Genomic DNA, 64,449 nt, shown 5'->3' on the forward strand with positions numbered 1-64,449 from the left:
GTATTTTTTTGAATCTAGAATTGTTCACGCTGTTCATAATTTGTAGTTTTTGCGTGTGAAATGGTCCGCAGTGTTCAGCAATAAATTATGTGCTGGCTTTTGTTTTTACCGTCGGTATTAAAATAGTGGTGACTCGAATAGGGATTCGATTGGCAGTCAGCCTCCCACTGTTTCAGGCGACGGATGGGCTTGAAAAAGACAAGAACGAACGGGGTCGTAGGAGGATTATTTTATGTTTAAGGAAGGTGGCACGATGACGGAAGGGTGCCCAGGTCATGGAGGGAGGACGCAGCGGCAACATAGGGTAAAATGCCCATCTTTGCTAACATCGCTGTGCAGCATTTCAGGGAGATGCTAATTTTAGCCTCGGGTGTTGGAGTCCTCGCCTCATGTACAGGTGAGTTTGAATGATGTCTTTGGAAATCATACTTTGAGGTACATTCGTGGTTTAAACGATTAATATTACAATAAAACTACCATATCCACTCAATTTCAAAATGAGTACTGTACTTGCAGTGTAAATTCAGCCTTCCACACATCACCACTTGGAGAGCTCTCGATGGAAACAAACCAGATCATGTATTACTGTACTAAATTGTATTTGGCGAAGTGAACTGAACAACACCGCTAGTTGGAAACACGGCTACGCTCTCTTATAACAACCTTTTTTCTCCCCAAAGTATATTTCAGATTACTAAATGGGCAATGAAGGTTTTATTGTGCGCAATAGGCCGCGCTGTTGCTGAGCCAACTAGCGCAGTAATCTCTTAAAAGTGTCTCGTCCATCATCAGACACGAACGACATCCAAAAAGCTTTGAAAAAAAAACACACGAGCGACAGCAGAGACAGACGCGTTTCAGTGCCTCGGACTGACAAGTTGTGGTCTTATCTGAGCTGAAATGAAACACATGTACATTCTTTCATCGCCGCCAGTGCAAACAGATTTAAAGCCTCTCACTCTTGGCAAGCCATAAAGAAATTGCAGAAATGGCAAAGGAGTTTGAAGGGCGAGCCAAAACACTCACAGAGCGTTCTGCCTTGTGTCGAGGTGGAGGAATTTGAACCTAGTAGGTATGCCTGATGGTGGCCTGAGAGCGGTTTCGCTCGGCGAGGGATTAAGGGATTCATATGGATCTTATCGTGTTTTAGTGGGTCCTTTATGCCGTTCACGCAACTCGCGCGGATGACCACTTCCTCTAAAAGTGCCTTGACACTCCCACTGCCAAACTGAGTGTGAGGTGGGCTTACATTTCACTTACAAGCACACAGAACAGACCTGCTTTTCTATACCTGTAAAGTTCTTTTCCCAATCTTTACTGAGCCAAGGTATACATTATATGCTAGACAAAAAAACCCCTCATGCTCCACCAGCTCACAAAAATGTCACAAAAAGTACTGGTGTTTATCAATAACTCAACTTCATCTCTCTACTCACCAGGTACAGGTGGAGTGTGGATCCCAAAAATGCAGACTAAGATAAACTGTTACAAAAAAAATTTGATTGAAAAACCAAGTACCGACAAAGTATGAACAGAAATCGCTGGCAACAACAAGCCAGGAAAACCAGATATGAAAAGAAAGCGGGTACGTTTGGAACCCGAAAGTACTCAAAACAAAATGGCAAAAAATCCAAACACATGAAACTTAAAGTAATCCAAAATCACTTGAAAACCAAAATACTAGACAATCTAGCGAAACAAGAGGGACTATGAATGTGGGCAAGAGAGAGGTCTAGAAAATCTCACTTGAGCATAGACAGCGAGAAAGGTCAATAATTCGACAAGAAAGTAGCCATCTTGGCAGTCCTTAAATACATGGTAGGCTTGATTGGTAAAAAGGCACAGGTGCACCTGCTGAAGCGGCACACTCTCACTGGTGCTGAAAACAAAAAAAAAGAGATAAACAAAACAGAAAACACTGGCCTTAAAGCCCTGTGAATAGAGAGGTTTGCTGTATTTCTAAAATGAGGTCGCTCGTATCTCATTCTGAAGTGGAAATGCTCATTCATGCTTTTGTCTCGTCACACATTTTGATCATTGCAATTCTCTTTTCCTAAGTGTCAAGAAAACTTCCTTTGACCATCTGTAATTAGGTCACTAGACCGCGGCAAGATTTTTGTCCAGATTCCAAAGGTTTGGCCACATCATTTCCATTCTGTCATCTCTACACTAGCTACGTGTGAATTTCAGGGTCCGGTGCAAAATGTGAACTTGCAGAGCCCTCAGTGGTCAGGCTTCTTCATACTTGCTGGATCTGATGTCATTCATTGTCCAGTTTGGTCACTGAGGTCTGCTGACCTTTTACTTACCTTCCCGAAAGCAAGATTTAAAAAACGAGATGAAACTTTTTTGGTTTTCTGAGAAATAAAATTATATCATAGGCCTTGCAGTTCACAGCTGCCTAATCGTGGAATGCATTTTTGTTGAGCTTAACAGCTGCCTTTTCTGCAGACATTTTTAAAAAGCAGGCATTCTGTCACGATATAAGTATTTGATTCACCATTTGATTTCGTCTGTCTTTTAAATGCAATGATGAGACAGATTTGAAGGGTGTGAGTGGTGGGGTACGCTGCTTATTACCGATTTGTCTTACTGTTTATTGTGCATGTTAAATTGCTCCATGTACAGCACTTTGTATGCAGCGATGGCTGTTTGAAAGTGCTCTATAAATACTGTTGACTTGACTTGACTTGACGATCTGACTGTTTTTTCCTGTCTTACAAAATCACAAACATGATTCAGTATTTCAACCGTGTGAAGCACCATATGAGTCCTCTCTGTCAGAAAGTCAGAATAAAACTGAATCCTACCAAATCCAAAGCAGTATTTAGTACAGAGATCAACTTAAATCCAACGAATGACTTCCAGACACCATATATTAAGATATTAATATTTTTTTAAAGAGAATAGCTTTATATTAGGGTTGTGCAATTATGGCCAAATCACAATTATTTTGAGCAGTATTGAAATCACTGTTAAGCAGTTGTCAGTCCAAAATTAATAATACATTGCAAAATCAAAACTAACTAAGGATTTACAATTTAAAAGCGACTGACTAAAAGAATAAATATGCAATAAGAGAATGCAAAGACAAAGTCTAGGCAACAGATTTTGATTCCTTTCTACGGCACAGGCGACTCACCATGATGTTCCTCATCTGCTTCAAACAACAAAGCGTGTGATGGAAAAGTGGTTAGAACTGCATGACTGTCCGTGTTTTATGTTATTTTACTTTATGTTAACTGTTTTGTAAAGCGCTTTGTTACAGCTGCCGCTGTTGTGAAAGCGCTATATAAATCAGCATGTATTGTATTGTATTGTATCTCTAATTTTCGCTGTACTTTCTTCTCTCGACAGGACTCACCCACATCAGTCCAGCTCGTCCGTTTATTTAGGCAGCTTCATGAACCCTTAACTGTGCATTCGCCCCCTGTGGTTGCAATCAATATGCAGCAGAGCTGATTTTAAATGTAAATCTCGCCGACAATTACTTTCATTTAACTGTAGCAACCAAAAGTGGTATCACGATTAAAATTTGATAAATTATTATGATGTCTGCTTTTATTTTGAAGGGCTGACCTTTGATAGGATATGTCACACAGAACTTGCATTGTGCAATACACTTTTATATACCGGACTGGCTTCACTCTTTTGGACACATGAGAGTGGTCACTTCACCCAACATGCATGTTTTTGGAATGTTCATCCTGAAATTTCACCTGAAAGCTGACTAGGCCAAACTTTGGTGCAGTTCCACGTTGACATCTGACCCTACGATTGACTGGCAAACAGTCCAGTGTGTGGACCACCTGCCTTGACCATGAACACGATTAAGTCCAAATGCAGCCGTTTGAAAGTTTGGCCAATTTTGCAGCGCACATTCTTGGGCTTGGAACGAGAGCCGTGCAATAAATTGACACTTTTGGCTCTGGTGTCAGCTCGTTCTTCAACATGTCAACCTTGCCTCAAAGTGTTAAGTCGGGTTCTTCTGATGGAAGTTGACAGCGTAACAGGAACCATTTTATCATTTTCCACCTACAAGCCCGAGACCAATTTAAAAACAATTTCACGACATGAAATCCAGTAGGGCTTTGCGATGCTGACATGTGATTATGAAATCTGGACGGGAGAGCGGCAGGTGTTTCTTCGGCAGTACATGCAAAAAAAACCCCAAAAAACTTGCTGTTTTCAGAAGGTTCATATGATCATTGTGGTTCTCTTTTGAGGCTGCTTACGGGCATAAAAGCAACATGTTTTCACTTTGAAATTACTATTTGTCTTCTATTATTACAACTTCAATTTCCAGTTTTTTTCCCCCCTCATGTTATGATCTACAGTAATTCTCTTTTTCCATGTAAAACTTCAAGAAGAAAATTGCAAGGATAGTTCTCCCCAGTTGAAGCTGAATATTTTTATTCTATTTTCATAAAATTCTAACTCGCCCAAGTCTCGTAATATTTTAAATATTGTCATAAAATCATGATTGTACTTGTAAATGTATTCATATTTTCTTATAACGTTCTGACTTTTTTTTTAATTACTCTATTTTGCAATTATTTCGTAAATGTCTTCTTTCACTGCAAACGATGACTTTATTCACCAATAATAATTACCCTATATCAGTGGTCCTCAAATAGAAATGCTGTCGGTCCACTTATTATTATTTTTTTTTTAATAAGAGCAAGGTCCGGTCCCATGCACGGCGGTCATGGGGAGCAGGGCTATATGTCCATTTAGTATGGTCAAGCCAAGCTTATACAAATCAACACTCCTCACAACCAACCAACAATGGGGTGCATGAAAATAACAATTATTCACTTTGCCAGTACACAGCAAATAATGAGAGGTATTGTGTTGAGGCACAGGAACTTTTTTATTTTGTTAAGTTGTGCCTGCATAATAATAAGAAATAGCCCTTTTAGGGAAAGAAGACATTCATTCATTCATTCATCTTCCGAACCGCTTGATCCTCACTAGGGTCGCGGGGGGTGGGGAAGGGGGGGGGGGGGGGGTGCTGGAGCCTATCCCAGCTGACTTCAGGCAGTAGGCGGGGGACACCCTGAACAGTACGCCAGCCAATCGCAGGGCACACAGAGACGAACAACCACGCACGCCCATACTCACACCTAGGGAATATTTAGAGTGTTCAATCAGCCTGCCATGCATGTTTTTGCTGACATCGGCTCACAAACTTCCCCTGTAGCTTGAGATTTAGCTCATTGAGATGAGTTGTTATATCTGCCAAAAATGCCACAACTTCCATTTTCTCGACATTTCTGAGAAGTTCCAGGAATTGTGTTGCTTTTGTGCTCGTGCTTTGACAGAAACATTTCCAGCTCTTTTCTTACGGCCCAAAAACGCTCTAGGACCTTGCCTTTGCTCACCCACCTGACGTTGTGAAGGAGCAAATCGTCATGAGCTGCATCTACCTTTGTCAGGAATGTGCGAAGCAAGCGGTGCTGTAGTGCAGATGTTGCTCTCAAGAAGTTTATGAGTTTCCTCATTGCTGTCATAGTTTCAGAGTACACTTCTCCCAGACGTGCACAAAGGACACACTGGTGGATTATGCAGTGGTAGCCTATCAAGCCAGGGTGATGCTCGGTCAGACGCTGAACCAGTCCTTTCTCTCCCCGCAACATGGCTGGAGCTGCATCAGTAGCAAATGATACAACTTTCTTTACATCTATCCGTTTTTCATTCATCATTTCTGACATTGTTGCCTAGATGTCTTCCCCACCTTGTTTGTCCACTGAGGTTTAACAATCCCAAAACATCTTCAATGAACTCCCTCTTTGCCTCATCATAATACCTCACAAACACCACCAACTGTGCATAATCAGTAGTGTCAGTGGACTCATCTACTGCTCGGGAAATACAATTTGCATTTTGTATTGCATCGCAAAGCTGGCGAGACAAATCGGCACCTAGGACTTCAGTTCGTCTGGTCGATGTGGAATCTGACAGTGGAATTTGCTTTATTTTGCTCCTTTTCTTTGCCTTCAAACATTGTGTCCATAACTTCAGTCATGCATTCTTTTATAATTTCTGCATCAGAGAAGGTTTCTTGTGCTTACCCAAAACCCAGGCCACTTTCAGTGAGCACTCAGCTTTTTGTTGTTGTGTCATACATGTCTTGGGGTATAGGGGGCTCTGGGTAGAGGTAGTACCTTTGATGTCTGGCTGTTGCACCCGGAAAGGTGGACAGGCATCACTGGGCCTCACCTATCTCCTAAATCTCTCACATGTGGCTCCCAGCGCCATACCCCGGGCAACGGCTGCAACAGGCCGGCTGAACCATGTGAGGGGAGTGATGTTGACACTGCATCACTGGGCGGAGGAACTTTTTTGGAAGTCAACGGCCAGAGCGGAAGGGCTCAATGTAGAACCCAACGGTCATGTGTCCTGGGTCAAGGCGAGCCACCAAGTACCGGGGGATATCGGCTGTGGCCAACGGCTTGGAGAGGAGATGGGCACCGCCAGGTCTAACTGCCCAAGAATCGCCATGATGAAGACTACAACAACCAAAGATTCCATACCGGCTCGGTCGACGCCCGGGTTAACAAGGACCGTCTACCGTTACATATCAGGGCGGAGACGATAAGTATGCGACTGGTATTGACAACAACAGAAGCAAGCTACGATCCAGAGAAAACATAACAATTGGCACATGGAATGTAAGAACATTACACCAAGATGGGAAACTGGAAGAACTAGTCCATGAGATGGACAGGTATCACTGGAACCTTCTAGGCCTGTGCGAAGTGAGATGGAAAAACATCGGGGAAATGTCAACGCAGGAAGGACACAAGCTGTATTATATCGGAAGACAAGACACTCATGAAGAAGGAGTCGGCTTCTTGGTACACAAAAACATTGTGGGCACAGTCTTAGGCTGTCGCCCAATCTCCAGCAGGCTAATTACAATCCGCCTAAAGGCAGCACCCTTCAACATCACTGTGGTACAAGCCTACGCTCCAACATCAACATATAGTGAGGAGGACGTAGAAGAATTCTACATCCAACTCCAGGGAATTATAGACGAAGTGCACAAGAAAGACATAATAATAATACAGGGCGATTGGAATGCCAAAGTTGGTAGAGATGCTTATAAAAATTGGAGGGGAACATATGGACCATCTTGCAACCTTGTAACAAATGAGAGAGGACTGCGGCTTCTGGAATTTGCTGCTACCAACAGTTTAGCACTGGCCAACACCTTCGGTGCTCATAAAGCCTCTAGGAGAGAAACCTGGCACAGCCCTGATGGTCACACTCATAACCAGATTGATTACATCATGGTTCCTAAGCGCTTCCGCTCAGGAATAAACATCGCCCGCACCCGCAGTTTCCCCGGGGCAGACATAGGAAGTGACCACGATCTAGTAATGATGACATTCAAAACAAGACTGAAAAGAATCAACAAGCCCAGATTCAAGAGACTGAGATTCAACCTCGACAAACTAAAAGACCCCAAAGTCAGGGAAGAGTTCCAAGCAATGATTGGAGGGAGTTTTGCAGCCCTGACAGTCCTGGATGAGAACACGGACATTGAAGAAGCCATCAACACCTTTAACTCTGCAATTGCAGGGACGGCTGACAAGATATTGGGCAAACACCAACATCCTAAAAAACCCTGGGTCACCAACGAAATTTTACAGTTGTGTGATAAAAGACGCGACCTAAAGAAAGAAAAAAAGGGATTTAGAGAGAGCAAAGAAGTATCAGGAGGCCAACAACAGAGTCCGGAAGGAAATGAAGAAAGCAAAAGAAGCCTGGATAGAACAACAGTGCAGCGAGATACAGGAAAGCCTAGATAAGAACAACACAAGGAAAGCATTCCAAGTGTTGAAAGACTTGACCACCGAGAAAAAAGGAAGACCTAGCAGCATACAAAGCAAGACCGGAATATGCCTCACAGAAGAAAAGGATGTCCTGGACAGATGGACAGAATACTGCAAAGACCTGTACAATTACAAACTAAATGGGAACCCATCAGTACTCAAATGTCCACTAACACCACCAGAAGAAGACTCAAGCCCCATACTGCGCGAAGAAGTGGAACTAGCCGTCAAGGAACTTAAAAAAGGAAAGTCTGCCGGAGCAGACAATATCCCACTAGTCCAAGCAGGAGGAGAGGCAATGATAACAGCCCTCACAAAAATTTGCAACCATATATGGAGTACCGGAGTCTGGCCAACACCCTGGACTCAATCATTAATAATCACCTTGCCGAAAAAAGGAAATCTACAGCAGTGTGAAAATTATCGCACGATCAGCTTGATCAGTCACCCAAGCAAAGTCCTGCTGAAGATCATTCTGCACAGACTGAAGCCCATAGCTGAGAACATCATAGCTGAGGAACAGGCTGGATTCAGAGCAGGATGCAGCACCACAGAACAGATTTTTAACTTAAGAATAATCTGCGAAAAACACCTACAGCACCAAAAAGACCTATACCACGTATATATAGATTTCAAGAAGGCCTTTGACAGGGTATGGCACGCAGCCCTATGGACCACCATGCGCAAGTATAACATCGATGCCAACCTCGTCCGAATCATCGAAAACCTGTATGGAAAGGCCTCAAGTGTTGTCCTCCTGAATGGAAGTATCGGCAATTGGTTTAAAACTACAGTCGGTGTGCGTCAGGGTTGCCTACTCTCACCCACCCTCTTCAATTTGTATCTAGAGAGGATCATGGAAGATGCCCTTGAACATCATGAAGGCACAATCTCCATCGGAGGGAGAAACATCACCAACCTCAGATTTGCTGATGACATAGATGGACTGGCAGGAACAGAAGATGAGTTACAGCGACTAGTAGAACACCTGGACGAAGCAGCTGCCTCATATGGCATGGAAATTCATTCATTCATTCATCTTCCGTACCGCTTGATCCTCACTAGGGTCGCGGGGGGTGCTGGAGCCCATCCCAGCCGTCTCCGGGCAGTAGGCGGGGGACACCCTGAATCGGTCGCCAGCCAATCGCAGGGCACACATAGACTAACAACCATCCACGCTCACACTCACACCTAAGGACAATTTAGAGTGTTCAATCAGCCTGCCACGCATGTTTTTGGAATGTGGGAGGAAACCGGAGCACCCGGAGAAAACCCACGCAGGCCCGGGGAGAACATGCAAACTCCACACAGGGAGGCCGCAGCTGGAATCGAACCCGGTACCTCTGCACTGTGAAGCCGACGTGCTAACCACTGGACTACCGGGCCGCCCTGGCATGGAAATATCTGCCGAAAAAACAAAGCTGATGACCAACAACAATCAAGGCATCAATCTTGATATCCAAGTCAGTGGGAAAAAACTAGAAACTGTGCAGTCATTCAAATACTTAGGCTCTATTATCTCAGACGAGGGCTCGAGGCCAGAGATGTTGGCAAGAATTGCTCAAACATCAACAGCAATAGCAAAACTCCAAACCATCTGGAAAGATAAGAACATAGCTCTGCGCTCAAAGATCCACCTTCTACGCTCCCTTGTCATGTCAATCTTCCTATATGCATGTGAAACCTGGACACTAACAAAAGATCTCCAAACAAAGATCCTTGCAATGGAGATGAGATGCTACAGGAAGATATTAAACATCCCTTACACCGATCATGTAACAAACGAGGAAGTTCAAAATAGGACACAACAAGCTATCGGGCACCACGACAACCTACTCACCATCGTAAAAAGACGGAAGTTACGGTGGTACTGCCATGTTACGAGATCATCAGGCCTTGCAAAGACGGTGCTGCAAGGAACTGTACAAGGATCTCGCAAACGAGGAAGGCAGAAAAAGAGGTGGGAGGACAACATCAGAGAGTGGACCAACCTGGATTTCGCAAAGTCCCAGAGAGAGGCAGAAAACAGAGACGGTTGGAAAGAAACGGTTAAAGGGTTTTCACGGGCGCCCCAACGACCACAACCGAGGTCAAGGGATAGGTGACAGGTGACATACATGTCACAAACTTCCTGCTTGAGTCTTGATATGACCTTTTCAGTTTCTTTATTTCGTTTGTTCTTAGCTCTGAATTAGGAGGGAAATCCCGTTCGAAAGAGCTGTGCTTTGTCACATAGTGGCGTTTATTATTTTAACTCTTCACCAGAGCTACCGTCTTTAGGCATATTAGACACATTGGCTTGGTGCTCGACAGAGGTAGAATGAAAGCATACTTGTCAGTCCATTCTTCATTGGAACCATACCTGTCAACTCATATGGTTTAGCCATAGTTCATACGGATTTTGTGGTGAATCTTACGTATATGGCCATATCGCACAAATCATACGGATTCTGAAAATTTCCTTTTTTTTTCCACCAACTCCAAATCATTTGGAGTTGGTGAAAAAAGTAACGCAGGAATACAACTCTGAACACAATAAGTAGAATGATGATTAGACATTAACCAGACATTGTATCATGGAGATCTACAATAAATATCATTGAAAATTTCGTGGGGTTTTTTCTGTCGTTATTTTGACATATAAAATGCTTTGGTATGTTAGAAGGATTTTTTGCTCTTTATAAGGATTTTTTAGGTAGTTTATACAGGTTGGCGCTCCGAAAAGTTGACAGGTATGTTGAAACGCCGATTTTCACTGCCCACCTTTCTCTTTGTAGCAAATTTAGATGTTACCATTGTGATGTTCATTTACCATGTTGCGGTGTTCTGCTGTTAAACAGCTGCAAAGATCCCCGGGTAGACGGGAGCAAAACTGCACACAATCGAAATCTCCCGCGATGCGTCTTCTCTAATTGTCTGTGTGCGGCTCTCCTGGGCTGAAGCTGTGAGCACACTGTGGCGTCGCGCATGCGTCTGTTTCCTGACACAATCCTCCATTTTGAATGTGTGTGTATTGGGATAGATGCGTGCTGACGCTTATGTATGGGCACACCTTAAGTTCAGAGGAGCTAATCAGCGCATCATTATCGCCGACATGCCCTGCTCAGCCAGGGTCTCCAGTTAGTCAAACATTATACAACACACAGTCGCGCTGCTGCAGTCCTCTGCAATTCATCTGTTAGTGCGCAAAGAATACGCAAAGAATATAACGGATAATTTTAACAAGCGATCGCGGTAATGCGCAGGTTATAGTCCACAAATATAAAATGTATAACGTTAAAATCACTTTATAAATTATTATTTCATACAATTTGCAGAGGGTGCGGACAGAGGAGGTCGGCGGTCCGGTAGTGGATCGCGGTCGACAGTTGAGGCAGGTGGCCCTATATTCATAAAAGTCGGAGAAAAAAAGTCAATCGTAAGATTATGAGTTGTTTATGTTCGTAAAGCTTTTTTCATTTTTCATTATCTTTAAAATGTTGCTGTAAAATGATAAAAATGTCACATATAATACAGAATTTATTCTACTAAAACTTTCTTCTTGTAAAAACGACTTTGCTTGTAAAATTTGATGAAAAAATTGTGGTATGCCAATCCATATATATTTTCAATTTATTGCTTTTTTTCCCCACAACAACCAAAGAGAGTATATTTTTGTAAGATTATTATTCAGGTAACATTTAAACCATTCAAATGAAATCACAACTTGATTTTTGTTTGATTTTCTTGGGACTTTCTGACCGTTTTTATTTTTAATACTACTTTGTCTTATATTACTATAACTTGTAATAAGGTGTAATTGTTTGAGTTACTTTTCATAAAATTATAACTTCATTTGATTTTGACTTCATTTTGTGAGAGTTACATACTAAAATACATTACATATTGTAAAAATTTTTTGTACTTTTTCCTCCTCAAGTCTGGCATTCATTCTCATAAAATAAGAACTATTCTCATAATATGTCACCTATTCTCATAAAAATACAACATTTTGTATACAATTCAGAATTCATTCTCATCATAGTGCAACAACAGTCTCGAAAAAGTACGCTTGTGAAAAAAGAAGTCATGGGCAGAGAAACTTGGTGTGGGTTCGTTCTCATGTAAATTGAAACTGTGTTGTCACTACTCAGCACATTTCGGAATGGCTGTATTCCAGACGCATTTTGAAAATGTGTGCAAACTATTGCAACGGTAAACAGCAAATTTTAATCACAGAGGGCTTTATGTGTCCCAAGTCGTATTTTTGATGCTGATTTCAAACATGTCTTGACTTTTTTTCTCACACATCAGGTTTTTGAGATATTTTCATTTTTCGCAATACCGGAATATACGATGCATTGTAATTTAGAGTGACGACATTTCAGGAAAGAAAAGTCCACCCATTGCTGAACCTAACCCTTAGTTCATAACTATAATTCCTATTATTTTTCATAGTATTCTTAGTTTATTATTTTGTTTATTATTCGTATGATGAAAACTTGATGTGCTCGAGAAAAAAAACAAGGGGCAGATTTGGAATCAGCGCCCCAAAAATAATTCAAGGAAATTTTATTTGCATGTCTGATCAAAAAAGACAGTTGTTGACCAGTGTGTTGTTCATATATTTCCCCATAGTATTTCCCCTTTAAAGTTCAGTAGCTAACACTCATTAAAAAAATGTTCCTTACCCCCACATTGAGACAGCTTGTGCAGAAAGCCCAAGTGGTCCGGCCAGAGAGCGTATCCGCTTTTCCTGTGCTGTGCAGCCGTTAAAAAACGAGGGCCAATGCTTTCTCTGTTTTCGTAAGGCGGGTCAGCTGCAGCTGTTACATGTCATTTACGTTCCCCCAAAATAACCAATTAATACGCTTCGATGGAGCTGAGGTTTTTACGCCAGCTCAGGAAATCTCATGGCACGCCACTTGATATTTCCTGCATGTGGGTAATTTGTAGCATCGTTATTTGTTTTAGTTCAAATTTCTGCATGCGCGGATGGTATTGGCATTAATAGTAAGGAACGCACCGCTGTTGCGTTTAATTGCTATGTCATTTGGCAACAGGTGCAGCTTCCATGCGGCAGTGAAATTGCTGGCCAAATCACAACCAATTTTTTGTTTTCTTGTAATAACCAGACATCAATTATCTGCTGCTTATCGTCACGAGGCAGCCTATCCAAGCTGACTTCAGGCAGTAAGCGGTGTACACCCTGTACTGGTTACTAGCCAACCTACCATGCATGTTTTTGGAATGTGGATTAATTTATTTATATGTGTTTATGTTTACAGTACTGCATAAAATTTTTCCATAGCTGAATTTTCTGTGGCGGCCCTGTGCTCAACTGGTTAGCGCGTCAACAATCGACGTGTAGAAGTGCAAGGTTCGATTTCGGCTCCAGCCTTCCTGTGTGGAGTTTGCATGTTCTCCCCGTGCCTGAGTGGGTTTTCTCTGGGTATTCCGGTTTCCTCCCTGTCACGTCCCGTGTTTGCCAGCAGGGGGCAGGCTTCTTGCTTGCTTTCTGCACACCTGCCACCCATTTGTGATTGATTACACAGGCTTTATTTGGGCGCTCTGGCAGTTGACTCACTGCCGGAGTATTTCACGCCGTGACAATTCTCTCGCTTATTCCTTATCCATTCGTTGCCTTGAAGCCTTGTGGCTGTAATTGTGCGTCTTTATATTCGCTCGTGCAAGATTAACTCGTTCACCTATAGATTCTCCTTGCTATTTTTCCCGCAAGCGTTTTCTGTTGTTTCCTTAATTATTTCCTGGTCCTTATTTTGACCAGCGCTTTTTGTTGTTCGCCCAGACAGGTATTTTGTGTTTGTATTAAACCTCCTTTGTTCTCTGACAAACCTTTTCCTGTGATGCTATTTCGGGGATCCACTCCTAGTTTTTTGTTGTACACGAAGCGATTATTCTATCGCTTCGGGGTATAGCGTGACACTCCCACATTCCAAAAACATGAGTGGCAGGTGAATGGATCACTCTAAATTATCAGAAGACAACTGGGATATGCTCCAGCACGCCCCGCGACCCTTGTGAGGATAAGCGGATCAGAAAATGGATGGATGGATGAATTTTCTGTGATCCTAATAATCTTAGACAAAGTTCTGCATGAGGTAATGTCACGCCAACAGTCCAAATATATTCATTCGAAGAGGAAAGCAGTTTTTGTTTACATTACGCAAGAAAAAAATCCCCCGCCCCCAAATGATGCAACGGCTACTTGTTGACAATATGTGACCCCAATTGGCCAATTGTCATGCAATAAGTTCTCCGCCCAGTCTTGCATGTGTTTCCACAGATTTGAGTGTCAACTTGCTCTATTTACGCCTTTTCTTCCCACGATTGCCGGGAAGAGTACGTTTTTGGGAAGGGTCGAGGTCTTAGTGAGTTAAATGCAATTAGGCAGTCATCTGTACAAACACGCTCGGGGGCAAAAACCACACAGGCGGAGGAACGATGGTGCAGCTTGGGGGTAAAAACCTCACAACTCTGGCTAACGTGAGAGTGGACGGTCCACCGCACGACTGATGCTGTCAAGACTCGAACGCTGTGGCCTGATTGTCACCAGATGTGTTGCCTCTGCTTCCTGTCATGTGATGGCACGCTGTAAATGTATTACACTCGGATAGGTGATTTGGTAATGGTGATGGAAATTAGGATCCTTCCTGTCTTTGAGACACATATGCTCAATGCCCTATTGTAAAATGTATATCGGGGAGTCGGAATAGATATGATGTTACGAACAATGCGTGCGCTGCGGACCTCCTGTATGATACAAAAAAATTTGCTCCGGAGCTCCGAGAACTCCGATGACGCAACAGATGGATTATGTCATGAAAAACTTTGTTTGACAAATCAGCACGGGCCAAGAAGTTAATTGGATGGATCCACTTGAGAACAAATTGTGGTACACCGTGGTTAGGAAAAAACTGCTGCGATGGCAGTAATCCAACGTCGGAATATGGGCCTGAAACAGCATTACAATCGATTGGGATTTGTCATTATAGTTTTGATATTGTTTGGAGCTTTTTTTTCCACTTCAGTTAGTTAAGAGCAGGTTAGTTAGTTGTGGATCTTTTAATGCTTTGTTATATCTTACCAGTAATTTTTATTAGTTTTAGTATTAGTTTTAGTTGACATACATACATATATCAGAACAAAAGTATGTACCGAACATTGACTTTTGGTTAACGACTGTATTCATTTGTCAGGCTTGTTTTTTTTAAGACAATGACTAAACGACGGTGTCACTTTCCATCTGTCTGAAATAATATCATGTATGTTTTTACTGTGCCAATAATCAAACTAATTTCTTCAAACGGACACCAAAACAAAACAATCTTGTGAAGTTGGACTTTTTAGTTTTGAAACTGATGACTGAAGAAACTCGGCCAACGGGTCGTATGAGGCCTTCCACCAAGTAAATATTATGTTTGGCCCAAGAAGAAAACAAGTGTATCATTTGCTGAGCGCATTTATTAAAACCATTCTGCAGCTCTCTGGGTGGCTCGTCCCTAATCTCCGTCCATGAGTCCTCCACGTGGAGCCGGTCCAACACAAACTTTGCTCTCAGACAACGGAGTGTAATGTCTTTTTTCATTGACAATCCCGCACACATAATTCCCCTGATGTGATCTTTTTATGACGAAGGTGCTGAAAATCCAACAATAACCAGAGGGGGCAAGAGTAGCGGCACTCTGCACTCAAGTACAAGTATGGATGTTCCAAAAAAAAAGAATAACTTGCAACGAGCAGCAGTTTGCAGATAGTGAATAACTCTTCCCAAAACAGGCTTCAAATTGCTTTTTGCCATTCCAGGTAGGATTTTACTGTCAAACTACACATGAAAACAAAGAACACTTTACAGGTTGTGTCTGTAAGCAAAATTTGGGAAAGTGTGCTAGCTTAATGCTAACACACGATGGAAAATGCCATATGTAAGCTGTGAAAACTAGCATTGAGGCTTCAGTGTTAAAACCCTGTAAAAATTGATAACTGAAAAGCAACAGACAGACAGACAATATTCACAGATACATATTGGTTATCCTATTGCTATTTGCTGATAAACCGACAATATGCATTTTGCACAAAAAATAGGAGTAAGGTGTAACAAAAATATAGAAAAATACCATACCTTTGTGCACCACTGATGTCATTCTAACAAGGACTGCTACAGGCAGTAATTGCCCGCAACTATGTTTTTTTATGTTTTTTGTTTTTATGGGAATGGGCCAAGGAACGTCTTCTGGTTTAATAATTAAGCTCGGAAATAACGAGATAAATAACTATGGCAAGCAAAGATGACAAAGACCATTTACATTTAGAAGTAAAAGCATTGACGTAATGTATAAACATACAGATATGCATGGCACGCATACTACTAAATACTACTATTACTACTACAAAATAACATGCCAATAAGTTACATTTGTCAAAATGTGTAAAATTGTTACATTGGTGACTAGTTGTAAATATTATTTTATGATTTATATGATCATTGATGGTGGTGGGATTTTATAGAAGAAAAGGACTGTTCAGATGTTTGAGGCCTCAATAAAGTGAGAATTGTGAGCCTTAAAAGTCACTGTTGTACATAAAATATATCTTTTTACAAAAAAATTGTTTGTTTAAACACTGGTGATTTGACTGAAATCAACTCATGTTTTCTTGCTTATTACTAGAAACACACTTTTATGTCTGATGAAAGATGACAGTCGAATCTATAATCCTTTTGTGCACCCTGTAACCTGATAACATGATAAGCTGTCCACTGGAGTAACTGCTGTCCCTGAAAGGGTTAATTTGGTAGTTTCTGTGTTTACATAGTCATAAAACACTATCTTCAGTTCGCCTTGAAATATTAGTCTGAATGCTCCAAATTGGCTGGCACTCACTACATTCTCTTTTTGAAAATGACTCACATTGAAAGAGTTAAAAATATTTGGAGAAAAAAAAATCCACGAATAAGTGTATCTCCATGTGCCGAACTGTAAATATGCAGGGGATGCACTGTATGCTCAAGTAAAGATCTGGCAAAATCTTCTTACATTGAGTGACAAAGTATTTGTTCTTCGGCATAGGAACCAACAGTGCACAGTACATCAGTGTGCCTCGAAAAGTAGCTTGAGTTGGTCTTGCTATTGTTGATGACAAGTTGCAATAAAAATTGTTATAGTGCCTTATTATTGAAGTGGAATTAGGTGAAATTCAGGTAATTTCAAAGAGGAGGGCAGCTGAGGTTGAGGGCGAGCTGTGTTCCCAGGGTTCATATCAGGGTTGGTGAAAGGAGGGGGGTCCTTATAATTGAACTCCCTCAGGGTGGGAGCTTGAATGGAGGTCTGTTTTGGGAATCTCGCAGCATGCGTGTGCGCGCTCCGACTTAATGCCGCCTGACAGGTCATGGCTGCCGCTCAGCTGCTGGCGTTGGCGAGCGGGGGTCTCGGCTTACAGGCAGCGGTGGCGAAAAGATGGCAAGGCGAGAGGGTCGGCGCGCCAAAGTTCACAAGAACAGTAGCGCGGATGTCATATTTCAACGCCTAATTAACATTTGGCTAAGACCTTCATGGCGAAACCTGGGAATGATCATCAAAGTTTGACGCCATGCTATAGTTGGTGTTCACGTGAAAGCTTGGGAATTTGAGGCAATGCACCTGTGACTGAAAAGCGAAGTGTGGAGAGCCTCAGTCATCGAAATGCAATCATTTCTAACAGCTTCTCAAATACCCACACCCTCTCTTTAATTTGTCGCCCACTTCTATTTTTATGTGACCCCAAATGACGACAACAGACAGAAATGGCGTGAACCAAAACTTGGCGTAATTTATGAGCCTCAGCAAAGCCAACTCGGGAGAATCCAAACTGAAACTTACTGAAAGTTCAATGGAGAACACTAAGAATCCGCAGGGAGAAGAAACGTCTATGAAGGAAGTGAAAACTTCACGAGATACCTACCAGAGCTCACGGCACAAACCTGCACTGAGGTTTTTTTCGGGAGCCAACATATCCCAGCCCAAACGAGCTGATGAGCTACAGGTGGGTGATGTGCGCGCGTGTATGTGCGCGAGGGATAATTGCCAGGTGTGCAGGTGGGTGTCGCTGACTGTAATTTGTTTGTGACATTCCTGCTCTGTCGCGGATGGCTGTGTACCTCGCTGAGCGGCAAGGATTACTCAACTCAACTCAACTGTATTTATAGAGCACTTTCCAACAGCCATCGCTGCATACAAAGTGCTGTACATGGAGCAACTATCATACATACAATAATAAAGCAATAAATCAGTAATAAGGATGGTTGAAAGCACTAAAGAGTAAAACTGCTTAGTGGATGATTAGTGGCTATAAAAGGTCTGCACACCCCTATGCAAATACCAGGTTTTTGTGTTTGCCAGTATTTGCCGCAAATTCCTGAATCTATGACCTGCTATGATCATATCAACACTCGCTGAGGTCCTCTGGCACTGGCCTTTTCATTATTCCACGGTTGAGAACCAGAACACACAGTGAGGCTGCATTCAGCCATTTTGGTCCGCAGCTAGGAAATGGCCTGCCAGAGGACATCACATCCGCAGAGACTGAGGCTCAAGGCAGATCGTTTTTGCTTGGCTTTTGAAGAACTTATTTATGTATTTATTTCAACTCATTCAGTTTAAGCCTTTTTTTTTCGTTTTTCTTTTTTTTAAGAACAGTGTTTCCTTATGGGGGGCTTCAACGCTGCAAGGTGTGACAGCTGTTATTCTTGTCAGTGTGGATGAGCTCCCCTTGGATGCGCTTTTCCTCATATGGTTTCTCTGTGCCTTACCATGTATTTTTTTTAAATAGTTTATCAGGTTGTGTATGGGGCAGCTCGGCGTTCCAGTGGTTCGCGCGTCAACCTCACAGTGCAGAGGTACTCAATTCCAGCTCCGGCCTTCCTGTGAGGAGTTTGCATGTTCTGCCCGGGCCTGCATGGGTTTTCTCCGGGTACTCTGATGATTTCCTCTCACATTCCAAAAACATGCACAGGCTGATTGAACACTCTCAATTGTCCCTAGGTGTGAGTGTGAGCGTGGATGGTTGTTCATCTATGTGTGCCCTGCGATTGGCTGGCAACCGGTTCAGGGTGTCCCTCGCCGACAACCCAAAGACAACTGGGATAGGCTCCATCACCCCCACCCCCTTCAGCACCCCTCCTTGTGACCTCTAATACCATATCTCTCCAATTTATTCAATAATATACTATGATCTATAGCAGGGGTGCCCAAAACTTTTGGACCGAAGATCTACTTTTCGATCAACTAACCTCCCGGGATCTACCCTTACTGGAACGCGAGCACACACAGACACACACTCATGCCATGATGAGAAACAGCCTGAAACTGAGGCATGCGATGCAATTTTGCAGCCCGTTAACGATCGTAGCTCATACGTACCGTTTTAAAGTGCATCCCGGGCTCTCCTAGATTCCTATTCGTTGCCCGTGCCCTTGGTGAATTGTAGACAAAGAAAACTCTAAATGAGAAAAATGAGGATAAAAGATAGAGCGCAACAGCTCTGATCACAAGCTACAATTGCAGACTGCTGCGCGCGAACAACTTCGGGTGACGTAATTACGCGCCACCATAAATTCAAGATTTAACTGCTTTATTTTATTTTATTTTACTTTTATTTTTATTTTTTTGTGTGAAAATGAGACTGATAGGATGATTAGGGCGCAGTGTACATTAACACAAAAACATATTACTAACATGTACAAAGACACACTAATGGTTGTTTGTTTTTTTTTCTCCTCGACACTCTTCGGATCTACTTGGGACCTGTTTTAGATCTACCGGTAGATCAGGATCGACGTAATGGGCACCCCTGATCTATAGTATCAAAAGCTTTTTTTAGATCTAGAAAAATCCCAACAGTAAATTATTTCTTGTCCATATTAGTTTCTATTGCTTCCACAAACTCCATTACTGCCATTGAAGTGGTCCATTTTTTCTGAAGCCATATTCATTTTCACTTAATAGCGTATCTTTTTCTGTAAAGTTATCAAGTCTGCATGAAAATATTTTTTTCGAGTATTTTTGAGAATTGTGGTGATAGTGATATTGGTCTATAATTTGTAGACACATGTCTTTCTCCACTTTTATAAATTGGCGAATCCTTGTGAGGATAAGCGGATGGGAAAATGGATGGATGGAGGTTGTGTGTGTGTGTGTGTGTGTGTGTGTGTGTGTGTGTGTGTGTGTGTGTGTGTGTGCGTGCGCACATGCGCACGTGCAGGCATGCTTGTGTGGCTATGTATCTGTGTGGGTCCTCTGTTCATGTTATATTTTGGATGTTTGAAATGCACAGTCCTTTGATCTGCATTTGTATGTCTAAAAAGTGCTATATAAATAAACATTGATTGATTATTTGTGGGCCTGGTCTGCTGTAGACAGAAATCATGATGCGCTCAGCTCAATTTATTCAGGCTGGGTCCAATATTGACAGAGTTTAGAATGGCAGCCTACAGGTCAATGTTGTGGTAGCTTTGTCATAAACGGTACCACCCCCTTTTATTCATGATATAGGTTTCAGTGATGATTGCATATTTGGCCTATTTATGTTCTTTTATTTAAGATGTTCTGCTGAGTTATTTATAGTTGTTTCACGTGGAGAAAAAAAAGGAAGACTGTGTTGATTTCATTATATTATTCATTTTACGGACTAATGTCTGTAAAGTCCCGAGACAGACAAGTGGCTATCGGGCCACCATTAATGTCAGATTCTGTCAGGTGAAATATAGGCTTCTTTAGTCTAACACGGAGCTTTTAATCTATCGTTTAAATGGTAACTTGTGGGTACACAAATACTATAAATGGTCTCTTCTGCCATCTAGTGGAAGAGTATTTCATTGTGCAGCCTGTCACTATACATTGCTGGCATAGACAGATGAACTAATATTTTTCAGACAAGTAAAGTGAAATTGAATTCTTTCGCAGCGCAGTCGTTGCGAATACCTCAACTTGCTGACGAGAATGTCGTGCGAAATGACCTTGAGCCTCGTGCCCTTACGGCAGTGGTGCCTTTCAAGGTCTCCTGCACCAGCCAGGCAAACCAAGTGCTCCTCACATCCATCTCAGTGATGCTTCCACACTCCTTTCAAGCATGTTTCAGAATAAAATGATTAACCATGGAGCGCGTGCGGCTGTCCGTTGCCTCGTGACCTCCTCGAGTCGGTCATCACAATGGCTTCCAGCTGTTCGGTGGTGGGACGCCGCCGGGGGAATATTTTGGAGCCGTGTCACTTTGGAAAAGGCTTTACACTTGATTAGCAAAGCCTCATTCCACAAGTGAAAGACAGAGTGGATGAAAATTGTCTCCATGTTGCCGAGGGCTCCGATAAACTTTGGCAGTAGTTGCCGCCAGAGTGTTTAGTCCGGCCCATGACGGCATGGACTCAGGCATGATAATCAACACAAAAAATGTGCTGGGACTAGCAATGTCAAGTAAATTAAAAGAAAAAAAGCTTAAGTGGGGATGTTTGGGTTTTTTCCCTCTGGTTTTGGATTCTACTTTTTTCACCACAGCATTCAGATTCAGGAGAGATTTTGTCATTGATCCCTTGAATTTGTATTTTATTTATTTTTAATATTTTATTTTATTTTAGCGCCTTTTTTTACCCATGGGTTTAGGTCTGGAGAGTTTTTTGTCTTTGTCACCGTTTTTGTAATATATTTTTTATCCATCCATTCATCCACTTTGTGATCCGCTTTATCCTTACAATGGTCGCGGGGGGTGCTAGAGCCTATCCCAGCCGTCTTCGGGCAGTAGGCGGGCTACACCCTGAACCGGTTGCCAGCCAATCGCAGGGCATACAGAGACGAACGACCATCCGCGCTCACACTCACACGTAAGGACAATTTCGAGCGTTCCATTAACCTGCAACATATGTTTTTTGAATGGGGCTAGGAATCCGGAGTACCCAGAGTAAACCCACGCAGGCATGGGGAGAAAATGCAAACTCCACACAGGGAGGCCAGATCCGGGATCGAACACTGCACCTCTGCGCTGTGAGGCCGACGCGCTAACCAGTTGACCCGCTAAGCCGCCCATATACAGAATACTAATAGAGTGTTTCTAAAATCAATCACAGGGCACACAGAGACGAACAACCATCCACGCTCACACTCACATCTAGGGACAATTTAGAGTGTTCAATCAGCCTGCCACGCATGTTGTTGGAATGTGGGAGGAAACCGGAGCACCTGGAGAAAACCCACGCAGGCCCGGGGAGAACATGCAAACTCCACACAGGGAGGCCGGAGCTGGAATCGAACTTGGTACCTCTGCACTGTGAGGCCGACGTGCTAACCACTGGACTACCGGGCCGCACAATATAAATAAGATTTTTTTAAACAATAGTACAATACAAATCATCTCCGGGGCAGTGTCAATTAGAGTTGCAATATTTTAATTAAAAACAAGGATGATTTGCTCTATGAATCAAGGAAAATCCATAACTGTAAAAATGTGTACCTTTTTCCTGTTCGTTTCCTGTGACCAATAGCGTTTGGTCGTGCGTATGGCCCCTGCCGAGCTCGAAGCACACAGAGCACGGCACATACCTGCAGGCTGCATGCAGCTGCTGCTAAATCTTCCCGACTAACGCGCACCTTCTGTGCAAACAAGCCGGAGTACGCCAGTCACGTGAACGCCTCACTTACTGCTAAACTGTGTGGTCTCTCACACTCCTCCCCCCTCCCCCTCCCTGTGTGAGTCAGATGGCTTGTGGTGCCTTTTGTAAGCAGATTATTTCAGATCAAGACGTTGGCGTGTGTAGAAAGCCAATTTAATTCCCTTTTGTACTGGAGTCCCCGAAGAGGAATGTGACTGTGTAGTAACCCGATTAATGTTTGATATTTCCAAGAGATGACCGCCAGAAAATTCATATTGTGTTTCTTGTCGCAATTTTTTTCTCCATCAGTGTTGGGGACACATTAATTACTCGGAGTTTACAGAAAAGAGGGGGTTTACAACAACACCTGGAAAAAAAATCCACCCACCCACAACTAAAACAAATAAGTCCTGCTGCTGACGTATCCAGGCACCCGGCGAGCTGTCGACAACACATGAAATTCTATGCAACCGTGAACTCGCCCCAATTTCTCCATGTCGCTCCATTTGCTGCCCGGCTACCATATCCAGTTGCTGCCGCTGGGAATTGACCCCGGCATCATTCACTGTGGGGTTAAGGGGTTGGTGGGGTGCCCTTACCTTGACGTGGGCGGCTGGAGGTGCAGAGCAGCACTCATGCAGACACACCAGAAGGGTTTGAGTCTACATCCCATCAGCTGTGAGCCACCTGTCTAAGCCAAGATACCAATGCTCTGCATCACGCCTGGAAAATATACCTGTGTGGCCTGTGTGGAGTAGTGCACTTTGTAACATTGCATAGAGGCTGCTGAGTGAACTATTGCTGAGTAGAAGGCTGATTTTCACATTTCCGTTTGTTTTTTTTCTACCATGGGATGCTTTAGGCATTAAGATAAGCAGTTAGCCAATATCAATGCACCAACAATTACATGAGCAAGGCAATCCACAAAATGAAAGTCTGAAATTTTCCAGCATGCTTTGAATGGGGTGAGGGGGTAGGGGTGAATTGAGCCATCTGATGGATAAATATAAATACAAAAACTGTCTAGTCAGTTGTCCAAATTGAAATCTTAGCTAGCTAGCTAAATTGATAAGTTGATAGTGAGGCAAGTAGTATGATTAGCCAGCTAGCTAGCGAGCTAAATAGATAGAGAGTGTCGGTATGTATACAGGCCAACAGTAAATGAAGGTGTGGTCACTGGTCAGTTGTTATTTAGGCAATTTAAGAATGCCTTAACCATGTGTTTGCCTCCTGACAGTTAGCTGACTATTGACTGAGAAAATCTTTGATTAGATATCCAGCAGAGTATGCCAACGATCAGGTTACTGTCTTTTTGACAAAATAAAATACAAAATCATGACCACGATTAACATTTGATTAATGTGCAGCCCTGATAGTTAGATAGATTGGTGGTAAATATAGAAAGGTATATACAGGTAGTTTACGGGGTGGCTAGTAAGATGGGTAGCTGGGTAAATACTGAATGTAGCTATCTGAATACAATAGATGGGAAGCAAGTGAGCCTAGTAGGTAGGTAGATATTGGTAACCCGTGTGTCTAATGTATAGAATTTTGCATCAAGCTATATCCCATGTAGCGAGCTAGGCAGCTAAATATGAGATACATCGCACTACAACCAAAGTTTATTATCGTTGATTATATTTTAGTGCATGGAAAGCCGTGACAATCGGCTCTTTCAAACCACTTTTTCTTCTTATTCAAAATCTATATTTCAATGAAGGAAAAAACATCTACTTGTATAGAAGCTTTGCATTGTATCTTCAAGTAATTTTAGCACAATTGTACCATGTTGGTGTCAATGAGCACAGTAATTGAAGGCGAGAGAAAGTGCAGGAAGTGAGAGGAGATTACCAGTGGCTGAGGCTTTCCATCCAAAACCACGAGCGTGAACCATATCTCATTGAGGCTAGAGCCACCGCCTCAGGGAGCCCTTGTTTTCTTTTTTTTTTATTGTCACTAGTAATCAGTGCAGGCGACACGGCCTATCAGTGAATTCCAAGGGCAACAGGAAGTCTTGCATAGGTCTTGGGAGGAAGTTGGTGGAAATATGTGTTCACCAACAACAATGTGCAGCCACCGATTTTGAGCATAAACTGTGACTTTTACAATATGTGGAAGATGTATTTTGCATGTACTGGCATTTAGCTTGGAAAGTGTCTTTAAACAGTAAAATCTGGTTGGGTTCCTCAAACACTAGTCATTGTTTGTACTGGAAGGAAAAAGTGCATACATGTTTTATTGTATCTAATTATTGTAGTATTTTGTTTTACTGCCAGTACTCTGGCTGCAATGTCATACAAGGTCCCTGAAGTCACCATATGCATGTCTGGGAAGAGAGAGACGCTGGGTGAGCTGAGAGAGAGAGAGAAACAAAGAGAGAGAGAGAGAGAGAGAGAGAGAGAGAGAGAGAGAGAGAGAGAGAGAGAGAGAGAGAGAGAGAGAGAGAGAGAGAGAGAGAGAGAGAGAGAGAGAGAGAGAGAGAGAGAGAGAGAGAGAGAGAGAGAGAGAGAGAGAGAGAGAGAGAGAGAGAGAGAGAGAGAGAGAGAGAGAAAACAATTGGGAGAGAATCAGGAATTGTGTGCAGAACGACTTCAGCTTAAAAGACGTATTGGGCTAACCATTACCCACTTAATATTGAAATCATTTGGTGAGGGATCAGACAAATTACGGCTCAAAGAACCCTCATGACGAATAAAATTATTGGATCCAAGTTTCCCTTGCCCGGACACAAGTCACCGGGGCCCCCCTCTGGAGCAAGGCCTGGAGGTGGGGCTCATTGGCGAGCGCCTGGTGGCCGGGCCTACACTCATGGGGGCTGGCCGGGCTCAGCCTGAAGAGGGAATGTAGGTCCCCCTTCTCATGGACTCACCACCCATGGGAGGGGCCAAAGGGGCCGGGTGCAGTGTGAGCTGTGGGGGGACCCTGGTGGTCCAATCCTCGGGAACAGAAGCTAGCTCTTGGGGTGTGGAATGTCACCTCTCTGTCAGGGAAGGAGCCCGAGCTGGTGTGTGAGGCAGAGAATTTCCGACTGGATATAGTCGGACTTGCCTCCACACACAGCCTGGGTTCTAGTACCAGTTCTCTCGAGAAGGGTTGGACTCTCTGCCACTCTGGACTTGCCCATGATGAGAGGCATAGAGCAGGTGTGGGCATACTCATTGACCCCCAGCTCAGTGCCTGTACATTGGGGTTTACACCGGTAGACGAGAGGGTTGCCTCCCTCCCCCTCCAGGTGGGGGGTGGGGAGGGTACTGGCTGGTGTTTGTGCACATGCACCAAAGAGAAGCTCAGCGTACCCACCCTTTTTGGAGTCCTTGGAGGGTGTGCTGAGAGTATTCGCTGGGACTCCCTTGTTCTGCTGGGGGACTTCAATGCTCACGTGGGCAATGACAGTTAGGCCTGGAAGGGCGTGATTGGGATGAACGGCCCCCCAAATCAGAACTCGAGTGGTGTTTTGTTGTTGGACTTCTGTGCTTGTCATGGATTGTCCATAATGAACACCTTGTTCAAACATAAGGGTGTCCATATGTGCACTTGGCACCAGGACACCCTTCGCCACAGTTCGATGATTGACTTTGTGGTTGTAGGTGGCCGCATGTTTTGGACACTCGGGTGAAAAGAGGGGCAGAGCTGTCAACTGATCACCACCTGGTGGTGAGTAGGCTCCGATGGTGGGGGAAGATGCCGGTCCGACCTGGCAGACCTAAATGTATTGTGAGAGATTGTTGGGAGCATCTGGCGTATTCCCCTCTCAGAAGGAGTTTCAACTCACACCTCCGGCAGAGCTTTTCCCATGTCGGGGGACATTGAGTCCGAATGGACCATGTTCCGTGCCTCCATTGTAAAGGCGGCCAGTCTGAGTTGTGGCCGTAAGGTGGTTGGTGCCTGTCGTGGCGGCAACCCCCGTACTCGCTGGTGGACACCAGCAGTAAGGGATGCCGTGAAGCTGAAGAAGGAGTCCTTTCAGGCATTTATGGCCTGTGGGACACCAGAGGCAGCTGATGGGTATCGACTGGCTAAGCGGAATGCAGCTTCGGTGGTCACTGAGGCAAAAACTCGGGCGTGAGAAGAGTTCGGTGAGGCCATGGAAGCCGACTTCCGGATGGCTTCGAGGAAATTCTGGTCCACCCACCATCCAACGTCTCACGAGGGGGAAGCATTGCACCACTAAAACTGTGTACAGTGGGGTTAGGGGATTCTGAGATGTGTTCTCCTATCACAGATGTGGGTAAAAAGCTCGTTGGTGGCAAGGCCCCAGGGGTTGATGAGATCCGCCCAGAGTTCCTCAAGGCTCTGGATGTTGTGGGGCTGTCCTGGTTGACACACCTCTGCAACATCGCGTGGTCATCGGGGAGAGTGACTCTGGATTGGCAGACCTGGGTGGTGGTCCCTCTGTTTCAAAAGGGGGACCGGAGAGTGTGTTCCAACGACAGAGGGATCACACTCCTCAGCCTCCCTAGTAAGGTCTGTTCAGGGGTGCTGGAGAGAAGGGTCCGTCAAGAAGTCGAGCCTCTGATTGAGAAGGAGCATTTTGGTTTTCATCCCGGCCGTGGAAAAGTGGACAAGCAGGGTCCTCGAGGGTATGTAGAAACTCCAGTCTACATGTGATTTGTGGACTTTGTGAAGGGGTTTGACCAGGTGCCTCTGGGACTTCTGTGGGGGGTGCTTCGGGGGCATGGGGTCCCGAAACCCCTGATACGGGCTGTTCGGTCCCTATACCACCATTGTCAGAGTTTGGTTCGCATTGTCGGCAGTAAGTCGGAATCATTTCCATAGAGGGTTGGACTCCGCCAAGGCAGCCCTTTGTTGCAGATTTTGTTCATAACCTTTATGGACAGAATTTCTAGGCGCAGCCAAAGCGTTGAGGTGATCCATTTTGGTGGCCTCAGTATTACATCTGTGCTTTTTGCAGATGATGTGGTACTGTTGGCTCCATCTAACAGGGCTCTCCAACTCTCACTGGAGCGTTTCGCAGCCTGGTGTGAAGGGGATGGGATGAGGATCGGCATCTCCAAATCTGAAACAATGGTCCTCAGTCTGAAAAGGGTGGAGTGCCCTCTCCAGGTCGGGGAGGAGATCTTGCCCCAAGTGGAGGAGTTTAAGTGTCTTGGTGAAGTCTAGGTTTCCCTACTAAAGCTGCTGCCCCTGCGACCCCACCCCGTATAAGCGGCGGAAAATGGATGGATGGATGGATGGGTTCAGTGTGTACATTTGGAGAAAATACATGAAGGTCAACTGTGAAGTAATTTCAGAAAATCCCAAATGAAAACAGATGTCATGTTATAATTCATTCGCTTTGCGAGAACAAAATTATATCGTCCCAAATTTCTGGTCCATTTACGTGCCCTCTTCTTTTCTTTTGGCCAGTCAAACAACTGTTTGCCTGAATGTGAACAGTGAGTGCATTGGCACACCGCGGAGAGGCATTTCGCCAAATAACTCAATAACAGTGGCAAAGAGCAGTTCACGGGATAATCAACAATGCTAGAGATTGCCAAACAAAAGCATTTTCGTTGTTATGAGTGTCACTATGGGTATGGGTATAACTATGAACCTGGTTAAAAAAAAAAACAACAACAAAAACATATAAAAGTACGCTTGAAATAGTTTTAGCCTTAAGTATTACTCAAAATATGGTTGGCCAAGTTTACTTTACACCTGACCTTTAATATTTCAAGAGGAAGACGGCCTTTGAGAAGAAAAGGCGTAAAATTTGTCGGGTGCTGTGAAAGGGAAAGAAGACCATCTGGTTGATGAATTAAAAAATGAATAGTCCAAAGTGACATCTTAACGTAAAGGCTTGCATTCAGGCTTCTTAGGAGAGAACATGAGCTCACTTTAAAAGTCCCTGGAGAAAAAGGGTGAAATTTTTTGCTGCATGATGTGAATGGGGAGGGTGGAATTAGTGCAATTTGTTGGACAAATGAAGAAGATAGTCATCAAAATCTTCAAATAACAAATTGAGTCGTTGACGTCATAACACATGTTCGCCAATGTCAAAAGAATTATTTCAGTAGCAAAACACTGTTTCAGAAGAATGATGTGAAGTTGGGGAAGTCTTAAAATGAACGATTGTCTTTATGTTAAGTCAGTGTAAGATCGAAAAAAAATTAAGGGTTTTCAATAGAACATTTTTGTGTTCCTATGCCATTTTTAGGCTAGTTTAAGAAACAGGGATGAAAATTCTACTTTTTTTCCAAATTACATTCATCCAACACAACCAAATTCACAGAATGACAAAAACTGTTCATTGGATCTTTTAAGGGTTGAAAATGTTAATTTTGCTCATATCTTTACTGTACTTATCCATATTTGCATTTTCTCATTTGGAAAAAATATATTTCCGAACAAAATGGCTCCACCGTATTCATATGTTTGCCAATTTACCCTAATTATGCTGTCTAAAAGCAGCTATGCATAGAGGAAGTTACGTCCAGCCTATAATGTTCAGCATGAAGTCTCCCCAACCGTCCTCAAGTAAGGTAAGCTTTTCTCTACGGGACCACTGAAACTGAATACAAATATGTGACATATTTTAATAAAGTTTTTCTTCCCACAGTCCACTGAGTCCTATGTCATTTAAAACCCCACAGAAGCCATAATAAGTACATATAGCTAAAAACCTTTTCTTATCTTGGGGAGCGAATATTAAAAACTTGACCTGTAATAACATGACGGAAAGGAGGAGCGGGGATTTACCTGCACGGAAAAGGAAATGAAACTGTCATGACCACGCGGGGGCAGCGGGAAGCCAACGCTGACAGTTTAGACGACCTGGCTTAAGCACTCTTATTTATTTATTTATTTATTTTAATGGCACTTCATCTGTCAACGAGTGTACAATGAGTATCATTACGTGGTGTGAGGCTCATGCAGCAGACATCTCGGTATTGCCGTGTTTATCTGTTATATCTTTGGGAGTCGTGCGAGTGTCTACCTGTGACTCATGTGAAGAGTTGCTTCCAGGCTAAAGTGCAGAAAGGATTTTTTTTTCATCCTTGTGCGTAATGGCAGGATACACTATTACTGATTCACAAAAACTTCTCTCAACGTTGCCATTGTGGGAGGCCAGGCCGGCGTCCTGACATGCTCCTGGAGCCAAATTGTCAAAAGTGATTCTCTTGGCATAGAATATGATGTTGCCATGCCAAATAAACACCAACAACAAGAAAACCAAGCCTGAACCATCAGCAGCTGAAAAAGAAGGGAGGAAACATTGGACATGCTTTACAATTGGAAAGTCATAGTTTATACTTGTACCCGACAGCGTTTCCAGAAAAGTAACATTTTCACATTCTTCACTGTCATTAGAAGTGTAAAGAAGTTAACCACCACGAGTGCGCGTGCGCACACGCACACGCACACGCACACATAAACACACACTCACAATCGCAAGGGGTAAAGCTACAACACAGAGCAACCATATAATATTTAAAAAGTTGTCTTACTATGCATGTCCATGAAACACATTGAAATTACATTGGTACCTCAACTGATGAAATTAATTTGTAAGTAGAGACGCGTTTTCCGTGGACATGCCCTAATCCGTTCCAGGCCCCCCACCAAAAAAAATTCAGACATAAACGTTTTCTGAAGCATAGAAATCCATCAAAATATGTAACAAACACGATTGTGATTACTGCTACAGTGGCAATGTAATTTCACTCATGGGATGAATGAAGAATCAATCAATCTATTAGCAATTCGAAACATTTTAGGTGGTCTAGAGCAAGTGAAAATAGTTTGGAATTTTTCGTTACACTGTAGTTGTTTTTTTAATTCATTTTTACTTTTGATTTTTGAATTCACTTTGTTTCCCTTATTTTCATTTCAATGCTCCCTTTTAGTTTAGTATTAGTTGGGTTTTTTTTTGGGGGGGGGGGTTAATACGGCCTGTTTGTCAAGTGTAGAATTAAAGTAAAGGGTGTCAAGTGTTGTATAATAAAGTAAAATGGAATTTTGTACGGATATAAAACAATACAGATAAAAAAATATACAGGTATATATAATTGGCAAAGAGAAAAATTATAATTAATGAACTATAAATATAGTGAACTTAAGTTAGTTTCACTGAGGCAGCCTAGCGGTCGACTGGTTAGCACGTCGGCCTCACAGTGCAGAGGTTAGGGTTTGATTCCAGCTCGTGCCTTCCCGTGTGTAGTTTACCTGTTCCATCCGTGTCTGAGTGGGTATTCTCCGGGTACTCCGGTTTCCTGCCATATTCCAAAAACATGTGTGGTAGATTAATGGAACAGTCCCAAATGTCCCTAGGTGTGATTGTGACAGCGGATGGATGTTCGTCTCTGTGTGCCCTGCGATTGTATGGCAACCGGTTCAGGGTGTCCCCCGTCTACTGTCCGAAGACAGCCGGGATAGGCTCCAGCACGCCCCGCCGATAAGCGGGTCCGAAAATGGATGGATGGATAGATGGATCGTGGCATAGTTTCACTGACGTACAATGTTTTTTCAGATGGTCTGGATAATAACAGGAAAAGCAAATATTCCTGGAGCTGGGTTATAGAGTGTACAGGCCTCATGCCTTTGTTAGCTTCTTGGAGATCAAATGTTGTCTTTGGGTTGGCCAATGTAAATATTTCTATGCCTCTGTTGTGTTATAAAAATGCAGTGCATGTACTCCATCACTCAACTTAGACTAAATAAGGTCTTTGCTTGTTTTTCTTTTTTACAGGATGATTGTTTGTGCGCTTTGTTCTCTCTCTCTCTGGTTGAGGTTGTTTCCATTCCTTTGGCTGCCATCCACCGAGAACTTCTCAGCCGTCCCCCTCCCCCCATCCTAAAAACTATACGTGTTGAAGACAGTTGAGCGCCTGACTTCTGCCGCGTGACAAATATCCGCACCTCAGTTCAAACAAGAATGCAACAATTTCAATTTTGGGACTGCCTGTAGGGATGATTTACACCCGCCTTTGAGTCTTGTTGTTTTTCAGACCTGATGGGGAGTTCAGGATACAAGAAAAACACTTTGCTTCGCATTATTAGGAGGTGGACTGAAGTTTTATCTCTGGTACGTCTCTGATAAAACGTGGTTCCTTTCAAGTGTGACACACACAGAGAACGGGTGGTCCGAAACAGAGGCACGGCTCGTGATTTGTGGCTCTTGTGGAGTCTCCAAAATCAGAAAGGATAAGAAAAGATTGGATTGCTTTTTTTCTCTTCTTCTTCTTCTTCCTTTGCAAAACGCTTGGAACATAGCGTGAAAGCAGACAGGGAAATGTGGGGGCCCTGCTGGTCACTACCAAGTCGGAATAATTGTTGGATATTTAACATAATGAACAAGGCTGAAGGTCGTCGGTTCGATTCCAGCTCCGGGCTCCCTGTTTGGGGTTTGCATGTTCTCCCTTGGCCGATGTGGGTTTTCTCCGGGTACTCTGGTTGCCTCCCACATTCCAAAAACATGCATGGCAAGCTGGTTGAACACTCACAAATTGACCCTAGGTGTGAGTGTGAGCGCGGCTGGTTGTTTGTCTCTGTGTGCCCTGCGATTGGCTGGAAACTGGTTCAAGGTGTCCCCCACTTACTGCCTGAAGATAGCTGGGCTAGGCACCAGCATCAGTACGCCAAGTTGACTGGCGTCGCATCCTGGCTTGATCTTCATCCATACAGACAACTTCCCGTCATTTAAAGCTCGCCAGAGTCCACTGCTGGAATTACTATTTACTTATTTCCAGGTTGATGTCTCATCTCTCATCATGCTGACTTTTTGTGGCAGTGCTTACTCAGTACAGACGACCAAAGACGTATCAACGACGCAGCTCAATATAGCACTGGGCCGCTGTATTCTTACTTCAAATGTAATTTCTTGGGACACCCTATTGTGAATCTCTGATGTTGTTTTTCAGTTTTTCAGCCTTCATTAGACATAATCGGTTTTGTTTTGATGTTATTTTCAGGGTGCGGGAGTGGGAGAGGACGTTTTCCCACTCTATCGAGGTATTCATGAGTGGAGCATCGTGATGAAAGCTGCAGAAAAGGGATGTGGGAAGCAAGGCTGATTGCTGGTGAGATTACCCACTTGACCCATCAATACAGCACATTAAGAAAACAAATCATCAGTTCTAAGGACTACGCATGCCTTGCTCATTGAAGACAGCTCAACTGTTGGGGAGCCCATGTTTTTAAAGGAAGTATTTCACATTCTTGACATGTTTTGTTGTTGTGCAACTCAAACAAAGGTGTGCTGTTGAGATGAGGATGGCATAAAGTATTTTCTGAAATATTGAATTGGTTTGAAAAAAAACAAATGAAATCACACAAAACAGACACAACTCAAGGCACAACTGTATCGATTTTTGTTTTCACTGCCCAAAGGAAATATAAAATGTTGTTTAGGTTTTTATGTTTGTTTGTGTGTTTTGTTTTGTATGGATTGTTTCAGGTTTAAATTCCTCCTTCAAGTGTCTTGGAATTCAGAGTCGGGGTGAACTACAGGGTCTGATCAAACACTGGCTTTGTTATTATGTTGGTGTGAATGGAACTGGAACCATTCAGGAGACAGAAGGGGACACTGCAATGACTGCCAGCGTACTTTAGATCTCCGTCATAATGTTGCCAATGGAAACACTCAATTATATATATATATTTTTTGACCTTACTGAGGAGAAACTTCTCACATCATTGTTGCCCCGATGGGGTGAGATGGTGTTAGATCCCGTCCGCAACTTGGCTGACTCGCTCCATTATTGGCTTGTATAAAACTTAAGTAACCACGGGGCTGCCTCAATGGACGTTTGATATTTAAGGCTGTGAACCACTAGAAAACTCATTCTAACCCTGACCTAAAGACTTGCACTCCGTGTCTGGAAGAGCCATTTGAATGCAGACCTTTTGGTCCTGTGTTTTATGAATGTGCGGCGCCACCATGTTTTGACTTCCAGTCTTGAGACAGGCTGAATGCCAAGAACCATACCCGAGCACGATCTTGAAATGATGTTTCGTCGCACTGTACGTCAACGATGGCGGTCAGACACAAGCTTGTAGACCATGTTATTTGTAGGACTCTTTGTTATGTAACCTGGAAGAGATTCCCACCAGAATAGTCTTCAATTTATGAAGCAACTCATTGCAATACATTATTTCTTATTGCAATGGGTTACAACAACAGAAACAACCTAGAAATATTACCATGCTGGTCATACGGTTCTCTTTCAGGAGGGATTATTTGAACAAGTTTGTGATACTTTTGCTCTTCCCGAAACATGTACGATGCCACAAGATTTCACTGAAGCCCACTCGTTTCATAGAAGAATATTGAAGTGATACACCTTGACTGAGAGTCAAGTTTTGTTTTTCTAGGTTTAGCCAAGGGTGTTAGAGAGAGCCTTCAGCACATGGGTGTGCATCCATCCATCCATCCATCCATCCATCCATCCATCCATTCATCCATTTTCTGATCCGCTTACCCTCACAAGGTTTGCGGAGCTTGTTGGAGCCTATCCCAGCTAAGTTTGGGCAGTAGCCGGGGTACACCCTGAAACGGGTTCCAGCCAATTGCAGGGCACACAGAGACGAACAACTATTCGCACTCACACTCGCACCTAGTGTCAATTCAGAGTGTTTCATTTGCCTGCCGTGGATGTTTTTGGAATGTCAGAGGAATCCACGCAGGCATGGGGAGAACATGCAAACTCCACACAGGAAGGCCAGGGCCATAATTGAATCCTGCACCTCTGGACTGTGAGGAGGGTGTTAGTTAACCAGTCGCACGGGTGTGCATGTTTTTGAAATCAATTGATATATACGCCACTTATTTTTAAAGTGAAAAACTGCTCATAAAGGACACCTCATTAAAAAAAATTGAAACTGCTTTTAGTAAGAAGTAAGCAATAAATATATGATGAACTACAACCCCAAAGCACTATTGTATTTTCAAAATTTTAAACCATGATCCTGAAAAAGATATGGCTTATGGATAATTTGGTTTTGGATAAATGCTCCTTAAGGGCACTTGCATTTGCACATGCAGTGAAGGGTCTCCACTAACAGCCCTGGCTAGATTTAGCTCTTCCCTAACATACAAAAATATTAGCCTCTCAGTAGAGATGCATCACTCCAACAGACTTCCTTGACACCAATTAATATATTAATAGCTGCGCCATTTTGTGGCATCATATATGTTCTCCCCGGGCCTGCGTGGGTTTTCTCCGGGTGCTCCGGTTTCCTCCCACATTCCAAAAAGATGCGTGGCAGGCTGATTGAACACTCTAAGTTGTCCCTAGGTGTGAGTGTGAGTGCAAATGGTTGTTCGTTTCTGTGTGCCCTGCGATTAGCTGGCAACCGATTCAGGGTGTCCCCCGCCTACTGCCCGAAGACAGCTGGGATAGGCTCCAGCACCCGCCGCGACCCTAGTGAGGATCAAGCGGCTCGGATGATGAATGAATGAATAAAGCATTATATAGAAAGGACACAAAAACGACAGTGTAACTCCATGTTTTGTTTAAAATCCAAAGCAATATTTCCATCCATCCATCCATCCATTTTCTAATCCACTTATCCTCACGAAGGTCTGCTGGACCCTATCCCAGCTGCCCTCGGGCAGTCGGCGGGGACACCCTGAACTGGTTGCCAGCCAATTGCAGGGCACAAATAGATAAACTACCATTCACAACTAGTGACATTTTAGAGCAGGTGTCACCAACATTTTTGAGGGTGAGAGCAACTTCATGTGTACCGATTGTGTGAAGGGCTACCAAATTGATACACGTCTGAAATAACATATTTGTCCAAAATACCTTCAATAATATGAGGATGGGTTATTTTTAATACTTGATGATTTAAATTGTCAGACTTTGATCGTGTTTCGAAATGTCTCACAGTACTGCCAATGTTTGCATTTTTAAATCATAATTTCTACTAGCAAATCACAATGTCCAGGCACTGGCGGGCTACTCAAGTGGTCTTCACGGGCTACCTGGTGCCCGCGGGCACCATGTTGGTGACCACTGTTTTAGAGTGTTCCATTAACCTGCCATCCATGTTTTTTAAATGTGGGAGGAAACCATAGTATCCAGAGAAAACCCATGCAGGCACAGGAAGGCCAGAGCCGGAATAGGACACTGCACCTCTGCACTGTGAAGCAGACATGCTAAGAAGTTGGCACTGTGCCGCCCAACAATACTTCTATTAGGAAATACTGTAAATTCAATTTATCCAGATGGCTGCCACTCATAACATATTGCGTAATAAGGTTTCAACAGACTGCAAACTTTCTTCAAAACTCAAGACAATCACAAGCCTCCTCGTCGGCTCGAGTCAAGAATACTCAGACAAGTTTGGGCAACAGTGGTGTAACATCCTCTCAAAAGGCAAGCCTTCAAAAAAATAAATAAATAAAATAAAAAGCAGGCGGCCCGGTAGTCCAGTGGTTAGCACGTCGGCTTCACAGTGCAGAGGTTCGATTCCAGCTCCGGCCTCCCTGTGTGGAGTTTGCATGTTCTCCCCGGGCCTGTGTGGGTTTTCTCCGGGTGCTCCGGTTTCCTCCCACATTCCAAAAATATGCATGGCAGGCTGATTGAACACTCTAAATTGTCCCTAGGTGTGAGTGTGAGTGCGGATGGTTGTTCGTTTCTGTGTGCCCTGCGATTGGCTGGCAACCGATTCAGGGTGTCCCCCGCCTACTAAGGGTGTGGAAAATAATCGATATTAATCGATACATCGATGCGCACGTGCGCGATGCGAGTGCATCGGCTCATTCACTGGGTACGACGCGATTGACGGGTGAAATCGCGATTCATCACGATGCATTGATTGGTATCGGTAAAATCCGTTTCAATCGCCGTTTTATTCATGTTAAACGTCACATATCTGCCCTTTCCTAGGTGCAATGAATGCACCATCATTGCTTTGCGTTTTGTGTTGAATACGGACGGTAGCCGTGCGTCACATACAGTCCAGTACACAACGAGCGAAACATTATGGAAGTTAGCGCACGCAGCAGCAAGGAAACTACTATATTTAATGCAGCCGCAACATTCAAATCTTATGTTTGGAAATACTACGGCTTCGAACAGAAAGACGGAAAGCTTGATAAAACCTCCGTAATTTGCAAGGAATGTCGCACTAAGAAGCCATACAACGGCAGCACCACAAATATGCAGACCCACTTAAACCGATGGCACCAGATCACCGACAAGTTTCCCTCCCGCTTCCCTGCCCAGTTCCGCGTCGGACACCGGAGAAACTCTTGGTAAACCAGGTCAGGATCAGAAAAAAATTGCCTCTTATTTTGGGAGTCCCCTTGCAACTCACTGTGAACGCGCAATGGCTATAACTAAGGCCACTGCTTATTTCATATGCAAAGACCTCCAGCCTTAGCGTGGTGGACAACGAGGGTTTCAGACAGCTCGTGCACGTTTTGGAACCCAGGTATAAAATACCAGACAGGTCTGTGTTCACTTACAAACATATTCCCGATGTGTACAACAAAGTGAGAAGTGAGATTACTGTGTCGCTGAACAGTGCGCAAAGAGTTGCACTTACAGTGGATGGGTGGACATCTTGCGCTAGAGATTCATATACTGTGTATATATATATATATATATATATATATATATATATATATATATATATATATATATATATATATATCCATCCATCCATCCATTTTCTGAACCGCTTAATCCTCACTAGGGTCGCGGGGGGTGCTGGAGCCTATCCCAGCCGTCTTCGGGCAGTAGGCGGGGGACACCGTGGATCAGTTGCCAGCCAATCGCAGGGCACACAGAGACGAACAACCATCCACGCTCACACTCACACCTAGGGACAATTTAGAGTGTTCAATCAGCCTGCCATGCATATTTTTGGAATGTGGGAGGAAACTGGAGCACCCGGAGAAAACCCACACAGGCCCGGGGAGAACATGCAAACTCCACACAGGGAGGCCGGAGCTGGAATCGAACCCGGTACCTCTGCACTGTGAAGCCGACGTGCTAACCAATGGACTACCGGGCCGCCTATATATATATATATATATATATATATATATATATATATATATATATATATATATATATATATATATATATATGAATATTTCATATAAGACACTCAGTGAGAGTCTGTTTGTGTTTACACTATAGCAACAGCTGTGAGTCTCAGGTGTCAAATTGTTTACATTTTCTTTGCACAAAACCCAATTGTGAAAGGGCTTAAATAAGTTGTTTTACAAGTTCTACTCTTTATAAGGAATAAAGTGGTATCCTTTTTGTAATACCATACTGAATTCCATCTTTTTAAAAGCTTTTTTTCTTTGCTTATTTGCATCATGTTTAATTGCACAATATCGCAACAAATTGCATTGTATCGTATCGGATCGCATTGATTTGAACTTAATGTGTATCGAATCGTATCGCATCGTGACGACGGTGAAACGTATCGCATCGTATCGCCAGAAAATTCCATGTATCGTTTAAGTATCGCATCGCTGGCAGTGGATCGTGATGTGTATCGAATCGTCCTCAGTGCTGAGATTCACATCCCTACCGCCTACAGCCCGGAGACAGCTGGGATAGGCTCCAGCACCCCCTGCGACCCTAGTGAGGATCAAGCGGTACGGAAGATGAATGAATGGATGAATTAATAAAAAGCACAACAATATAATAACATTTTCGCCACACTTTCTTGGCTAACATGGTGAAGTCACGCTAAAATTACTTTGTGTGCATTGATGATTATTGAATGTGTTAAATAAGCCACCATGTTGCCCAAGAAAGCATGCTGAACATGTACTGTTGCCCTGAATGCTTTTGAAGGTCTGTATTCTGACAGGAAGTGTTACACCGATGTTGTGTGATACACAATTCCAGAACTGCTTTGGACTATTTCATTTTATTTCAAACGAAAACATTTTTAGTGCATAGAAATTGTCAAAAAACAAACAAACAGCGATTCATATGAAAACCAGGACATGCGAAAACCAAGCTTCCCACTATTAGACTTTGCCCATCAGTGTTCCCAAGTAACTTTAATTTATAATGACCTGGAGCAAATACTGATCATCAATGGAAGCGAACAATTCGACCGACATCAGACTTTGGTCTTTAAAATATCAGACTCTACAAACACACTTTTACTTTTCTGAAGGACTTTTTGTAGAAGAAATCAATCATTTCCCTGCCAAAACGCATCCAGGTGAGATGAGAACAGATGGTTCGACCCGAAAGCCAAGTGCGTAGTCAAGAGGCGGGGTTGCGTCATTAGCCAAGTGAGGCTGATGAAGGTCAAAAGGGAGAGAGGGGGATAGAGGTCCCCGTGGCGCGCCTCCTAATTATCACGCTAAGTGTCAAACATCGCAAGAGGAAATCTCCATTGAAAAATTTGTGACCAAAATATGCTTTGTCTGTTTTGGAAACTCTCGAAACCGACGTGCCTTTCCTCTTTTGAGACCTCTTTGAGGTTTTGTCCAAAAACAGTTTAAATTACCCATAATACACGAGTGACACTCCCATTGAAGTCTTTATTGTTTCTACTCTTTTTTGATACTGATCTATGTTTGGCGTGGTTGTTAGCGGATGTGCATGCGGTTGCAACCGATGAGGCTGATTAGGAGTCTTTTGTTCAGTTTCGACATTTGCACGCTTTGAATTCCGATGCAAATTGCTGGGACTTCTTGTTGGGAAAATCTTCGTTGTACACATTGTACACTTCATTGTGCGCACATCAGCCAAAGTATTAAGTACAATTACATGAGTTCAATTTTGTCCTTAAGGTGACGTCCATCGGCACCAGGGCTTAAAGCAGAAATCAAGGAAAAAAGAAAATTCCAGATATTTTACACTCCGAAACCTAAACACAGTATTTTGATTAATACCAGGTTTCTGAAAGAAGACTGAGGCAGAATAATCCACCTTTTTTTATTCATCTCAGGAACGGCCATTTTGTCCAGTAGTGCCGCCACCTGTTGTTGACTGAAAGTGGCGGGTTCGGACATGCAAGGTACTGCCATCACTCACACCTCGACGTTCAAACACACACCAACCAGCCAAGTTTCTGATGTAATTTACTAGGCCACGCCCCTTCAGGAAACACATGCAACACTACAGTTGGTGTTTTATTGTATTTATTTCATTGGGACAGTGCACATTAATCAACACAATAATAAACAGTGTAAATGCGCCAGACCTAGCATAAATGCTAGTTTTCAGCCGTAGTCCCAAGATTCTTATCAATTTTCCCTTTTGAATGTCACTTTTTAAATTATTTTGTCCTAGTGTTGCGTTGTTTCTGTCCTTTACCCACTTGACATCCTAAAAATGAATGGTCTCTATTTAAATAGATGGTTAAATTGAATTTAACTTGGCAATGAAGTATATGAGTCAATATACTTTTACTGTCATGTTGGGCAGATTTTTGTGGAAATCTGAGTATTCTTGTGTGTGTGTGTGCGTGTGTGTGTGTGTGTGTGTGTGTGTGTGTGTGTGTGTGTGTGTGTGTGTGTGGTGTGTGTGCGTGTGTGTGTGAGAAAGCGCACACGGATGGAAAGTGGACGTGGGGGTGAAGCGTCTCTCCATCCATCACGTGCCGGTCGGTCAAGTCTGCGAATCAAAAGTCGGACAACTCGAATTGATAGAAATGACGTTTATTGCGTGAAGGCCAAGGCCGCCGAAAGAAAGATGCATGCGGACGTGGCAGGGGCGCGTCAGAGCTTTTGAAAGAGATAAACGCATCCAGGGACGTATCCCCTCTCCTGGTCGCTCACCCCTCGCTGAAACTCGCTCACGTGGGTCACCTCCACCCGCCGCCACAGTCCCTCGTCCTCCATTTTCTTCATCTCGCCCTCCAAGGCCACCTTGTAGGCGATGTTGTCACTTTTCGCCGGGGTGCTCATGCAGACGAGGCCTCCTGCGCGGTCACGAGTTCGCAAGTCACTCGGAGAACCAAAGAGCGTGGACCGAGTCCGAAGGCGGCCTCACCCCGCTTGGCGGCCCGCCACAGCTCCCGGATCACCTTCGCCGGGATGTGACTTGAACTCAGAGCGCCGGAAATTGTCACCACGTCAAAGGCGTCTGCGGCGGGAGAAAATCGCATCAACGCCTTCCCGACGACACCCGGCGCAGCGGCGCACCCGTTTCTCGTCGTGGCACGAGCAGGTTTTCTGCTCAAAGGACCATTCGGGGTCGGGTCCTTCTTTCTGTTTCTGTCAAGCGTTTGCTGTTGCGGCGTCGGTGCGTTTGTGCCATGGATTTTGCTTTGGATCTGTCATGATTGGGTTTAGGGACCAGCAGGTGGCACTGTAGGGCTCCCCTGGCAGCTGCACACCTGTTGCTCATGAGGACTTCATGAGGAATTCAAAGGACACTCGCTGTCGGGTCCTTGTTGCTTCTTGCTACTGTCATGGGCGTTGCTCTTTGCTCTTGGTTTCTGTCATGTTTAGTTCATTGTTATCTTTTAGCTTTAGTCGCGGCTTTGGTTTTATACTTTGTGTGTTTTGGCTTGAGTTTTCTTTGGCTTAAGTACAATTGCTGAAATACACCCTGCTCCTCCCTCCCGCCTTCTTTTGGGGGCCCCGCGCCACCGCGCTCCCGACAGAGTTTGCCGTCTTCACCGCGCATTGCCGACGGCTGAGCGCTTCTCGAGTCCTCGCGTTTCCCTACGCATGAAGACTTTACACCAGCCGGTCGAGTCCCGACTCGAGAGAAGCGCAACCAGACGGGTGGCTTTTGGCTCACTCCTAACATGCGCTATGCAAAAGTCAGCCAAAAGCCTTTGTCCTTTGTCCTCGTTCGCAGATATGTCAATCACCTGACGGAACGGGAATCGGCCGCTCCCCCAGCATGGCCATCTTGAGGTCCCGGTACAAGCCGCTGTGTCGGGCGCGCTCCAGCATCCGCTCGTTGCCGTCGACGCCCACAAAGTGCTGGAATCCTTCCCGCTTCATCTGCGCCACACCCGCGTGCCTCCGATCATCACTTGGCCTCGACAAACGACCAAGCGTCGTTCACTCCGAGCGCCGTACGTACGCACCATCTTGGCCGCCATGCCCGTGCCGCAGGCCACGTCCAACACCATCGCCGCTTGGCGCTCGCTGCCGAAGTGGGCGGCGACCTGGCCCGCCACCAGTCGAGGGGCGCGGAACTCGAGAAGGTCAATATCCTGCGGAACCGAGGAGACCGGCAATGAGTACGTGGCTTCAACGGAGCGCAAAAAGGTGCGCGTTTCGCATTTCGGCGGCGGCCGGGGCCAATCAGGGGAGCGCGCTCCATCGGAAAAAAACTGCCGTCGCGAGAAGCCATCCGAACGAGCGTGTCGGCGTGCCATGTGAGATGGCACGCGAATCATTGACGCGGTCGGGTGAGGTGGCGTCAATGTGATCGGCGCTCGGGTGATTTGCGTTGAAGACCTGCTCGTAATGTTGGGCCCATCGGTCGTAGAACAGCATGAGGTCCTCCGCAGAGCAGTTGTCGGGCACGGACCCAGTGGCGTCTCTGGCCATTTCGAACGTGCGCGGGTCCCCGGACGACATCGTGCGTGGGCCTGTCGAGCGGAAAGAGACGTCACCGCATCAACTTAATGACGCGGGAAATAAACATCAAGGTGGAGGCCGTAAACGTGGTACCGATGGGAGCCACCCAAAGCGCGACTCGAGTGTGCAGAAATGAAACGAGGCAGCGCTCGAAACATCTGACACGTGGCGTCGCTGCAGACAAGGAAACGCGAAGGGGCGGGGAAGGTCCGCTGGCGAATGGTACTACAAAACTACTGGTTACTCTAAAATGGTTCAATGATTTTGTTGTTGACGATGATACTAATGCAGCGTGTTATAGCGGAGACAAATTCCTTGCGTGTTCTACATACTTGGCCAATAAAGACGATTCTGATTCAGATTCTGAACCAACGCCAATGCTCGTTGCCAAAGGCAAAGCGCTGTACATGGAGCAACCGACATATACAACGGCCAAGCAATAAATCGCTAACAAAGATGGTCGATGGCACCAAACGGTAACACGAAGATCAAATGGGAGTCATTCTGTGATTTACCTGGGAAGCAAAAGAAGAGTCAGCAAACGTCCAGTGGAAGCGGAGTCGCCCCAAGTCGAAAGCTCGGCAGATTTGTTCTGGGCCGCCTGCGCAGTCAACCCACATGAACTCTGTCTCTCACGTGGCAGCCCGCTGCACCAACGTCATTCCTCGTGGTCGCCCCGCCCCCTTATCTCTCTTATATATAGAGATATGTATATACTGTATGTAACCAGGTCAACCATACTTGGACTTTTGTAGTGAAGGCTTCCTTGTTTAACAAATGTAGCACAGTCACTTTAAAAGCCACGCTAGATGAAAACGCGCGGGAACACGTAGAGCGTGTGGGAATCAGACCGGGAAGCCACGTAAGGGTGGCATGCACGCCAAGCAGGGTAGTCGTTGAACAGTGCCTACTGCATGTCCCAACTTGATACACCCACTATCGTCGTTGACGATATTCGGGTAATTGCTAGCTATTTTACCATGAAGCTTGTTCGGTGTTACGGTCGGACGGGTGTTTAATTATTTGAATGGTATTTGTAGAGCAAAATATCGTGGCTCGGATTTTGAAATCTGCCGCTCGTGAGTCGTGTGTATAGCGTAAGTGTTTTCGCAATGTTACAATATGTAAATATGTGGGTTTTTTTTTAATTTGTGAAATGATATGAACTGTGTATCTGTTCTTTAGAGGGGAGATCATTTGTGTTTTTCCACGTGTTTTGTATACACCCAACATGCCGGAAAGTGTCGAGTAAGTGTGTCCTCTCATCACATTGGATTGTAATGATGGCACTTTTAAGTTTCATGGATGGTTGGAGCTTGCAAATAATGTATTTTTATTTCTCTTTCCTTATCAAGCAAGCCACTGCTGTTGTTTATTATGGTGAAATGTTCCTCAATCTGTTGGATACTTTTCTTTGATCTCTTAGATCCCCTTTCCAACTCTTTTAAAATTCAGTTAACATCTCAGTCTTTCATCTTAATGCTGAACAATTGTTTATTGTTCAGTCGGGAATAAAGCCCAGCTAAAAACGATTTTGTGTCCAGTCCAGTCTTTAAAAAAGACCAGGCTACATGTATATATTTTTTTATTTTAGTTTCTCGCACTTGTTCGGGCAACGAAGATCGGACACGTGGGATGCGGCGGACGCACTGAGCTTTCAGGAAGGCTCCGGATTTCTACGCGCCGTTTGTGGCCGGAGGTGCTTTTGAGGCTGCAGTTCCCCTTTCCCGAGCTTCCGAACGAGCTTCCTCAACTTTAGCGACGCCTTGACAAGTAGCGAGCAAACTTTTTCCGCAGCCGCTTAGGAAAAACAAAAATCCCAAGCAAATGAGGAGTGGCTTCATATGCGCGTTTAGTGATGGAGCCTTGCGAAAAGTCGCTGCCTTGTTTGGGTCGCTTTCAGTGTATTTTCGTGCTGTAGTTGAACCTGGCGCCGAAGCAAGTTAGCTTAGCATCAAGCCGACAAACAACAACAACAACTAAAAAGTCTCCTTCAACTTGTTTGGCCGACTGAAAGTTTCGCATTCCTCTCCGGTAATTACCTTTGTCGACATGTCAGGGAGTTGTCTTGGTTATGTATGATCATTTGTCGTTGACGGAACCGTTTGTTGTTTGGATAGTCTTTGTTTTGTGTTGTTGAAGCGTGAAAACGCTGAAAATGATCTGGGCTTCCCCGCAGGTTTGCCTGTCAGCTGCGCGGCAAAATGTCCATTTTAGGCTTAAAAAAGAAACAGCCCAAAACGTTCAAAGTCAAAGTCATCACCATGGATGCTGAGATGGAGTTCAGTTGCGAGGTAGGACGTCGCAGAGTCTGTTCCCGAGCACGCTTTTCAAATCCGTGTGTGTGTGTGGGGGGGCAACACTCTTCTCTGTGCAAGCCATATTTAGATTCCAGGGACCCCCGAGCCAGAGGTAAAGAGCATGACAATTTTATGTGCCCATCGTCGTCGTCATCCTTCTTGTGCACCAAAGAAGGACGGCCTTGCGCATTTCATCCCATTCATATGATTAAAAGCGCATCCGCTCCAGTCCGGCAGACTTTTAAAACGTCTCGTTTTTGCCGCCGCGCTGTTTTTTCCTCATCCGAAAGACACGAAAGAAGATTTGGAATGAGCATCTTTGTTCTCATGAAGCAAACGTTGTCAAAGTCCGGCTGGCGTCTCGTCACGGAGGCGGCGCCTAACCTTGCGCTTTTGTCCTTCAGGTGAAGTGGAAAGGCAAAGACTTGTTTGACCTGTGTTTGACCTGACCCTTGTTTGACCTCAAGCACGGTGGGCTTGAGGGAGACCTGGTTCTTTGGCCTGCGCTACACCGTCAAGGACACGTACGCGTGGCTCAAACCTGACAAACGGGTGAGTGCAGCAAAGGAAGAAAAATAAAAAAGATGCTCGCATGTCATTGTTGTTCAGTGAAATGACCTGAAATGAAATCCCCGCATCCCCACCCCCCAGGTCCTGGACCAGGAGGTTCCAAAAGACTCGCCCATCACGTTTCACTTCCTGGCCAAATTCTTCCCAGAGAAAGTTGAAGAAGAACTGGTCCAAGAAATCACGCAGCACCTCTTCTTTTTGCAGGTTCTTCACTTCAAGTCACGCATTTTCTTCCCGGCGGTTAGCGCGTCGACCTTGCGGCGCAGAGGTTGCGGGTTCGATGCCGACTCCGGCCTACCTGTGTGGACTTTGCATGTTCTCCCTGTGCCCGCATTGTTTTTCTCCGGGTACTCAAGCTTTCTCCCGCGTTCCAAAAGCATGCGTGGCAGGTTGATTGAACGACTCCAAATTGTCCCGCGGCGTGAGCGTGGATGGTCGTTGGCCTGCGTGTGCCCCGCGATTGGCTGGCGACCCATTCTGGGTGTTTCCCCCCCCCCCCCCCCCCCCACCGCGACCCTTGTGAGGATAAAGCCGATCGGGAAATGGACGGATGGATCATAGGTTCTACGCGTCTCCACCAAGCGGCAAAATCCATCCCTTTTTGGGGCGGCCATTTTGCCACTGGCTGTCAACTAAAAGTGACCCCCCCCCCCTGTGATGGGCAAAAATGGCTGCATTTTGCTCCTTCATTCCAATTCCACATATCCCATTTTCGGCAGAATGCTCGTTTTGGACTCCTGCGGCTGCATGGAAGATTTCCGAAAGAACATTTTGGACTTGACTTACACACATGTCAATTCAATTCAATTGTAATGAGTTCATTTGAAGTTTTTGTTGGCTTGTTTTGCCTTGGTAATGCTGACACGCTTTTGTTTCTTTGGTTCAGGTGAAAAAACAGATCTTGGATGAGGAGATCTTCTGTTCGCCCGAAGCTTCTGTTCTTCTGGCCTCGTACGCTGTCCAAGCCAAAGTAAGTCACCACGCCAGGTTGCACGCGTACACGGGAAGCCCCCCCCCCCCATCCAACCTTAAAAAAAAATTGCAATCAATTATTTTAAAATGTTCTTCCAGTACGGCGACTCCGACCCCAACTTCCACAAGCCGGGCTTCCTGGCGCAGGATGAACTTCTGCCCAAAACAGTTAAGTGTGCCCATTGCCATGTTGATGCCCACCACAGGAGGGCGCTCAAGAGGCAATCGCGTCACGCGGATCTGGCTTGCCAAACTCGTCTGTGCAATAAAACGCGGAATGCTTCTACAATCTTGCCCGTTTTTCAAACGTAAATCACTTTCGTTTGAAAATTCTCGTGGCGCACTCGTACTGGATGGTCTGCGGCCGTGACCAGTCGGTTCATCTTGAGTGGAGTCGCTCATCTTTGTTTTCGTTGTAGCGAGAATAGTGTGTGTGTGTGTGTGTGTGTGTGTGTGTGTGTGTGTGTGTGTAATCCCATTAAGTAAAAAGTCCCTCAGCCTCTAGGCTTCACTAATGTACCCAATGGGACTAATTATTGGCAGGACCAAAGTCTACAGGTGTGGTCTCCGTAAAATAAAAGTAAATTCTCAAGGGTATAAAATGTGAATGACTGAGGGTCCCCACATGACAAGATTGCTGGACATCCATTAGCATGTGTTAGCATCAGGTAATTACATCTGTGCTGGAGGGCCGATGTGTATGTGTGTGTGGTGTGTGTGTGTGTGTGTGTGTGTGAGATGAGGCAAACGTCAATGAAACCCTCACACCGAATTCAACACGCCCAAAAGAGAAAAAAAAGGGGACTCTGCTTGAAGGATGATGTAACAAATGGAAGCAGTCACTCGGAGGAGTGACACGAGGCTACCTAATGAAAGCCAGACAGCAAAAATTAGGTATGAACGCCGCAATGAGACAAAGCAGGGCCACTGATGAAAACATGTGAAGTTTTTTTTCCCAACAATCTTTTTTTGTTGTTGTTGTCATTTCCGTCAAATTTTGTTTTCTTGTAAGTGAATTTTCAGAAAGATGTGGAGGTGCTGTGAAAGCATGGTAGACCTGAATGAAATTCAAGCCACTTTTGTTTGGAATTACGCTCAATGAAGTAATTTTAAAATTGACCTAAATTTGAACACAACTTTAACAAAGGCCCAAAATTGCAGATCCCTAGAAAGGAGCATTTACCAATGTACATACAGAATGTCTCAATTATTGCTCTTCATTCCAACGAAATACTTTCCATGTAAATCGAAATCCCTTGTGAAGTGCTGCCCATCTTTAAAACCCGCCTCAAAACTCACTTGTATTCTTTTGCATTTGACTCAGCATGACTCATATTTGATCTTAGTTTTACTGTTTGGTGCCTACAACCATCTTTGCTACTGATTATTGCTTTATTGTTGTATATATGTTAGTTGCTCCATGTACAGCACTTTGTATGCAGCGATGACTGTTTGAAAGTGCTCTATAAATACAGTTGAGTTGAGTTGAAATGATGCCCTTACAGACGAGCAAACAGATTAGCCTGCTTCAATGTGCTTCAAAATCAAAGCCAAATCAAAACATCAACAGCAAGTCCTTTTGCACTTTCTACTTGAATAATAAACGACTTCTGCACTACTTCTGGTACCTTGACCAACAAGTTTCGTTCATCCTGTGAGCAGCTTGTGACTCAGTTCCCTCATATCAAATCAATTCTCACCATTGAAATGAATTGTGAAACGCCATTGCTTCATTACAGTCTCCCAGTTAAAACATCACCTCTGCCACCATCGACCCCCTCCCCCCAAAAATGGCTGTTTTTACGAAGTTTTCTCTCTTTTGTAAAGTTAAACAAATATGGAAAAACTAAGTATTATGAAGCACTGAAATGTTCTTCCTGGAATTCTTCTTTTTATTGTCAAGGGAAATAAGTTTTCATTTCATTCATGATTTAATTATTTTTAATGAATTGACCAATGAATTGATTATTAAAATTTTATTCCGCCAAATATCAGCATTGGCATCTTCCTCAAAAAAATAAATAAATGTAAAAAATCTGGGCCGTAGTTATAACTGTATGGACTCTATTTGTGCAGTGGATGTGCATCTTTTAGGGGTGTGGCCTAATGAGTATCTTGCCTGTGAGATGAGGCCTGGAGCAGCTCCTTCTCAGTATTATTTTGGAATTGTGTGTTTGTTTGTGTCTTTGACTGTTTTTCCCACTTAATAAATTTGACTGCACTCAAGTGGCGGTGTATGTGAAGATTGCTAGTAGCTCAAATCTTTTCCGTAACTCAAAAAACTCACACGTTAAGGTTCCAATATATTTCTATTTCGAATGTAAGTAACTTTTATGTCTTGGGGGGGGCAATTGAGGTCAAACCTATTGCGGAGGAGGTAAATGTTTGCTCGTCATACATTTTGTCATGTTTCCTTTTGTGTGGCATAATGACATTCCTGGGTCGAGATCAGAAGCAGACTTTCAAAATGACCACGTTGATGTCATTCACCATCCACGCCAAAGCCATCCAAAACTCATCATCCCTGACTATATTACGGGGAAAGTCCAAAAGCGACCATTTTCCATTTCTTGGGAAAAGCCAGACTTTTTCCGCCCTAAAGATGTCTGGGAAGGGCACAATTTCATCAGTGTATTCAAAGTCTTCTTTTGCCACATCGCAAGCTTTTACAGTTGGACTGCATATCTACGTCACTGGACAGTCTTCATGGATTGAAACAGCATTTATTCCTAATCCGCTTTTTTTTCCCAGTGTACTTTCCTCTGGTTATTTAACGACTCCTTACACCAGGGGTGCCCATTAGGTAGATCCTGATCTACCGGTAGATCTAAGACAGGTCCCAAGTAGATCTGAAGAGTGTCGAGGAGAAAAAAAAACAAACAACCATTTGTGTGTCTTTTTACATGTGCGTAACATATTTTTTTGTGTTCATGTACGCTGCACGCTAATCATCCTATCAGTCTCATTTTCACAAAATAAATATTAAAAAAATAAAATAAAGCAGGTAAATCTTGAATTTAAGGTCGCGCCTGGTTACGTTACTGGTCCCAAGTCGACCGTGAGCGGTAGTGGGAGGAAATGTGTGTGTGTGTGGGGGGGGGGGGGATATGTGTGATATGGGAGATATGTTTGGGCGCGTCGGCTATTGCTCGTCGTGGCGCGCATGTATATGTGCGCGAGTGCATGGTCGTGTGTCCGTGTGTGTGTGTGTGCGCGCGCTCCTGTGTGTGAGTGGATTTTGGAATTTCTGACGACCACATCGCTTTTTTCAGAGCCAGCATATTTCTGGGTTTCTTTTGATTTTTGAGAGAATTAATGTCTTTCCGTACAGCTACATAGATTTATTCAGAAGGTCCATGCATCAGGGTTAACTTAACAGTGGTTTTGCAAATGGAGAAACCAAAAAACAAACAAAAAACATGTGAAAGAGCAAAACTATATTTAAAAAATCACTGATTTGATGGAGTGTTACCAGAAAAGTGTTGGACCGCTGTTCAGTGCTGCGCTGTGATTGGCCAATCTACATTCCAGGGGTGTGGTTTATTCAGTTTGGTACTAACTCCAAATCAAGTCCGCTCGGTACTTGGTAACTCTGTTGTTTTTAAGCTGTTTTGAGGTTAACGGATCCTCAGCTGTTCCAGTCGTCGTCCATTCACTTGACAATCCAGCAGCTCCATTGTTTGGTTTGTTCCCATTCAATGTCAGTTTCTTGCAAACGGCCGGACCCGCAGCTGCTCCTCAAGTTGGGGTCCACCTATCTCGACATTAGTGGCCCACTTGAAATCTCATCCATCCGCCGCAAGACCACCAGGATGACGGCAGCGTTCAAACACGCGGCCGCTTTGCGACGACGTCAGCTTGGAGGGCAAACAAAGAAAACCATCAGGAGGTCAGACGGAACAATAAATTGAACCAAAACGGAACCGAGAGGAAAGCGTTCATCCCGATCCAATAACTCTTTACGCTCTTGCCGTTTATTATATTTTATGTCCGAGTGAGCGTCGTCCTGATTGCATTAACAGGCCCGCACGAGGCTTTGGAAGAACAAACTGGCCTGGGGAGGATGGGAGGGAATGACACAGTCTGGACAGGTATGGCAAGCTTTAAAATGAGGGGGAAAGTACATTCATCAGCGTATATTTGTATTTGCTGGAAATTGGAAAGAAAAACCCTCTTGGTTACCAAGTTTGGAATAAGTTTGGGGGCGAGAGTGAAATTCCCTGATTGCAGCAGATCGCAAGAAGGTGAACACCCAATTTCTGAAAACGTCGCGGTGCTCTGTCCTTCATTCGTTTCCGTCGCGTTTCTGGTTGTGACGATACAAAAGGGGACTGCCCGCAGTGAGAAAGATTTCACACCAAGTGCATCACTACTCGAGGTTGTCAGTGTTGAGAAAGTTCATCTTCTTGGCGAATTAGTTCAAGGTTCAGCTCACAAATCTTAAAATGTATGAGTTCATTTCATTGAAATTCTTGGAACCAAGTTCATCGTTCCAAAAATGAACTTGTTCATCATTAAAACAACATAACAATAACAAAAAAGAGTATAGTCCTGAATGTGCATACACAAACATAATTCGCCATAGGAAACATCCATGGATCCATCCATTTTCTGATCCGATTATCCTAATGAGGGTCACGGGTCGTGCTGGAGCCTATGCCAGCCATTTTCGGGCAGGAGGCGGGGGACACCCTGAACCGGTCGAAAGACAATGCAGGGAACACAGAGACGAACAACCACCCGTGCTCACACTCACACAACACAGGAATAATCTAGGCTGATCGAACACTCCGATCAGCCTGCCATGCATGTTCTTGGAATATGGGAGGAAACCAGAGTACCTGGAGAAAACCCACACAGGCATGGGGACAACATGCAAACTCCACACAGGGAGGCCGCAGCCGGGATCGAACCCACGACCTCTGTACTGTGAGGTCAACGGGCTAACCAGTCGACCACTAGGCTGGCAGTGTTAGCTATCTTTGTTCCAGTTACTGCTGGGGGAGATGACAATGGGGTCGCTACTGAAGGCTGTTTTTGGGTTGGAAATGGTCTGTTTGAACTTGCTGTTGCCATTTCCTTTTATTTATTTATTCTTGTCACCGACACATACCCCAAAAGGCTCGCCGGGTGGTTTAAATCAAGGTGGTGTTTCAGGTTCGCTCTTTATATAATTCAAGTCCGTATTTGCTTTTTGAAACTGGGCGGGCAAATATGTCAGATTTTTTTTCCTCCCGAATCAACACTGAGATTCTTGAACATTATTATAAGATGATACCTTATCGTTTGCCGAGACAGGTATTGAGCTCGTAGCTCTTGTGCGTCGTCATACTTTTTTTTTTTTTTTTTTTGTGGACCACCCCCACCCTCCACTTCCTAGCACACATCGCATTTTGTCATATGGCACATCCTTTTTCTGAACAGCTTTATCCTCACTCGGGTCGTGGGTGGTGCTGGAGCCCATCCCAGCCGTCTTCGGCGAGGCACTCCCTGAACCGGTTGCCAGCCAATCGCAGGGCACACAGAGACGAACAACCACGCACGCCCGAGGGACAATTTTGAGTGTTCAGTCAGCTTGCCATGCATGTTTTTGGAATGTGGGAGGAAACTGGAGAAAACCCACACAGGCACGGGGAGAACATGCAAACTCCACACAGGAGGGCCAGAGCCAGGATAGAACCCTGCACCCCTGCACTGAGAGGTCGACGCACGAACCACTGGTCCACCGAGCCTCCCCAAATAATGACTTGTTCCGTCTAATTAAAGCTCATTCACAGTTTGTTGAGTCAGGGTTTTCTCCTTGTAGTCTAACAAGAGAACACCTGCCACTCTTGAACGATCACGAACTACCGTTCAAAAAGCGTTCACTGATCCCAGAATGAGCTCCTTCATAGAAACAAAAGTAAAAGTACTCCGAAAAGACTCAAATCTCAAATTGAAAAAAGAATTTCATCCCGAACCGAGATGCTCTTGCAGTCTACTGAAACACTCTCAAGCGAACTCCTAAAAACCTCCGAGCGCTGCTGAACAATTGCACAGACCTCCTGAAATGCTCTGACACACATTTGCACACACAACTGAAATGCTCTGATGCGACTAAAATGTAAACGCACACTACCGGAATGCTCTATCCCAAGTTACTAAAGCTCTCTCACACCTGTTATTGAAATCCTCTCACTCAATTGAAACGAGCACACATATGCGCACACACACGCACACACACAGACACACAACCAAATAATTGGCAATGGCAAAAGGCGGCTACGCATTTTCTACAGCAGGTGTCACCAACATTTTTGAGGGTGAGAGCAACTTCATGTGTACCGATTGTGTGAAGGGCTACCAAATTGATACACGTCTGAAATAACAAATTTGTCCAAAATACCTTCAATAATATGAGGATGTGTTATTTTTAATACTTGATGATTTAAATTGTCAGACTTTGATCGTGTTTCGAAATGTCTCACAGTACTGCCAATGTTTGCATTTTTAAATCATAATTTCTACTAGCAAATCACAATGTCCAGGCACTGGCGGGCTACTCAAGTGGTCTTCACGGGCTACCTGGTGCCCGCGGGCACCATGTTGGTGACCACTGTTCTACAGTAGTGTACCTCGAATCACCGCTATCGCTCTCATCATTGCCATCGCTGTGTGCTACGTCACACATTACTTTGAAGTCTTTACCGCAGCGTGCTGCGCGCCGGCATGTCAAGTTTCTGCAAGCCATTAAGAATGTATTCTCGGGCCTGATTCAAGCCACATTGATATTTCCTCTCCTGGAAATGAGCGCGAGGAACAACAACATGGGTTGAAAGATTATAAACATGAAGAGGATCCGCTGCAAAGATAATTGCCGCAATTTTCCATGATTCATTCACGACAGAGCACCAAGCGCTGATAGCGGCCGTGAACTCGGCGACATGATGACGACATGGGGAGGGGGGGTCATCAGGGGTCCTGTGGTGGTAGTGGGGGTGGGGGGGGGGGTTAATCACATGCGGTGCAGCCTTTACACCAGAGGCGGGCAAAGTACAGCTCGTGAGCCCCATTCTTTCATTCAGCCCTGGATGGATCTTGTTAATGTGGTTAAAACGGAATCTTTTTTTTTTAAATAGTACAAACAACCTACATCAGTCAGAGTTAAGGTGATAAATTCTAAACATTAATTAAATATAATAATAAATCAGAATTAAGTTGATAAAGGTACTGCAATATCCATTAAGAATACAAGAGAAAATTGACACAAGAGTGCTACGGTGTGTATGTATAAAATCCCAATACAAACCAAAAGTTGTAAAAATATCACGGTTAAGGGTAAAGTATGAGCCTTAATGGAGACTTCTTTCTTCTTACTTTCTTTCTTTCCTGATTGATATAAAAATGATCTATTTATATATAAATACATAACATGGGGTAGGACTAGATAATTGTGTTGTATGATGACTCATTCCTCTTTCTTTTTACTATTTTACTTACCTTACTTTCTGTCAATTTATTACTGTATATGTATATGTTCAATGAACAAAAAAACAAAGGAAAAAAAAAGTGGTTCTCTGCCATAGTTCAGGACATTTGTAAGTGACCTCCATATTTCTCAATGGGAGTGTATGTACAGTATTTAATTTTTCTTGTTATCTCATTAACTAATTTATTGTAAGTGATGATCATTTATTGAGAATTATTACAACAAAAATTCACAACTGTATTGATCCATCCATCCATCCATCCATCCATCTAATGAATAAGTTAACAGTAATTCCAGCAGTGGACTCTGGCGAGCTTTAAATGACGGGAAGTTGTCTGTATGGATAAAGATCAAGCCAGGACGCGACGCCGGTCAACTTGGCGTACTGAAATGTTGCACCCCTCCTTAGTCCTATCTATTACAGTGAAGAGGAGCTACAGCACATGGCAAACAACAAGAATCATTGGGTAGCGAATTTTGCTCACGCGGACTAGAAATGTGTCATTATTGATGCTTTTATTACATTTTGTTATCTTCAAGGGAATTAACGTGGTGGCCAGTGTGAGCGGTGGGGCAATACCCGAACACCTTCTATTGACTGGCCGCCACGATGAATAAAAAAAAAAAAAGGTCTCTCAATATCGAGGAACGACAGTGTGTATATATACTGTATATATACCAACCTGTGCACAGCCTGGATTGATTAAGATAAGATAAGATATCCTTTATTTGTCCCGCTCGATAAGCCACTTACCCAAGTGTCCATCAAATGTGGCATATACCATGCCGCATTTGATGCCATGGCAGTGATCCATGTATGTGGCATCGAGTCATAGGCTTTCTTGTAATCAATCCAGGCTGTACACAAGTTGGTACATCGGGACCTACAGTCTTGTGTGACTGTTCTGTCAACCAGGAGCTGATGTTTGGCTCCTATGGTATCTCTACCAATGCCCTCCTGTGCTTCGCTCATGTATTGATCCATGTGTCCACTTATCTTAGCCGCAATGATGCCTGACATGAGCTTCCATGTTGTGGAGAGGCAGGTTGTTGGCCGATAGTTGGATGGGACTGCACCCTTTGAGGGATCCTTCATGATCAGTATCGTTCGCCCTTCGGTTAGCCATCCTGGGTGAGTCCCATCCCTCAGCAGCTGGTTCGTTTATGCTGCTAGACGCTCATGGAGTGCTGTGAGTTTCTTTAGCCAGTAGGTGTGGATAATGGTGCTGTCCAGTTCTTCATATCTGAGACTCTTTCCTGTATGTCTGCCACTGTTATGGTAACTGGGTTCTGTTCGGGGAGGTTGCTGTGCTCCTCTCTCAGGTTCACCAGCCATTGTGCACTGCTGTTATGTGCAACCTCCTTCTCCCATATGCCTTTTCAGTACCTTTCAGTTTCCAGCCTTGTTGGGTCAGCTCTGTTGTTAGGACCCTGCCACTGAGCGTACACTTTCGCAGGTTGTGTTGCGAACAGCCTGTTTATTCGTCTGGCCTCATTCTCTTTCGTATACCGCTTTAGGCGCCTGGACAAGGCTTGGAGCCTTTGTTTGGCAGTTTCAAGTGCTTCAGGTAAGGTCATCTGGATGTACCTCTCGGGTATCTGCTTTTTTATCACACCTCTCTGGGCCTCCGTCAATTGACTCACATCTTTCCGAGCCGCCTTGATCTGATCCTCCAACCGTCTTTTCCATGGTGGGTAGCGTATCTCGTGGCTTCCATGGTTGCTCTTACAGCGAAGCATCTCTAGGATCACTGATGCTGAAGCATATATCAGCTCATTGGTTTCCGTGATGGTTATGGTAGGGATCGCCCTCAGTGCTGCATTCACACTTTCCATGAGACTTTCAGGTGGTACTTCACATAGCCCTTGTAATCGTTTTCTAGGTTGCCCAATTTCATTCTCGACATGATCTTATCTTTCAGGTCAGTTGCTGCCTCGCTCAGTATTTCCTTCATTGGGGCTGGCCTCCCAATCTCATCATCTGCAGTCATTGGGGCTTTCCTCCCAATCTCTGGTATGAAGTATATATATATATACTTCATACCAGCAGACATTGAGGACAGACATTGCAGACATTGAGGACAGCTACAAGTACCTCGGTATACCACAAGCCAATGGCAACCTCAAACTGGCAACAAGGAAAGCGGCTACGGCCAAATACCTCCAGCGAGTGAGGCAAGTCCTAAGAAGCCAGCTCAATGGCAAGAATAAGACCCGGGCAATAAACAGCTATGCCCTGCCAGTGATCAGATACCCTGCAGGAATAATAAGGTGGCCAAAGGAAGAGATTCAGACCACGGACCCAAAAGCTCCTAAACATGCATGGAGGGTTCCATCCCAAATCCAGCACCCTGAGACTGTACGCAAGCCGAAAGGAAGGAGGCCGGGGACTAGTGAGTGTGAGAGCCACTGTCCAGGATGAAACATCCAAGCTCCATGAATACATCAAGGAGAAGGCTCCAACGGATGACGTACTCAGAGAATGTCTCAGACAATGGGGAACAGAAGATGAGGCGCTGGAAGAGGGACCATCATGGGAGGACAAGCCCCTACACGGGATGTACCACCGGACCATAACTGAAGTGGCTGATCTCAAGAAGTCCTATCAGTGGATAGAGAGGGCTGGCCTGAAGGACAGCACAGAGGCACTCATCCTGGCTGCTCAGGAGCAGGCCTTGAGCACCAGAGCCATCGAGGCCCAGATATACCACACCAGACAAGACCCAAGGTGTAGGTTGTGCAAAGAGGCACCTGAGACGATCCAACACATAACTGTAGGGTGTAAGATGCTGGCAGGGAAAGCCTACATGGAACGCCATAACCAGGTGGCTGGCATAGTCTACCGAAACATCTGTGCGGAGTATGGACTGGAAACCCCAAGGTCAAAATGGGAAACACCTCCGAAGGTGGTGGAGAATGACAGAGCAAAGATCCTGTGGGACTTCCAGATCCAGACTGACAAGATGGTAATGGCGAACCATCCAGATATTGTGATCATAGATAAAGGGCAGAGGAAAGCCGTTGTAGTGGATGTAGCGGTCCCAAGTGATGGAAACATCAGGAAGAAGGAACATGAGAAACTCGAGAAATACCAAGGGCTCAGAGAGGAGCTGGATGTCTGGAAGGTAAAGGTGACAGTCGTGCCTGTGGTGGTTGGAGCACTCGGGGGCAGTGACCCCCAAACTCGATGAGTGGTTGCAACAGAGTGGAACAACATCGGACATCTCAGTCCAGAAATGTGCAGTGCTGGGAATAGCAAGGATACTGCGCAGAACCCTCAAGCTTCCTGGCCTCTGGTAGAGGACCCGAGCTGAATGAGGGACGGACACCACCCGAGGGGTGAGATGAGGATTTATATATATATATTAGAGCTGTCAAACGATTAAAATATTTAATATAATTAAAAATGCAACAGTCATAATTAATTTAAATTAACTAAAAATTAATCCTGATTACTCATGCATTTTTTATCGCTTCGGAATTTCCTTTTATTTTTTTTGTCCTATTTTCCCCCCATTTTAATGCTCTCATCAACATGGAATCATCAATCAGTTTTCTACGTGCAAAATGCAAATATTTACTGAAATAACAATTTCGATTTTCAATTTTACATGAACATTTTTCATTTGGAGCAGTTATTCACACATAATCTATTACACAATATTACTGTCCATCAACAACAGTGAAAAAAATATTTTGTCACACAACAGCTGCTTTAACAGCTCTTTTTATGGAATCAAAACAGAGCATCCATCCATCCATCCATCCATCATCTACCGCTTATCCGGGGCCGGGTCGCGGGGGCAACAGCTTTAGCAGGGAAGCCCAGACTTCCCTCTCCCTAGCTACTTCTTCCAGCTCTCCCCGGGGGATCCCGAGGCGTTCCCAGGCCAGCTGGGTGACGTAGTCTCTCCAGCGTGTCCTGGGTCTTCCTCGGGGTCTCCTCCCAGTGGGACATGCCCGGAACACCTCACCAGGGAGGCGCTCAGGAGGCATCCGAATCAGATGCCCAATCCACCTCATCTGGCTCCTCTCGATGTGGAGGAGAAGCGGCTCGACTCTGAGCCCCTCCCGGATGACTGAGCTCCTCACCTTATCTCTAAGGGAGAGCCCGGACACCCTGCGGAGAAAACTCATTTCGGCCGCTTGTATCCGGGATCTCGTTCTTTCGGTCACGACCCATAACTCGTGGCCATAGATGAGGGTTGGGACGTAGATCGACCGGTAAATTGAGAGCTTCGGCCTTTGGCTCAGCTCCTTCTTCACCACGACAGACCGATACAACGTCCGCATCACAGCAGACGCTGCACCGATACGCCTGTCGATCTCTCGCTCCCTCCTGCCCTCACTCGTGAACAAGACCCCAAGATACTTAAACTCCTCCTTATGTAGACCCTTATGATGACTACAAAACAGAGCAATATAACATTATAAAGTGTACATCTAACGTAAACTAGTACTCAGCCTATAGTATATTTAAGCCATGGTTGCATACTTCGTTTTTCTCAAGTTTACTTTGAATACAGCAGTCAGGCTATGTTGATTCTGTTGGTCCTTTTTGCGCGGAAGTCTCTCTACGGTTTTGTGTAGACATCATTTCGGATGACTACACTTGGTTTGATGACAACACTGAAGACGTTTTATTTTCAGGGTGTTCGCTAGGTCGCTACCACTGCATCGCTGAACTCTTGACGTGCCTCAGCGCATCGTCACTGTCAGACGAACACAGAGAAGCTCCACATGCTTTATTTATATGGACGCGGAACACTGTAACCTTCCACACAAAATAGTTCCAAACAAGTAACAATCATGTCAGTGGCATACATCGTATTCGACAGGCTACCTGCTTTCGATTCACCAGAGGCTCATCAACCTAGTCTCTTATTTCTCTCCCAAAACAGTGTCTTCTCCCGCTTGGTGTACTTTAGCCTTCTCCGCTACACCTTCTCGCTGGCAATCCGTAGTGGAGTCGTTCAATGCAATGCAAATGATTTCAGCTTGAGTCGAGCTGTGGACAATGTTGACAGGCTTGCATGCAGTAGCCGTGTCATCCATTTTCTTCGCTTTAAAATGATCAATAGCAGTCTTTCTGAGACGAGGGGGTGCAGTACACACGTCAGCTGTGTGCTTGGCCATTAAGTGGTATTTCAGACTCGACGTGTTATGATGATAAACTCTTTAAGTATCCGTTTTCGGTGTCTCGTGCTGCTGGGGCTGGCAAAACAAATGTGCGTGGACCTCTGCAGCACTCTTGTTGTTTTGTTTCTGGTTTATTTATAGAGCAACGTCACATCCGCTGTGACATGTGCCGCGTTAATCTCGCGAGAAAAAATTTAATCCCATTAAAATTCAGTTAAATTAATGCCAATAAAAACGCGCTAAATATATATATACACACACACACACACACGTGTACGCACACAGGCACGCACACACACACACACACACACTATTGCAAACAAGATCACACGAAATGTGATTCCGAGAGCCACAGGACGTCGGTCATGTATAATTAAAGCTATATGGAGACATCCAGTATGATTGAAAGAAGAGCGTTGCTTCCTTTAAGTCACAGGAAGGAGACGAAGGCCTAACATAGAGGTTTGGTTTTTAGAGATACCTTTAATGGCGATGCCAAATTAGCTTGGGGCTTGAGGGTCATTTGGGATAAATGATGCCATGTCATATAAATAAAGGGCATACCTAAGAATAGTACAAATGTGGACCCTAATACAAACATAATAAATCGATTATGACTCCTTACCTTCGTTTTGGGACCAATGAAATTCTCTGATTAGATTGTCATGCATTATCAAATGAAACAAATGCATGAATAGGCTTCGTTTTGTCGAGATTATACAGTAGTCCTAACTTTTAGTGTCATTTAAAATCCAGTTGTATTTTTGAAAATTACTTGTTCAAATATGTCTTTTTTATTCTATATGATATCATATTATGACTTTATCTTGAAATGTATGACTGTAAGCTCGAAGATTGCAAGACTGTTTTTTTTTTAGATTTGCCACTTTTTTTATTTCAGACAGATCTGATCAGCTGGATGCAAATTTGGTTTTAATGTCATAATTTGCGGATCGAAAAATGACGTCATTCGTATCGGATGCGCAAAATAAGACATTACGGCAAACACAATCTAGTTGACGACAGAAATGTTAATAAAGTTTCTAAGCATGCACTGTCGGACTAAAAAAAATGCAATTTTTAAAAATAATCAAATAAAGTTGTTGGGGTTTTTTTGTACACACCAGATGAAGAGCAAACAAATCTTGCGTTGATTTGAGATATTTCATCTTGTAAGATTTGTGATTTTTCAGTGTAAGGCAATAAGATGACTGCTCAAGTAAATTTGATTCCAAATCTCAAAACAAACTGTTTCAATGTAATGCTCTCAAAAGTTAAAACCAATGGGAGTTGATGTGATTCATGTCTCAGGGTTGGAAGGAGTCTTAATTCAATTTTCACATCCCATATGCCATGGAATGGCAACGTTTCCTTTTTGGATTCAAAAGTTGCCAACATTGCAGAATGCGGAGCTCTTGGATGGCGAAGCCACTTTCTCTTCCAGACCTCATGTTTATATACGCAGAGCCTCCAAACGTTGTGCCGTAATATCAATGTTGCGAGGAAGTAAGACCAATGTGAATCTCAAATTTGATGCAGTGTCTGGCAAGTGGTGTTTAAAATGATGGTTGACCAGAGCTATAAAATAAGAGTATGCAAAAAAAAAAATTCACAATTTAAAACCCGTCCCCGAGAAGGCTTTTGTCCAAATCCTTATTGTCAAAAGTGATAGCTGGAAATTATCATTGTTCCTGTTTTGAGGGGGTGGAGTTGTCTCACAAAAATGATTTCCATTCTCACACCGCCCCATAAGTAGGCCAACAACAAGCATGGCTTTTGTTTCTGTGACGTCCAATAGGTGATTGCAGCAACGTCAGTCGCTCCTCCTAGCCCAGCAGTTATAAAATCAGACACTTTGTGTTTTTTTCACTAGTACAAAGCAGCACTTCATCGGCACCCTAGGGACACATCAAATACCAACCACGCCGTATGGTGACAACTTAATTGTACATTTTAATAAGTGCAGCTAATCAGAGGCTAATGCTAATAAGCGTCCAACAACTCTGTAGCTCTGCTAATCCTTTGTCCCTGCCATGAAAGTGATCCACTGTCATCGCTTGAAAATGGTGGATGTTTGCCCACACCCAGCCGTCAGTCATGGGTGAAGAAACCTGGTTGGGGGGAGCGATTATGTCAATATGTTGAATGGTGAAGTCAGGGTTCTGCAAAATTCAGACCAACACACACCCTAACACATTTTTACAAACAGGCAGATGACATAACGTAAAACATATTGTATACAAACTCTTAAAAAGTCAGTTTTCCATAACATAGTGGTGCCTCGAGATTCAAGTAACAGCTTCTCAGTAAGCTGACTGGAGTAATATGTGTTTTTCTCAACAGAGGATAAAGAATACATGCCTCTGAGAATTGTTATATTATCAGCCTACATGTGTTGCATGGTTAGACAGATGATCTAAATGAGTGATGTTTACATGTAGCTTCCACATTACAGACTTGGCCAATAGTCCAGTCCAGGACCTGCATGTACCACATGCATATAATAGTACTACAGTGAAACTCCTCTACAACAAAATCATGTTTGCGGCAAGACATTTTTCACAACATGGGGTTTTTCACTGTAGCAAATTTGATCTCAGATGTAAACACACACTTACACACACACAAACGTGTGTGTACTCTTTATTTTTATTCCATATACTACTGCATATGTGTAAGCCAGTGTGGTTGTTGCTGTTGCCGTTTCCGAACAAAGCATTAGAGGTCGCTGTTGGTTTAGACTTCATTGTAGTGAATCTCGTCCCGAGGCAAGAGCAGAGAAAAAGATTTCGTATAACGCAACAGGGTTTTTTTTTTGTATGGGGGGCAGGAGAGTGGGAATGCTGTTAATTCATGAAGATTTTTTAACACTAGGGGGTATTTTCGCCCATGTGGGTTTATTGTAGAGGAGTTTCACTGTATGTAGTTCTTTGCCAGGCATCATGCATTGAATACAAGATCCTTTTTGCTGGTCACTTTCCAGCGCTGGCTGTCGAGAACCTCCTCAACAATAGTCTGGAAAGTCTCTGATAGAAAAAAAAAATGTTGACCTATGAATGATTATATGTGTGCATTTTTCTTTTTTGGCTTGGTTGAAGTCATTTTGACGGTGTGCCAGTAGATTGTTCTTTGATTGTAAAATGTCTGGATCGCTTTAAACACAGATACACACACGGCATGCGTCATTAACTTTGCATTAATGGCTCCAGTAAGTAATTTTTATATACACACACTTGTATGCTGTCAGAGGCATCGTTCAATGGCATCCATGTGTGAATGAGGTCATAATAATGCGTCACAAATGGTTGAACTGTACCGTTCATCGCTCCTGTCAATGGAAACTATTCATTTACGATTCACAAATTCACCGATTTCAAGTATAGGGCTATAATTGATGTCAGGGAAGTCTGCTGAAATGATCGATGTTGAGGAGCAGCTAAGTTTAGCCCAGATTGTTAGCTATAAGCTTCAGCCTGGCGCCTTTAGAATCAGTGCGAGCGTGGGCCCATGTAACTGCAACATTTTTCTGTCCTTTGGTTTGTCACAGCGAACTAAGTTTGAATGAACCGAAAAAAAATGTGAGTGCTGCGATTCAATTTAAGAGTGCTTGAGCACCTCCAAAAATAGAAACACCACTGTCCATTGTAATAGCCGCATTTAGATGAAAGCAGTACAAAACTGCAGTGACATCATATGACGTTCTTTTTGGTTTCCATTTTTGAGTGTTGAGTAACATAGCTTGGATGCCAGGAACACAAGCACTGCTGAACTCATCCCCGGAGCTTCATCTCATATGGGGCACATTGAGACGTAACCGCAACTCCTCTATCTCATCCTGAATGGGCGCTGCCCCACTTTTAGGGGCTTCCTGAGCCCACACAACTTGAGGGGAAGACACTGATTCTCGCCACGCACGGCTGATGTCGGATGAAAATCTGCCTGGGGTCGGCGGTTGGGCGTCTTACGCATGTACACTGTAATTATTCTACACAGTGGTGAGAAGTAATTAAGCACAAATACTTTGGTACGGTACTGAAGTAGATTTTTCAATTATAATGAACCAGGAATATTTGTAGTTTTGAATTTGCAATTTCAACTGTTTTCAGATGTATTTATTTTTTTAACCTATGCTGCATTTTTTGCTGTTTTTGTGATCACTATTACTTTGGCGCCAGTTACTATTTGTTATAATTTTGTGGAATATTGTTGCCAAGAGACAATGTTTAAGTGAATTGAGGCACTTCATTTAGACAAGGGTTGTGCTTTGCCACGAGCTAGGTTGATTATTGGTGCCAAAGAACAAAGTTAAAATTAAGTGAAGAACTTCATTTTGACGAGCTAGGTTGATTATTGGTGCCAAAGAACAAAGTTAAAATTAAGTGAAGAACTTCATTTTGACAAAGGTAGTTTCTTTGACGCCATCTTGTAACACCTTGGTGGCAAGAACAATGTTGAAGTGAATTGAGGAGTTTAATTTTGATAAAAAGAACGGCTTTGCAACCATCTTGTGGCATTTTGGTGGCAAAGAACTATGTTAGAGTGAATTGAGGAGTTTCATTTTGACAATGTAGTGCTTTACTACCATGTTATGGCATATTTTTGCTCTATGTAACAAATAACGGTGGAACACTTAAATGAGTATTTATTTTTCTGATGACTTTTTACAAAAATGTACTTTTTACTCCTTGTGTTGTCAAATTAGGTTACATTTTTTTCAACCCTAAAATGTAGAGGATTTTTTTTTTAATACAAATATCTACTTCTACTTAAATACAAAGTCTGAGTACTTTTGCCACCTGTTGTTCGACATATCATCACTGGCAGCCTAATATTGCAGCTTGGACAGGAAGTGGCCGCGGACTGAAGTGAGGAAGCTTGGCCATCAAGACCTCACACGAGCCCAGTCGCCAGTCACTCTTCACCGCGTCACTCTCGACAAGAAGCAGCTGCGTCTCATCTTCTCCACCGCTTATTGGAAATATTCACGCTTACGTCAACAACCCCACGGCTTAAATGCTCCAATTTTTGTTCATCTGAGGAGTTAGGGTGACTTTTTATTAAGAACCAGCCCTTCGCTTCCCATCCTTAGATCACATCTTATGGCAGAGCCAAGTAGACATTAGGCGTAATCACCGTAATCCAATCCAAGTGTTGCAGGCCGGCGAGAGTAGGGTTATGAAAATGAGCTTTCTCGTTCATCTTTATGAGCTGATATTTAACTGTTACATTGACATTTTTACAGATGATATGGTCCTGTTCCATTCAAGCCCTCTTGTGATGTTGCGCGTCAAATTGACCCCTTCATTCATTTTCTGTAGCGCTTGTCCTCATTCTGGCCCAAAGACAGCTGGAGCATAATATGTCTTCTTCAAATGTGTGTCTTCGGGGTTGGGGGCAATGACAGTGTTGTTGCTTCTGTAGGTTTTAAGTGGCTGACCGACATGACCTCATGTGAACCTGCCCCCGAGTTGGGGGCCGGTCAGGGGCAAATAGTGAAACCAAAGCTCAGCAGCCCTCCCGGTGTTGCAGTGGCGTTATGACCTTGGTGACGTGGCAAACTGCATGTTTTCAAAGAATGTTGGCCTTGATTTATTTGTTTGGTCCCACTGTGTAACTGGAGCTTTACGCTCCCCCTCTTTCTTGAAGGAGCTTGAGCGGACCTTTCTTGTATCTAAAGAGCCTTGCAAATCCACACAAAACATTGTTTACAGTGTTTTGATACCTGGGCCTTTAGTGGGGACTTAACATCTTGGTGTCGATACATTTTGTCGAAGCTGGTTGAGGAGTTTTATCCTCCACCCCCCAAAAAGAGAAATATAATGTCAAGTTTGGTGAAGACCTTCATTTCGACAAAAAATATGCTTTGTTGTCAAATTAAGGAATATTGGTGCCAAACACCTATGTATGTGGAAGTGGCTTGAGGAGCTGTATTTGGACAGAATTATTGCTTTGCCACCATCTTTTGATTTCTTTATTTCAAGTAACCATGTTGACGTTCGGCGGCCAGGTGGTCCAGTGGTTAGCGCGTCGACCTCACAGTGCAGAGGTTTGCATGTTCTCCCCAGACC

The 64,449-nt window shown here is 44.1% G+C and overlaps 2 protein-coding genes and 1 long non-coding RNA gene across 4 annotated transcripts; 2 read left to right on the forward strand and 1 right to left on the reverse strand.

Annotated features, from left to right (window-relative positions):
- Positions 1 to 40,034: 40,034 nt before the first annotated feature.
- On the reverse strand, positions 40,035 to 42,567 carry LOC127597511 (methyltransferase-like protein 27). Of its 2 annotated transcripts, none has more exons than XM_052060602.1 (5): positions 42,448 to 42,567; positions 41,434 to 41,562; positions 41,212 to 41,347; positions 40,383 to 40,475; positions 40,035 to 40,311 (listed from the first exon to the last, which is right to left on the reverse strand). In XM_052060602.1, the coding sequence occupies exons 1-5, from the start codon at positions 42,550 to 42,552 to the stop codon at positions 40,109 to 40,111; spliced, it is 666 nt and encodes a 221-aa protein (XP_051916562.1). In that variant the 5' UTR covers positions 42,553 to 42,567; the 3' UTR covers positions 40,035 to 40,108. The 2 variants fall into 2 exon arrangements, with proteins under 2 accessions (XP_051916562.1, XP_051916554.1); XM_052060594.1 differs by lacking the exon at positions 42,448 to 42,567 and adding an exon at positions 41,810 to 41,962.
- Positions 42,568 to 43,672: 1,105 nt separating this feature from the next.
- Positions 43,673 to 44,669, forward strand: LOC127597742 (uncharacterized). Its single transcript, XR_007961708.1, has 3 exons — positions 43,673 to 43,966; positions 44,112 to 44,226; positions 44,637 to 44,669. It is a non-coding gene; the product is annotated as an uncharacterized LOC127597742 (long non-coding RNA).
- A 28-nt stretch (positions 44,670 to 44,697) lies between these two features.
- LOC127599673 (merlin-like) lies at positions 44,698 to 46,162 on the forward strand (the record flags this gene model as incomplete). The annotated part of the gene is made up of 4 exons (XM_052063833.1): positions 44,698 to 44,784; positions 44,884 to 45,006; positions 45,689 to 45,772; positions 45,874 to 46,162. Coding segments are annotated over 4 exons (507 nt in total), but the record flags the coding sequence as incomplete, so codon positions are not given.
- Positions 46,163 to 64,449: the final 18,287 nt, after the last annotated feature.

The sequence above is a fragment of the Hippocampus zosterae genome, chromosome 1 (genome assembly GCF_025434085.1).
Source record: "Hippocampus zosterae strain Florida chromosome 1, ASM2543408v3, whole genome shotgun sequence".
Taxonomy (NCBI): domain Eukaryota; kingdom Metazoa; phylum Chordata; class Actinopteri; order Syngnathiformes; family Syngnathidae; genus Hippocampus; species Hippocampus zosterae.

Bases quoted from the DNA above. Each gene is read 5' to 3' on its own strand.
- LOC127597511 (XM_052060594.1), bottom strand. From the start codon at position 41,932: ATGTCGTCCGGGGACCCGCGCACGTTCGAAATGGCCAGAGACGCCACT. The intron at 41,563-41,809 runs GTCTTCAACGCA...TCGGTTCCGCAG, and splicing joins GGGCCCAACATTACGAGCAG to GATATTGACCTTCTCGAGTT. The intron at 40,476-41,211 runs GTGATTGACATA...CTCCCGCCGCAG, and splicing joins GCCGATTCCCGTTCCGTCAG to ACGCCTTTGACGTGGTGACA.